The sequence below is a fragment of the Oncorhynchus masou genome, chromosome 32, assembly GCF_036934945.1.
Source record: "Oncorhynchus masou masou isolate Uvic2021 chromosome 32, UVic_Omas_1.1, whole genome shotgun sequence".
Taxonomy (NCBI): Eukaryota; Metazoa; Chordata; class Actinopteri; order Salmoniformes; family Salmonidae; genus Oncorhynchus; species Oncorhynchus masou.
In genome coordinates this window covers 67,456,012-67,528,100 of record NC_088243.1, presented here as the reverse complement: position 1 = coordinate 67,528,100, position 72,089 = coordinate 67,456,012, and the positions used below count along the sequence as shown (strand labels likewise).

Here is a 72,089-nt window from a genome sequence, read left to right as displayed (position 1 = left end):
ATCTACTGGTTTAAAAGCATACAGTCAAAACCTTGAGAAGAGCCTCTCGCTCTCTAGTAATATGCAGTATATCCCAATACATAAAAAATAAATAAATATAAATATATTTATGTATTGTATTGTCAAAAGTACTGCCAATTATTAATGAGTGTTTTTGACCAGTGGTTTACTTGAGTTTGAATTGGTCCATTGACCGATTTGTTGACTACAGCCACGGTTATCACATATCTATTGTCCCTATATGTTAAAATAAATGATAAGAACACATATGACTAAAAGGCTACGGTATGTCCAATCAACATGCTTTCAGCTTTTTCCCTTCCGAAGAGCATAGAAATAATCTCCTGAACGGAAAAGCTTTTAAATGGCATGTGTTTAATAAGTGAGGCAAATCTGTAAGTTACAATGAATCCATCTGCTTCGTACTTACAGTAGACTAGTAAGGGAATGAAGCCATCTACAAGTCTTTAAGAACATCTCTGACATCACAATCATGGGTATTCATGGTGTTACTTAGATAGAACCCAAGCTGTGATTGACATGTCGTCACCGTTCTATCAATCCAGCATTATCAGGCATCTGTCGCGCGATGCAATGAGGAGCTTTAATGCAACATGCTTTTATATGAAGAGTGCGGAATCTATATAGATAATCAATGCACATACTATTTAAAATATAATTTTGATATACCTCCGAGACGTTTTTCAAAACGAACTGTCGCTTGGCAACAGCTAGATGAAATTGGTAGCCCATCCATAGAGCGCGCGCTCATTAATAGCTCAGTGCACAGATCAAATCGAACCTATTATTTCTAAAATAAACTATCAAATACTGTCAGTTTTAAAATATGTATTGTTGCAGTTGATTGTTCCCAAAATAGATATAGAAATTGCGCTCAAGAACCTAATAACATAACGAATGTGTTAGGCAAGATTCTAATCCACAAACACTGGAAGTAGGCTATGCAATAACCTATATCATATTTCTGCCCCAAGGGAAGCAATTATTTGTATAATTTCATTCTTACACTTTCTTTCTTTCTTTCTCTTCCACAGAACTACAACTAATGTATACCGGATATAGATCAGTTTCCTTATCAAGGTAATGACGAAATAAGGATAATAAATGCACATAGACTATTAAATGTGGAACCATAAAGGCCTGCACTCAGGTCTTTATGGGTCTCCCAAGACCATGAATTTTCCATTAACAGGCTTGAATGCCTTTTGACCTCAGTCAGGTCTTTCATTGAGATGATAAGCTATTGCAAATTGTGAAAATATTTCACAAAAGATAATAAAAATATGTTGAATTTGATTAAAATATGAACAAAACGACGATGGATATTATTCCCCAGTGCTTATCATGCATTACATTACGCGCGCCTGTGGCATGGGAGTCATCACTGTGACTGACTGTTACTGTGGAAACCAACATTACCTTGTCATTTCTAGTAGAATCGAAGATTAACAATTATCTTATTATACAAACACAAACAGCCTACTTTTCCATGTCTTTCCACAACAGATATGGTTTCACGAACTAAAATAAGCGCACACAAATTACGCATGCACCGTTTCAATGTAATTTTATATATCAATTGATAGTTTCGCTGTGTTTCTATTGATATCTTTGAAGGGGATGAAAATGGTGTGCATTTTATGTTAAGAGACTTGAAATAGGTTACAGTTGTTACTTACAACAATTGGTGACGGCAAAACTGTTCGCTACTTCCAGATTGTCAATATGGGGCGTCAATCTGAATTCGGGTGTGCTGAATTGAACCATTCCTATCCGAAATGCACTGTATTCCTGATCAGCACCCCTTGGAAAGAGTCCACCTGTAATAGAAACAATTGGACATCTCAATATACTTGTGCATAGACTATTCCAATATGTTGTATTGTTCATTTATTTTATATATTTTCATGACCACCTTTCATAATGCATTGGCACAATCACTAGCCTACTTGCTCGACCTATGTCCAATGATATATAATTTCAATTCACTTATTTGATTGATACATACCAATTTGTACACTTTGAGAGCCACCAAGCGCCAAACCCCATAAAACTGGTAGAAAGAAAACCGATGAATTCATAAGCTTAGGCATTTCCACAACAAATGTGCCCACATCCACCCAAGAACGGAGATATTCCTTGTTTACACAATAATGGTCTATGTTAGATCCGACACATATTGAAGACTTGCTGTCAGGGAAAATTCACTGGTGACTATTTTCTTCTGCAGGTGGTTTTTGTATAGGAAATTAGGGCTGTTGCTCCTTTTTTCCAGGTCCAACAGTGAAGGAATTGTATATTAACTGTCTCTTCCTCTCCTCTTTCTCGCGCTGTCCTCCTGCGAGTCGTCGACACCTCCTTTATCAAACAGGAACACTTCTCGTCTCTGCTCCGTGCGCTGGAGATCGTTTCAGCATCACGAACAAGCGACGAATGTTAATGAGATGCGTAAAGACACGAGAGGAGCCGAGCGCGCAATCCACTTCCTCGCGACGTCCAGGGCTCATTAGTGTTTGTACATGTTAGTTTGTTGAGCATATAATAGGAGACAAAATATGTGGCCTTGTCGTTTTAAACCTGCTAAGATTCATGGCAGACCATAAGGGCAATCTCATCATCTCCAGGCGTCTTCGTGTTAAACAAGTCATTATTGAGGGGTTAGCCCTTCGCTGTATCACTCTGCACTAACAACTTAGCAAATACTAACATTAATTACATCTTGAATAAACCTATGTGTGCCCTTCTGATAATCAGCCTCACAGTCACTATAACATTACAGCATGTGGATAAGCAAACAAATTCCATGCCGGTTTGAGAGTGGCACCTTAGTTCATCCATGGGTAGTGGGTGCCATGCTCAAAAGCATGTAGCTGTGCCAGCTATTGACCAACGCCTGCTTCTTAGGCTTGAAACATTCATGCATTGTTGTCTATATCTCTGAGACATTTACATTGCACTTGATGAACTTAACAAGATTATCTAGCTCATCCAAAAGAAAAACAATACTGTTGTTCACAGTCTACCCAAAATATAAGGAATGAAAAATAAACTTGCTCTAACCACTGTTGGAAGAAAATGTCTCGTAAACCAATGTGGTCCTTCATCCAGATGTGTTGATATATTTTTTTCAAGAGTGGTTGAATATCCTGAGTCCATCCCCATTTATGTAGTCCTAATTATCATGAGGTACTGTATACCTGTAACAGCATATATTTTTGTCATGTCAGACTCATTGTAACATAGGCCTACTGCTTTCTCATCATCCCCATTGTCAGCTTGTACAGGCAGACATTTAGAGGCAGTTCATTTGTAGCTCGTCAAGGCAATCTTGTCAAGTGTGGGTGTTTGTGTACATACGTGCATATATGCGTGTGTGTGTGGGTGTGCGTAGGTGAGTGCATGTATTTGTGATCAGCTAATTATTATTCTTTTGTTTACTCAACTTTTTGGTTAAATTGGTACCTGAATTTAAAATGTTTAGTTGGGCCCACACTTAGCATAAAATCAGTCACCATAAAATGATGTGTTTGCTCAACTTGTCTTATATGTTCATTTAACTATAACTTATTATTTGGGCATCTTAACTAAAAAAGTCGGTGCAACTGGTTACGCACATGCACAGTGCATACAATGTTTTCAGTTTACATATTTGACACAGGTTGACAGACATGATTACATTGTGCATGTTAATTTATACAGTAATTATAATTCAACATCTTCTCACCTGGGATTTAAACTCACAACCTTTTGGTTCACAGCATTCTGATTTTACTGCTATGCCACAATGTCTGTCATTTATCAGTTCATCTGACTATTCTCAACTCATTAATTTGACAGAAATATTTCAGCAATTGTAGGGTTTTTCTGTATAGTTGTCTAAAGTTGATGGGGCATGTTACTCTGTTTTCATGTTACTTTTTAATCACTGTAATAAATGCAATAGTTTTACTATTGTGTACTTTTAACAGAGCTGAGATTGTGTGCAAATCCCAGGTGAGGACATAATAATATTGACTGCATAATTTAACATGCACAATTTAATCAATCAATGTAATCATATATGTAAAATATGCACCATTTCCGTTAAAAGCACTGTGTGTGTAACCAGTTCCACAGCCTTTTTGAGTTGACGCCATAATACTTTCTAGTTGAATGAACATAAGACAAGTTGAGCAAACACATCATTTTATATTGACTGCATTTAAAAAAAAAGTTTTCTAAATTTGAAGCTATGTTTGGGCTAACTAAAAATGTTAAGTTTAGGTAACACTTTGAGTAAACTTAAAAAGGCTGTGGGAACCAGTTACTTAATCATAATTAGTGTGTGTGTGTGTGTCTCCCTCCACTCCCATCTCGCTGGAGTTAAACATCAAATGAATGCACTCTTTACCTTTGATCTAAGGCTTGTTTTCCACTCTTCCTTGTTTTCCACTATTCCACGTCAACCTCTATTCCATGTCGTCCTCTATTCCATGTCGTCCTCTATTCCATATGTTCCACTATTCCATGTTTTCCACATAGCTTTCAGCACCATGGACAGCAGTAAAATGAGGCTGATTCACAGGCTGTATCACATCCGGCCGTGATTGGGAGTCCCATAGGGCGGTGCACAATTGCCCAGCGTCATCCGGGTTTGGCCGGGGTAGGCCGTCATTGTAAATAAGAATTTGTTCTTAATTGACTTGCCTAGATAAATAAACAAAAAACAAAAACATTATTATTTATATATATATATATATATATATATATATATATATATATATATATATATATATATATATGCTCATATTTTTCAGCACCATGGACAGCAGTGAAATTCTATTCTCTCAAAGATTTCAGCACCATTGCCTGTGATGAAACTATATTCTCTCATAGCTTTCAGCACCATGGACAGTGTTGAAATTATATTCTCTCATAGCTTTCAACACCATGGACAGTGGTGAAACAATAACTGCTTGTCCTTGCTGGGGGTTGACATATCTATGGGTGTCTATGATGTGTACATTATGCGTGCAAATCTGTGTTTATAGGGTTAAGTGGTGTTCCTTTTTGACTACATTAAATCTATTTAATCACCGACAGCTGGTGATGCCTTCCACATAATTGAATAAGATATAATTTTGGTTCACACATACAATGTAGGTAGCAGTAGAGATGCTGTTTTATTACGTTTCATTTTTTAATAAAACATGATCTAATTAGAGACGTGAATAAGTTTAAATTCCAGTCAGTCTTTACAAAAACTATAAACCAGAAATGTCAGATTAGGTTTTGCTCTGTAAACTGTGTTGTAATTCAAGCCAAACCCCAACATTTAATCTTGATACAAAGACCCTATTACCACCTACGCATATGTTGCTGCCAAGTGTAACTGTCAAGTTAACATCAAGTAAGTCATTGGCCTTTTGACACATTTTTTTAATCTGCTTTGAGTGGCCATACAGTTGAAGTAAGAAGTTTACATACACTGAGGTTGGAGTTAATAAAACTCATTTTTCAAACACTCCCCAAATTTCTTGTTAACAAACTATAGTTTCGGCAAGTCTGTTAGGACATCTACTTTGTGCATGACACAAGTCATTTTCCCAAAATTGTTTACAGACAGAGTATTTCACTTATAACTCATTGTATCACAATTCCAGTGGGTCAGAAGTTTACATACACCAAGTTGACTGTGCCTTTAAACAGCTTGGGAAATTCCAGAAAATTATGTTATGGCTTTGAAGCTTCTGATAGGCTAATTGACATAATTTGAGTCAATTGGAGGTGTACCTGTGGATGTACCTCTGAAGGCCTACCTTAAAACTCAGTGCGACTTTGCTTGACATAATGGGAAAATCAAAGGAAATCATCCAAATTGTAGACGTCCACAAGTCTGGTTCATCCTTGGGAGCAATTCCCAAATGCCTGAAGGTACCACGTTCATCTGTACAAACAATAGTACACAAGTATGAACACCATGGGACCACGCAGCCCTTATACCACTCAGGAAGGAGACTCGTTCTGTCTCCTAGAGATGAACGTACTTTGGTTTCGAAAAGTGCAAATCAATCCCAGAACAACAGCAAAGGATCTTGTAAAGATGCTGGAGGAAAAAGGTACAAATGTATCTATATACACAGTAAAACGAGTCCTATATTGACATAACCTGATATGTTTGGAGGAAAAAGGTGGGAGGCTTGCAAGCCGAAGAACACCATCCCAACCGTGAAGCACGGGGGTGGCAGCATCATGTTGTGGGGGTGCTTTGCTGCAGGTGGGACTGATGCACTTCACAAAATAGATGGCATCATGAGGCTGGAAAATGATGTGGATATATTGAAGCAACATCTCAAGACATCAGTCAGGAAATTAAAGCTTGGTCGCAAATGGGTCTTCCAAATAGACAATGACCCCAAGCATACTTCCAAAGTTGTGGCAAAATGGCTTAAGGACAAGTCAAGGTATTGGAGTGGCCATCACAAAGCCCTAACCTCAATCCTGTTGAAAATGTGTGGCAGAACTGAAAAAGCATGTCCGAGCAAGGAGGCCTACAAACCTGATTCACTTACACCAGCTCTGTCTGGAGGAATGGGCCAAAATTCACCCAACTTATTGTGGGAAGCTTGTGGAAGGCTACCTGAAACGTTTTACCCAAGTTGAACAATTTAAAGGCAATGCTACCAAATACTAATTGAGTTTATGTAAACATCTGACCCACTGGGAACGTGATGAAATAAATAAAAGCTGAAATAAATCATTCTCTCTACTATTATTCTGGCAATTCACATTCTTAAAATAAAGTGGTGATCCTAACTGGGGCAGCAGAGTAGCCTAGTGGTTAGAGCAGGGGTGTCAAAGTCAAATGGACGGAGGGCCAAATAAAAAATTTAGCTACAAGCCGAGGGCCGGACTGTTCGAATGTTCATTGAAAAATTTTTAAATGACGCATATAGTCTAGTGAACCTAATTGAACCTACTGAAAACCTAACAAATATATTCCAATATGATCAGATAAATAAAGCAATATTTTCTTATGGCTCTGTCAGTAATCTTTAATTTTCAACAGACACAAAAGACAAATTTCCTTTATATAAAAATCCCCATAACATGAACATTAAATGAAAGAAACCGGTATTCAAGGCACCATCAGTAGCCTATATTTTCTATTTTAGCAAAAGTGGGCTAAATTTACTTCAAAGAAAAAAACAATAATAGCAATTTTCTATCATCCACTCAACTGAAATATTTTTAAAATATAATTGGATTGAAATACAATAAAATAAAGTGCAAAAATCTATTAATCAAAAACAACACTTTGTTTAAGGAGAAGTAACATGCAGTGAAAACAAATATTAAACTTTAACTTTTAAACTTGAACTGAGTAAAAACTCTAAATATGTGATTGCACAGTAATGTTCACTTGTTTGAGGTTGAGGGTGATACTTGGTGGTGTCCCATCTTTTCCACAAGTTCATCAATGTTCGGGGTAAGGCTCTGAGCTGAGGAAATCCTCAGAATTGAGTGGAGGTGTTCAGCAGTAAGTCGACTTCTGTGTGATGTTTTGTTCAGGTTCATCAAAGAAAAAGTTGTTCACACAGGTATGTGCTGCCAAACATAGACAACGTTTGAGCAGCCTGGATGCGCAGCTGGGGCATTGTGTCGGGAGGAAACGGGCGAACTCCGCAGCACCCACTGCCGCATATTTTGCCCTCAGTGCATCATTGCATTGGAGGTCAATCAACTCCATTTGGAGGTTTGGTGGTGAGCTTTCCACGTCAACAGCAAATGGGTTACCGAGCAGTTCCAACCTGCTTTTTTGTGCTTCAAAGTCAGCAAATCGGCGTCGAAAGTCAGCGGCAAGCATACCTATTTTATCAGCCAACTGTGCGCTCGGGAACGCACTGGTAGAGAGCTTCTCTTTCATGGTCTGGCAGCTGGGAAAGTGGCTCAAATTTTCTTTCCGCATCTGCGTCTCCCACAGAGTCAGTTTGGTTTTAAATGCCTTCACTGTACTGTACATATCAGAGATGACATGATCCCGACCCTGCAGCTGCAAGTTCATTGCATTCAGATGACTCGTAATGTCACACAGAAAAGCCATTTCACACAGAAACATTTCGTCTCGGAGTTGTGTTGTGTCTTTCCCTTTGCTGTCCAAGAACAGACAAATCTCCTCACGAAGCTCGAAACATCTTTGAAGCACCTTTCCCTGGCTTAGCCATCGCACCTCTGTGTGATAAGGCAAATCACCATGCTCCGTTTCTAACTCCGTCAGAAATGCCTTGAACTGGCGGTGATTCAAACCTTTGGCTCTGATAAAGTTAACTGTGCGCGTGATGATGCTCATTACATGCTCCATTTTCAAGGCTTTACCGCACAACGCTTCCTGGTGTATGATACAATGATAAGCTGTCAGCTCACCTGTCGCGTTTTCCTCTTGCATCTTTTCCCGTATCTTCGCCACCAGTCCGCTCCTGTGTCCACACATCGCAGGTGCTCCGTCGGTTGTCAAACCCACGAGTTTTTCCCAAGGCAGCTCCATCTCATTTACACATCTTGACACCTCTTCATACAAATCATGCCCCGTAGTTGTGCCATGCATAGGACGTAAAGCCAAAAACTCCTCTGTCACGCTTAGGCTGGAGTCCACTCCGCGGATGAAAATTGACAACTGGGCAATGTCAGAAATGTCGGTGCTCTCATCCACAGCCAAGGAATATGCAATGAAATCTTTTCCCTTTTTCACAAGCTGCTCTTTTAGATTGATGGACAACTGGTCTACTCTCTCGGCAATGGTGTTTCTGCTCAGACTCACATTTAAAAAGAGTTGCCTTTTTTCTGGGCAAACTTCGTCACAAACTTTAATCATGCAGTTTTTGATGAAATCCCCTCCGTAAATGGCCGGGCTGATTTAGCGATCTCTTCTGCCAAAATAAAACTGGCCTTGACAGCAGCCTGGCCTTGTGATTTGGCTTTTTTGAACAGAGCCTGTCGAGATTTGAGGCCTCGTTTTAATTCCTCTGCCTTTTGTAGCCTTTGTTCCATGTCCATATTCTTGTTTTTGTCCGCGTGTTTCGTTTCATAATGTCGTCTCAGATTATACTCTTTCAGTACCGCCACACTTTCTCCACACAGAAGACACACAGGTTTTCCAGCTACCTCCGTGAACATATACTCCGACTCCCACCTTGTTTGAAACCCCGGTTCTCAGTGTCCACCTTCCGTTTTGCCATTTTTGATGGGTATCTGAAAGTTAATTTTACTGTGATGCTGACGACTGCTGTGCCAATAAATATTGAAATGAAGCAGCCTACTGCTCGGTGCGTCACCGTTGCATTGTGGGAAATGTAGTATTGGTGCGTGTAAAAGATCTGCGGGCTGCCGGCTTGCTGCGGTCTGCGGGCCGGTTCTAATAATAAATCAAGATCATCCCAGGGGCCGTAAAAAACCTTCTCGTGGGCCGGATGTGGCCCGCGGGCCTTGACTCTGACATATGTGGGTTAGAGCATTGGATTAGCAACCGAAAGGTTGCAAGTTCATATTCCCGAGCTGACAAGGTACAAATCTGTGAAAAACTGAGGTGTATGTAAACTTCTGACTTCAAGTATATGACAGTAATGTGTTCTTCATTTGTTGGAGGGGATTTTGCTATAGAAGGAGCATGGAGTTAGCTCGAACCAGCAGTATCAACCCAAAGCTACAGCAAAGGGTATTTGGACCATCGCTCAAAACAGTAGTATCAACCCAGAACACCATGGTGTTAGGACTATAACCAGTAGTATCAACCCAGAGCAGGACCATAGTTCAAACCAGCAGTATCAACCCAGAGCAGCATGGTGTTAGGACCATAGCTCAAACCAGCAGTATCAACCCAGAGCAGCATGGAATTAGGACCATAGCTCAAACCAGCAGTATCAACCCAGAGCAGGACCATAGCTCAAACCAGCAGTATCAACCCAGAGCAGCATGGAATTATGACCATAGCTCAAACCAGCAGTATCAACCCAGAGCAGCATGGAATTAGGACCATAGCTCAAACCAGCAGTATCAACCCAGAGCAGGACCATAGCTCAAACCAGCAGTATCAACCCAGAGCAGCATGGAATTAGGACCATAGCTCAAACCAGCAGTATCAACCCAGAGCAGCATGGTGTTAGGACCATAGCTCAAACCAGCAGTATCAACCCAGAGCAGCATGGAATTAGGACCATAGCTCAAACCAGCAGTATCAACCCAGAGCAGGACCATAGCTCAAACCAGCAGTATCAACCCAGAGCAGCATGGAATTAGGACCATAGCTCAAACCAGCAGTATCAACCCAGAGCAGCATGGAATTAGGACTATAGCTCAAACTAGCAGTATCAACCCAGAGCAGCATGGAATTAGGACCATAGCTCAAACCAGCAGTATCAACCCAGAGCAGGACCATAGCTCAAACCAGCAGTATCAACCCAGAGCAGCATGGAATTATGACCATAGCTCAAACCAGCAGTATCAACCCAGAGCAGCATGGAATTAGGACCATAGCTCAAACCAGCAGTATCAACCCAGAGCAGCATGGTGTTAGGACCATAGCTCAAACCAGCAGTATCAACCCAGAGCAGCATGGTGTTAGGACCATAGCTCAAACCAGCAGTATCAACCCAGAGCAGCATGGAATTAGGACCATAGCTCAAACCAGCAGTATCAACCCAGAGCAGCATGGAATTCGGACCATAGCTCAAACCAGCAGTATCAACCCAGAGCAGCATGGTGTTAGGACCATAGCTCAAACCAGCAGTATCAACCCAGAGCAGCATGGAATTAGGACCATAGCTCAAACCAGCAGTATCAACCCAGAGCAGCATGGAATTAGGACCATAGCTCAAACCAGCAGTATCAACCCAGAGCAGCATAGAATTTGGACCATTGCTCAAACCCACAGTATCAACCCAGAGCAGGACCATAGCTCAAACCAGCAGTATCAACCCAGAGCAGCATGGAATTAGGACCATAGCTCAAACCAGCAGTACAAACCCAGAGCAGCAATAGTACAGCACAGTGGGAAATAGCTACAGTACACATAAGTGACTGATAGCTACACATCAGGGGGAGAAAAATGCATCATGAACACACCACTAACTCATGCTACCTCAGTCAACCCAGGGCGCTGGGTTGTTATTGTATCAGTCACTGAGCCTGGGATGTTGGATGCCACTCTCTCTCTTGTAAATATTCATAGCTTTCTGCTCTAATTGTCTGGTTGTCAACCAGATATCTATATGTATCTGTGCAGAAGAGCAACAACTGGCAGTGTATAATTGGTGAATGGGAGTCAGGGAGAGAAAGTTGGGCTCTCTGTATATTGTCGGTCCCATTCGATGCCAGACACATGGATCTATAAGGAATCTGTCTGGGCATTGACCTCTTGGGCTTCTCCCATCTTCTTTGATATGTTGGTTTGTTTAGGAGCTTACCACTGGAATATACCGTATTGTATCCAGAGGTAGTTCAATGAGATTACACTCAAAAGTGAGGGGTAGAATAGCTTTAGGAATTAATTGACATTATAACAAGGTTCATGGTCTAAGGCACTGTGTCTTGGTGCTAGAGGCGTCACTACAGACCTTGGTTCAATTCCGGGCTCTATCACAACTGCCCGTGATTGGGTGTCCCAATGGACGGCGCACAATTGGCCCAGTGTTGTCTGGGTTTGGCCGAGGTAGGCCGTCATTGCAAATAAGAATTTGTTCTTAACTGACTTTCCTAGGTAAGTAAAGGTTAAATCAAAATATAAAATAGGCTTAACATGCAACTTCAGCTGAATTTACCTACAACAAGAGGGGCTAGAACAGACGTGGCAAACACAGGATCCAATCTGGCCCGTAAATTTAAAAAATAACCCCAAAAATATGGGAAAACAAACTCAATATACTTTCAAATGACTTCAACCAAATCAAAACTGTATAAATTATAATGGACCTTTATTCATACAGGTTCTTCACTGTGTCCAGCTCCCTAATAATCAAAGAAATGAAAGCTCGACAGTCAGGGAGAATTCAGGACAATTTTTTGGCACATTTTGACAGCACGGAAATATAACCAATTTTCTGTGCGGCCCTCCGGAGCTAGTTGAAAATCAAATGCGTCCACCGGGGGAAAATGGGTTTGACATCCCCTGGGCTCGAGTGATCGTTGACTGACAGTTCATTGAACTTTTGTTGACAGGGAGACTAGACACAATGCAGAAGTGATAACTATCTTTGCAAATGAGTTATACTGAGACAATTGGTAATGGGGGATTATGCAAAAAAAACATACACTATCTGTTGCAATGCTACACAATGGTACAGTGGCTGTACAGTAGCTGGGGTGAATTGAGCTTCTGTAGCGGTTCATTTCATATCAAAGTGTTCCTACTCCCTCGGGCTCACGGCTTCATGATGCTATTATATGAATGAGCACAATAACTTGCACAAGAGCATAGATAGTAGAGGGGACTGCTTGAAGCAGAAAGCAAGATAAGCTCTTACTGACTGAGAAAGGAATAGGCAAAAGCGATCTGAGAAGAATTGGGGTACACTGTCGACCTAAGACTCACCAAGTTTGTGAAATTATACCCTTTTGTGAGGAACTAGATTTTGAGGATCAACCTGGAATTCAGGGACATTTGTAACCCTGAGTAATAACTTCATAGAACAAACTGAAATATTTGCATATTCAAGGCTGAGTCACTGACAAACCATGGATGCCGGAAAGATAATGATTCCTGAATGACTTTAGAGGATATACAAATTCCATTCAAATTCAGCTTCTTGGGGTATTTAGTCCACCCCGCCACCTTATCAATTGATAGTGGAGCTGTGAGGACTAATGGCAGTCGCTGATGCCTCCGTGACTGAAAGGTTCCTTGAGCAATATACTGAATACAGCAAGGTGGGGGCATGAATGCACAGAAAGGCACATGAGCCCCAAAAAATTCTAGGCCAAGCATATATTACAAACAGTGAAAATTCCCACGAGCCAACCTACCATGGATCAGCAGCAAGGTCAGGAAGAGTGCTGAGATTGGCAACTCACTCTGACTCAGTAGTTTACATAAAATATGTGTGTGAAAGTCTATACTACATTAGAATAGGTCATAGACAGTCTATTGTGTGACCTCATATTACACTGATACCTCATGGTCTCTGTGGATCTACTGCAAAGCATCACACAATAGATATTATGCAATACTGTATGCTTTCTAATGCTATGCGCTGTGCTTGGAATATTAATTGCCCTCAAGCATACAGATTAGAGATAGCTAAACTATAACACACTCAGAATATTTACATATGTATAAGATATTATAATTGTCCTATCATTTTTCACAGTAAAATAGTGTGGAAACGATTGTAAAGGCCTTAACTAAGAGAAGAGCCCTGAGACTAATTCAGGGAGTGTAAATGTCTGAGGTTGGAGACGGTTAACACTGTTTATTAATTACATGTTTAATAACCCTTCCAGCTTTCTAGATGGCTCTTTCATTTCTCTCTTTCTGTGAGACTCCAAAATCTGTCATGATTTTTTGTGCGCTGTCTTCCTCTCCTTCACGCTCTCACACTTCCTCTCTCCCTTTCTCTCTCTCACACTTCCTCTCTCCCGTTCTCTCTCTCTCTCTCTCTCTCTCACACACACACATACACTCTCCTTCCTTCCAACTTCATCAATCCCTTCCTTTCTTCTCTCTCAGGTCTGAGCAGAACTAACTTGTTCACTCCTGGCAACCGAGCCAGGAGTCATGGAAAGTTTGGCAATTGGTTCAGTCTGCTCAGCCCAAGCCCTGCATTGAGCCACCCACGACCCCATTCCTTTACAGGAAGTCCCAGTCACCACACTTCCTCAAGTCTCATACCTCCTCATGCCATGCCGTACTACAGTCACCAAGGCCACAGCCATCAAGAGCGTGGACATTTTTAAACGACTCAAAAATGGATTCCCTAAGTTATTTGGCACGTACATATAATAAAGAAATGAATCCATTACAATGAACATAATCTCACGAGACCTTCATTTTATTTGCATTTCATTAACTAAAACCCACACCTGACTCAAATTCAGACTAAGGTACAGTAATATGTGAGTTAACTTTGTTATCGAATACAACAGCAATTTTGAGGCTGTTAAACACATAGAGATGCATTAATCATTAAATCAAATCAAATTTTATTCAACACATGCTTCATAAACAACAAGTGTAGACAAACAGTAAAATGTTTACTAACGGACCCTTCCCAACAATGTTGAGAGAAAAATAGAAAGATAATTGCAAGGAATAAAGGCACAATGAGTAACAATATCTTGGCTATATACACCGGGTACCAATACCGAGTCGATGTCCAGGGGTACGAGGTAACGGAGGTAGACATGTACATATAGGTAGGTATAAAGTGACTAGGTAACAGGATAGATAATAAATAGTAACAACAGCTTGAGTCAAAAGAATTTGTGCAAAAAGGGTCAATGCAGATAGTCAGAGTAGCTATTGGTTAACAACACTGACCAAAAATATAACATGTTTCATGAGCTGAAATGAAATATCCTAGAAATGTTCCATATGCACAAAAAGCTGACAGTTTTTCTCTCAAATGCTTTGCACAAATTTGAATACATCCCTGTTAGTGAGTATTTCCCCTTTGCCAAGATAATCCATCCACCTGACAGGTGTGGCATATCAAGAAGCTGATTAAAACCCCCTAGAGTCGATGTCTGCAGGCCCGCGGAAATCTGATTAGGATACGCATTGGATATGTCTCAATCCACCACATCAGCCAATGTCGCACTTCCGCATCTGCGGTGAAAGGAGACAGAGTTAGAACAGTGTTTGTTAGACCATGAGACATCCCGAAAATCGGTCTTGTCAAAAAACCGTCTAGCATCCGAATGGTTTGACCTACAAAATATTACCCCTCTATGAAACGATGAAACGCTCATGAACACGATGGTGTTCTCCATTTTGCGCTACGACCCCCACCACCGTTTGCAGCGTCCGAACAGTTTGGGCTACACAATAATATGACCCTATGCACTCTGTACTCGTCTAAAGGTCCCGGTACCAGTTAACAAACATTTATGGAAGTATTTAAAAAAAATATCAAATAGCCAAATGGTCCTCGGTACGACTTTCTTTAAACAATTCCATATAGCTTAGTAGAACCCCACCCTCCCCCTGCTTAGAAAGGGCTTGGTTTTAAACAGCATGATCATTACATAGATCCACCTTATGCGGGAGACAATAAAAGGCCACTCTAAGTTATGCAGTTTTGTCACACAACACAATGCGACAGATGCCTCAAGTTTTGAGGGACCATGCAATTGGCATGCTGACTGCAGGAATGTTCACCAGAGCTGTTGCCAGAGAATTGAATGTTCATTTCTTTACAAATGTTGTCTTCGAAAATTTGTAAGTACGTCCAACCGGCTTCACAACCACAGACCACGTGAATGGCGTCGTGTGGGCGAGCGGTTTGCTGATGTCAACGTTGTAAACAGAGTGCCCCATGGTGGTGGTGGGGTTATGGTATGGGCAGGCATAAGATACTGACAACGAACACAATTGCATTTTATCAATAGCAGTTTGGATGCACAGAGATACCGTGACAAAATCCTGAGGCCCATTGTCGTGCCATTCACCCGACGCCATCACTTCATGTTTCAGCATGATAATACACAGCCTCATGTCGCAAGGATCTGTACACAATTCCTGGAAGCTAAAAATGTCCCAGTTCTTCCATAGCTATCATACTCACCAGACATTTCACCCATTGAGAATGTTTGGGATGCTTTGGATCGACATATACAACAGTGTGTTCCAGTTCCTGCCAGTATATCCAGCAACTTCACACATTGAAGCGGAATGGGACAACATTCCACAAGCCAATATCAGCAGCCTGATCAACTCTATGTGAAGGATGTGTCGCACTGCATTAAGCAAATGGTGATCACACCAGATAGTGACTGGTTTTCTGATCCACAACCCTACTTTTTTCAAAGGTATCTGTGAACAACAGATGCATATCTATATTCCCAATCATGTGAAATCCATAGATTATTGCCAATTTATTTATTTCAATAGACTCATTTTCTTATATGAACTGTAATTCATGTGGACACCCGTTGAAATTAGTGCATTCGGCTATTTCAGCCACACCCTTTGCTGGTAGGAGTATAAAATCGAGTCCACAGCCATGCAATCTCCATAGACATACATTGGCATTAGAATGTCCTTACTGAAGAGCTCAGTGACTTTCAATGTGGTACCGTCATAGGATGCCACCTTTCCAACAAGTTAGTTAGTCAAATTTCCGCCCTGTTAGAGCAGCCCCGTTCAAATGTAAATGTTGTTTTTGTGAAGCGGAAATGTCTAGGAACAACAGTGGCCCAAAGTGGTAGGCCACACAAGCTCACAGAACTGGGATCGCCGAGTGCTGAAGCACGTAGCGCGTAAAAATCATCTGTCCTCGGTTGCAACACTAACTACTGAGTTCCAAACTGCCTCTGGTAGCAAGAACTGTTCGTCGGGAGTTTCATGAAATGGTTTTCCATGGCCGAGCAGCCACACACAAGCCTAAGATCACCATGCATAATGCCAAGCATCGTCTGGAGCAGTGGAAATGTGTTCTCTGGAGTGATGAATCACCAATAACCATCTGGCAGTCCGACGGACCAATCTGGCTTTGGTGGATGCCAGGAGAGGAGAATGCTACCTGCCCCGATGCATTGTCCCAACTGTAAAGTTTGGTGGAGGAGAAATAATGGTCTGGGGCTGTTTTTCATATTTCCTTAGTTCCAGTGAAGGGAAATCTTAATGCTACAGCATACAATGACATTATAGACCATTCTACGCTTCCAACTTTGTGGCAACAGTTTGGAGAAGGCCCTTTCCTGTTTCAGCATGACAATGCCCCTGTGCACAAAGCGAGGTCCATACAGAAATTATTTGTTGAAATTGGTGTGGAAGAACTTGACTGGCCTGCACAGAGCCCTGATACTTCCTCTTCTAGGTTTTCTTGTAAGCAGGAATCAGGAGGATAGAGTTATGGTCAGATTTGCCAAATGGAGGGTGAGGGAAAGCTTTTTATGCATGTCTGTGTGTGGAGTAAAGGGGATCTAGAGTTTTTTCCCCTCTGGTTGCACAGGTGAAATTAAGTCAAACGGATTTCAGCTTCCCTGCATTATAATCACTAGGAGCACCGCCTCTCGAGCAGAACCTCGAGACTTCCCTAATATTAGACACTGCGCACCAGCTGTTGTTAACAAAGAGACACACACCCCCTCTCCTGAGCTTCTCCGACACTGCCATTCTGTCTTGCCAATGAATTGAAAACCAGCTAGAGAAACACAGAATAGGATAGTCTCGAATGGAGCTCATCCAGTTTATTCTCCAACATTCGCCACTAGAACGGCTGGTAGAGACAATTTATCCACTCTCCAGTGTATACTCGTATGGTATCCCGCATGCCAGCCTCTATAGGGCAGTCTCCTCCTCCTATATGTATCGAGGTTTTGGGCCTGGTCCGCGATAAACAATATGTCCTTCACCCCCCGACTCATTGAAGTAGAAGTCCTCGTCCAAATCGAGGTTAGTGATCGCTGTTCAGATGTTCAGAAACTCTTTTTGGTCATAGGAAACAAAGGTGGAAACATTATGTAAAAAAAAAACAGTTAAGATCAGCAAAAAATACAAAATAGCACAATTGGTCAGGAGCCCGTAAAACATCCGCTATTCCCTCCAGCATCATTTAGGAGATTAGATTTATCTCTGTGGTTAAATATCTCTATTACCATTTCAGAGGACAAGCAACAGAAAAAAATGTAACCCACATTTCAGAATTGAAGATGATCTAATGCCCTAAAATCTCTAGGAAAGCTTTAGCAAAAAATCACCCACGTGCCATAAACTGGAATCTGTAGGGTTAAGTGGGGTGATCACGGATCGCATGTAGTGTAGCTCCTATTTTAACTAATCAGCTCTAACTGTCACTCAGGTCTGTTGGTTATCTGTGTCCCCCATGTGGAAGGGGGGTTGGGGAGGTTGACTCAGGTCTGTTGGTTACCTGTGTGTCCAATGGGGGGAGGTTGTCCCCCTGTGAAAGGTCATGTTAGATTAGAAGCCAGTCTGTGTGATATAGGTTACAGAGCTATGTTAGCTGCAGGGGGGCTGGAGGAGGGTGGGGGTGGTGCAGATACAGAGTTATCCCGGTTATGTCAGTGATGAGAGAGGATGAGTCATGAGCAGCATAGATACTCACTTTCTTCATCTCAGATGACATTGACTATCATAACATTGCTTTTAGAATAGGACAAATCAAGACAAGTGTTTGCCTCGTAACGCCGTCTCTATGGGAACGAGGCATCTGACTGACCCAAAATAACAACCTAGATTGCATATTGATTTTGTAATGTGACATGTTTAAAAAGACAGGAAGCTGGTAGCAAGCTTATAGCACCATGTTTTAAAGGAATAAGGCAAAGATACCAGACACACAAGGTGATCAAAAAGTTTATTTGAGAACCAAGATGCCACATACTCATGGTTATTTTATATGTGATGCTGTGGTATTTGACTTCTTATTCCCCCAGGTTCACTTGTATATTTTCTGTTCCGAAGGAACCTTATCTCCTCCAGCCATTTAAATTAAAGGCAGAAATAGAAGCATCCTCTAGTGGGCACTGCAGAGCTCAATCTAATTCTCCCAGGCATTCAAAATAAGATTAAAGGGGACATCCATGAGAGAAAATTCCATGGGTACCAGTCAATATTAAAGGCAAACTGATAGATTTTGGGGGAAATCAATTTAACCAAAACATTTTGGCCCTAAAAACAGTGAATTTCCTGAGTGATATTAGTATATTTAATGAGAGATTATTTTAACCACTAATTTGTCATTCTCGTTAAACTCACGTGTTGTTATTGTTATGTGTTTGTCTCACCAACTGGCATGTGTATTCATTCTAGAAACAATCGTCGGCGAGATTGGTTGCCCTGAGTAACCGCTGAAATCTTCCCTCTGTAATTTCTGTAACCATGACAGCAACAGCAAAGAAGCCAAGATGGTACTTATTTGCTTGATGAATAAGGATATATTCATAACATTTGATTTAAATTAATCTATGGTCTAACCTCACATGTAATATAACCACTGAAATTGCATTTTCTTCTATACTTTCCATCCTCAACAAACCTGACCAGATCTCCTTCTGCTTCTGCTTCATTTATATGGGCCATTTGTCATGACATGAGGTCAGCATCTATCTTGGTTCATTATGTTGGATACAAATCTCATATTGACGAGGCTCGCAACAAAACTCAGAGGTCAATATCCAAACACATTTCCAGTGCATAATTATTGATGGCCAATTGGGAGATTAGGAGATGGTCAAGCCTCTCATGGGGGAAATAGCTGTGTGCCATGCTTAATATGCAGGTTGCATGTTGGGAAAATACAGGTCAGCCAATGGGAAAGGAGGAACCCAGTGGGCATACGTCGTGATAAAGACGTATTTTACTGGTTGAAATCTGGTCGGGACGTCTTATAACTAGATCACAACCAGATGAAGACATCTTATCAATTCATTAACACCAATCTATACAAACGTTAGCTAGTTTTAAGTAGCTAACGCTAGTCCTCTGGCTAATCCTCCATGGACATGGTATGTTTTCATTTTTACCTGTTGTAACCATTGGTTGTAGCTAACGTTAGGACATTTTAATATCTGTTTAGTTGACAGTAAATGAGTGTGTGTGTGTGTGCATGTGACTGTGTGTGAGAGAGAGAGGGAGAGTTGAAGAGAGAACCTTGTCATGCTAGCTGTGTGTAGGTGTGTGTTCTGTGTGAGAAAGAGAGGGGGAGGGTGAGAGATTACAAATAACTTATAGAAAAGATTGTAATAATGTCAACATTGTGTCATGCTAGCCGAGAGTGAGAGAGAGAGAGAGAGAGAGAGAGAGAGAGATGAACATTACAACTCTCAACTGCCTTTTTCAATTTCTGAATCTTCTAGCTTGGATGGGAGGAGGGAACAAGAGGAAGTTATCCAGTCTGCCGACCAAGAAATGTAAATAGCCTATGTTTTTCTGTTTCTCTCCATCTGTCTGCCTGACGGCCAGATTGCTGAGGGGCAGCATAGTTAATGTACTGGCTAGGCTAACTGTGAAGACCTTAGGTAATGATTAATCATGATTCGTCTTTACAGTTCCTGAAACATATAAGTGACCTGATGCATGGCCTCTACAGCAGTGCTTGGCCAGCCACTCAGTTACGAATGACTTATTCAGCCACATTCCAGGGAGAGAGCAGAACCACCCCTCATTCAATCCATAGTTACTGAAGGTAAGTTTTGTGTGCAATTATTTATTTTTTCTGTTTGATACTGTTCAACGTGTATTGATTTCTACTAACCAGCTTTGTACTAGCTGTGCAGGGATCAATGTTTTTTTTTCTCTGCATAAGGTCTCACTGAGACTTGATTCCCCAAGAGACATGCAATTGAATTTACCACAGGTGGACTCTAATCACGTTGTAGAAACATCTTAAGGATGATCAATGGAAACAGGATGCACTTAATTTCGAGTCTCATAGCAAAGGGTCTGAATGCTTATGTAAATAAGGAATTTCATTATAATTTTTTTTGTGACTTACATTTGCAAAAAAATCTAAAAAACTTGTTTTTTTCATTATGTGGTATTGTATGTAGATTGATGAGGGGGAAAACTATTTAATTCATTTCTGAATAAGGCTGTAATGTAACAAAATGTGGAAAATGTCAAGGGGTCTGAATACTTTCTGTATGCACTGTACAGTATATGAGCAAGTTGCTCTTTTTTGAAGACATCTCTGAGCTATAACTGCCACAAACTGCTTTAACTAGTACCATGGAAAAACTTTTAGCCAGCTGAGCCATCAAACTTTCTTCAGGAATGTCCTGTAAAATTTAATTTTAAAATCTCAAATGTATAAAGTTGTAATGTGTTGATTCTCTTCACTGCAGATCTGACCCATCACACCAGTCTTCAAGAGGGCCACTATGCTCCAGATCTGCCCCATCACACCAGTCTTCAAGAGGGCCACTATGCTCCAGATCTGACCCATCACACCACTCTTCAAGAGGGCCACTGCATTCTAGAACTGACCCATCACACCAGTCTTCAAGAGGGCCACTATGCTCCAGATCTGACCCATCACACCACATTTCAAGAGGGCCACTATGCTCCAGATCTGACCCATCACACCACTCTTCAAGAGGGCCACTATGATCTGTCACAAATGTGACTGTTTTTACGAGGAAAAGTTAACCTTTTGATACCATGTGAATAATTTCGGGGGAGGAGGTTATTTTTATGATATCTGGCAAAATCCTTGAGTTTATTTTAATGAGCAATGGGTACATAACATTTGTTTAATCTCACATTCTTCAGTGATTGTGGTAAATCTGTGATAAATGTGTGTAGAGACAGACAGATTTAGACTACAACAAATAATATCACAAATACATTGTTGAGTGAGTCATATAAACATTTATTTAGTTTGTAAATTGTAAACTTGCAAATCACATATACATGGTCAGTTTGTTAACCCATTTACACATGAAATATGGTGCTGAACATGTAGTGATATGTGAGAGATTGTCAAAAGGTACAATTCTCGTAGTGGCAATGTCATATAACCAACTGAACAACGACACAGTTTTTTATATATCAACTGTAGTCTTGGAGAGAGAAAATAATACCATAATATTAAAGGTGATATTTAGTATTTAATATTAGAGTTCGCCTAATTTTAGATTATGTGACAAAACAAGCAATGCATCGTGTAGAGAATCATTGTACCATCCAAACCGCTGTGAAATATCTTTTCAAAATCCCAAAATATAGCATTTTCAGCTGTTTGAAGCTGGTGTACAAAACCAAATAGACACAAAAACAAAATTTAAGAACGGGAAGCATAGAAATAGCGCACATCTTCCACTTCTTAGACTTGCTTTCAATGAGAATTACAGAGCTTTAACTCACTTTTCTACGTGAACTTGGTCAGGTCGCCCAAAAAATTACATATTGTAGCTTTAATAAACATTCATAGACATAATATACTGCATTTATATTCATATAAGCAATTTTTAACATGCAATTGTAAACTTTGTGCCGATGCCATCTTATCAATCTTGCGAGCAAGTTCCTGCTCTTAGCGACAAAAAGCACCTGGCTATGTACACTAATATTTTTGATTAATTCTTTCTTTAATCTATTTTTAGGGTTGTTTTCAAATTTGAAATGCGGTACCCTGGTGCGGTTCTCTAGAGCGTTTGAGAGACTTCAACATAATACGTTTGGGTTTCACAATGCAATTTCTTTAACATATCAGAATGCGTTCTGAAATTCTGGGACTGTCTGTGTTAAAACCCTGCTACCTCAAACATGGAGACCAATTTACAATTATTTGTACTGTGTCTTATGATTTCTTTGAACTAAGTACTATAACAGTATTCTTTTTCCATAAATTCTTAATATTTTTTATTCTTTATTGATTTTCAAATTGTCAAATAATTTATATCATTCATCTCACGAATTACACCTATGATGGATGTTCGCTCTTCCTAGTGCCAATAATTATGAATTCATGGATGATATAATTGTTCTAGTGCCAATAATGATAGTTAATAATATATAGATTAATATAAACAGATCAACAAGTAAATAACTTGAAAAATTAAGGAAGAATGGATCAAAATACGAGATGATCACAAGCAAAGATGTGGTCTACCTGCCAAGCTGGCCCAAAACCCTTCAATTCCATCCCTGATCACAAGTACACGGACCAATAGATGACGTTGAAGAAGAGGAAGGAGAAGGGGAAGAGGGCTCGGGCATAGAGGTCGACCCGCTTGGCAGCTGAGGGGATGATGGGCTTGGGCGGCGGCGGTTTCTTGGCCTTGGCCTGGCTTTTGCTCAGGCCGTGGGGCAAGGTAATGGGCTTCCCGTAGCAGTCAAAGTTCGAGAGCTCAAAGTCCCGCGGCAGTGAGCCAACAATGCTGAAGTCGTTGGTGCGCAGGTCCGATTTGGAGGTGCACACCTTTTTGCACCGGGTCTCTGCCCCCTGGAAAAGGGAAAGGTGGTAAACATAACTTTGTTGATGGGAAAGTGGTCTTTTTGCTATCAGAGTACCCACCCCACAATCACACCACACACACACAATCACAGAAGGCTGGGGAGAGCACAGGGTCAGGAAAAAAGCAGTGCCCCTTGAGCAGGTTAGGGGTCAAGTGCCTCATCTGGTGGTGAGGTAGTGATGGGAGCCATTGAAAACATTGCATTAGTCCCACTACTCCAAACATTCCCATCCAGTCACTCTCCAGCTCTCTGACTTTCTCTCAGCTAATGGCATCATACATCTAGGCAGCCCATGAACTAGGAGTCCGCGCGAGCTCTAATCACATCCCATGTCATCCTCCTCCCTTCCTGCCAACCGCCAACGCTGAGCAGTAGTGGCCAGAGCCAGAGAGAAATGTCTTAATTCCAATCAAGTAATGCCTTTATTTGTGTGACATTCTGACATGAGTTAATTTATGACTGTGCTTTGCAAACCCTTTCAGGACCGTTTGGTGTAGTTTCAGTCAGCTAAGTTCTATGGTTCTAGTGTGGTTGGAGGGTAGGATGGTGCTAACATGCCTACCTTCTGTAGACATTGGCTGTGTTGTGCGTTCCCTATGGAGAACGTGTCACGCTTCAAACGTCAGGGTGATAGATCAGCTGTATTCCTCTTTATAGGATCTTACCGGAGAGAGACACTTTGAGTGATGCTGGATTGATCATTACTGGTGTCCATATATATTGGCATATACAAAGGGTGCCATTTTGACCATGCAGTGGTGTTTTGCATTGGTCTGGCAGTTTCTTTACAAATGAGATGACAATGCAACAGATACGCACTTATCTTATGCATTGTCTTTTGATGGCACCCATAGACAGTGGCAAAATATCCCTAATGTCGCTGTTTTGGAGATGTAATCTGGATGTCTTCTCTTGTGTTTTCTTTGGTGAATTGACATGCTGTTACAATAGATTTCTAAATACAAAATCATCTGTGTATAGATGATGATATAGATGATATAGTAAGTTGTTGACTTAACTCTATAATGCCTACTTCAGGTGTTTTAGTACTAGTCTGTAAGCTCAGGACTTAACCTGGAAGCTTCTAAAAACCCAAATTTCAACATCGATCTTTCTCATCAACTTCCCTCAAGGGCTACAGGGCAATTGAGAAACTAATCATATAGTTGCTAGTTTTTCCACTCTAACCATTAATCTCATTAAATCGATGTTCATTTAATTTACATTTGATACGAAAACATATTTGATCTCTGCGGACGAGTGCAATATTCTCGAAGTCTTGACTAACATACATTACAATGTCAAGTAATTTCAATGAAGTGTATAATTAAAATGACATTTCAGGAGCAAAATCTGTACCTGAGTGTCAATCTTTATCCGTGCTAGGCAAGAGTGCAGAAGATGTTAGCATTTATGAATGATTGGATCGTCCAATCTATTTAGCATTTAGATTGCTAACTTCACTCTAATCATGCCTAGGGACAAGGTTAACCATTCGTCATTCAACTAAGTGTGAGGATAGCACACGCGCACACACGAGTACACACACATGCACGCAAAAGTGCACACATGCAAGCGTCTGTATCCATTAGTGACAACTTCATCCGGCCTTGGATCAGTGTCTGGCGACAACTTAATCCTGACTTAGATCAGTGTCTGAAAACAACTTCATCCTGACTTAGATCAGTGTCTGAAAACAACTTAATCCTGACTTAGATCAGTGTCTGAAAACAACTTAATCCTGACTTAGATCAGTGTCTGAAAACAACTTAATCCTGACTTAGATCAGTGTCTGAAAACAACTTCATCCTGACTTAGATCAGTGTCTGGAGACAACTTCATCCTGACTTAGATCAGTGTCTGGAGACAACTTCATCCTGACTTAGATCAGTGTCTGGAGACAACTTCACCCTGACTTAGATCAGTGTCTGGAGACAACTTCATCCTGACTTAGTTCAGTGTCTGGAAACAACTACATCCTGACTTAGATCAGTGTCTGGAGACAACTTCATCCTGACTTAGATCAGTGTCTGGAGACAACTTCATCCTGACTTAGATCAGTGTCTGGAGACAACTTCATCCTGACTTTTTAAGGCTGCAGGGGCAGTATTGAGTAGCTTGGATGAATAGGTGCCCATTGTAAACGGCCAGCTCCTCAGTCATCCTGACTTAGATCAGTGTCTGGAGACAACTACATCCTGACTTAAATCAGTGTCCAGAGACTTCATCCTATTTCTAATTACAGAAAGCGAACTCACGTACACAAGCAACACCCCACCCACCCCCCACCCCATTCCCCACAAACACCCATCCCCTCCCCACCTTTCTATCACCCACCTGCAGTGTGCTGACATGACAGGGCGTCTCGCTGGTACCATTGACCGTGTTGTTCTTGCCTGCCGCCTTCTCCTTACCCTCTGCCTTCACCTTGGATGCCATCTTGGCCTTCTCGGCCTCGATGCGCTTGGGGCTGTTGAGCATCACCTGCACCACGGCGTACTCCACCAGGGAGGCGAAGCCAAACAGTAGGCAGGCGATCAGCCAGATGTCGATGGCCTTCACGTAGGAAACCTTGGGCAGCTCTGACGCCAGGGACGTGCACTCAGAAGACAGGGAGAGCACAGAGAGGATCCCTGGGAGGTTAACAGGGAGGGAAGAGATGACCTTGTCAACTAAACATCCAGGGAAGGAGAGCAGAGCTTAGTGTTGGGGATACTTCTAGATGTGTCAAAGGAGCTCAAATTAGCATTTGGACTCGACTCTCTAATGCTCAACATAGAATGCACAGCAGACAAGGAGATTCAACTTCAGACCTTGAGGGTCGCAGTATTTGCTAGTTTTCATCCTTGCCTTTAAATCAGAGGTCTAGTCTTTGATCTAAACCAGGTGAATGGTAAATAGCAGGGAGAAGACACAGCAGCCCTCGACAGTTGGAATTGAACGCCCCTGATGTACAGTACAGAATAATGGATATATGAATCACCTGGACTAGGCAGTGGTAATAAAACACTCACATTCAAACCCATATCCCAGGATATACAGTACTAAGATCCAAATTATAAACCCATGAACCTTCCTTTACCTTTCTACCTTCCTAATTCTAGTGATGAAGTGGGTTCACAGCACCACCAATAATAAAGAGATATTTTCTATTGTTTTGGCTCTCTGATTGGACAATTAATCTAGGCCGTTATATAAGTGACTGCAGAAATATCTCGAAATAAAAGCGTGGGGTCCTTATTTCGGATGATTACCTAACCCCATCGGAGTTCACCGAGCTCTGAAATCCTTTTCATCCCAGCATGCAAGCTGGCCTATTTTACATAACACAGGGAAGGTGTTGGCTCTGTTGAAACAGCATAATGCTTTGTTTGCTGACGCTTGGCCCCGATGGGACGCTGTATTGTGGGAACAAAATGAGTCCAACACGACACACATAGTAGGAAGTGTATACGGAAGTACTTCACACATCTAATCACATGTACGCCAACACACGCACACGCACACACACACTCACCCACACACAGAGGTGACTGAATGGACACACACAGGAGATGACTGACCTGTGCTGATCCCATTTACTGAGGTGTCATGAGGTGGCCCTCCAGAGGAGATGAAGGGATGGGAGGAAAGTGACTAACAGCTGGAGGGGAAACAGAGGAGGAGGAGGTAGTGACGGAAGTGGTGGGAGTGGAGGAGTAACAATGTATGGTCCTCTTATCCACACAGCTCTCTCAGACCCATCAGAATGGATGAAGTGACATCACACGGGGAGAAGTTGCCATTTCCCACTCGTGCAGGCGTGTTGATGATGGACTAGGCAAGTTACTCATACAACATAAATTGTTTCATGATATATTATGTATCATGTAGGGGAGACAGTGGAATGACAATAGATGGTTCCATTGCTATTCACATTGCACTCCCTCAGGCAGACAGTGAAACAGTAAAATGGGATACTAGAGTATATGAAAAACAGTAAACCACTCTCATGTCATCATGCAGTGATGTCAAATGGATGGCTATATTAGGCTGCATTTGATGCCTCAATAAGTCAGACCAGCCTCAAAATTCGAATTGAATCACGCTACATTTCACTATTATTTCAATTAGTAAAGCAAAAGAATAACGAAACGTAGGATTATTCCATTTTTTTTTAGGCTAAATTCAGACAACACCACAGTGACATGGAAGACTAGCTACAGTCAGACACAGTGACATGGGAGACTAGCTACAGTCAGACACAGTGACATGGGAGACTAGCTACAGTCAGACACAGTGACATGGGAGACTAGCTACAGTCAGACACAGTGACATGGGAGGCTAGCTACAGTCAGACACAGTGACATGGGAGACTAGCTACAGTCAGACACAGTGACATGGGAGACTAGCTACAGTCAGACACAGTGACATGGGAGACTAGCTACAGTCAGACACAGTGACATGGGAGACTAGCTACAGTCAGACACAGTGACATGGGAGACTAGCTACAGTCAGACACAGTGGCATGGGAGACTAGCTACAGTCAGACACAGTGACATGGGAGACTAGCTACAGTCAGACACAGTGACATGGGAGACTAGCTACAGTCAGACACAGTGACATGGGAGACTAGCTACAGTCAGACACAGTGACATGGGAGACTAGCTACAGTCAGACACAGTGACATGGGAGACTAGCTACAGTCAGACACAGTGACATGGGAGACTAGCTACAGTCAGACACAGTGACATGGGAGACTAGCTACAGTCAGACACAGTGACATGGGAGGCTAGCTACAGTCAGACACAGTGACATGGGAGACTAGCTACAGTCAGACACAGTGACATGGGAGGCTAGCTACAGTCAGACACAGTGACATGGGAGACTAGCTACAGTCAGACACAGTGACATGGGACTCTACCTACAGTCAGACACAGTGACATGGGAGACTACCTACAGTCAGGCACAGTGACATGGGAGACTACCCACAGTCAGACAAAGTGACAAGGGAAACTAGCTACAGTCAGACACAGTGACATGGGAGACTAGCTACAGTCAGATACAATGACATGGGAGACTACCTACAGTCAGACACAGTGACATGGGAGACTACCTAAAGTCAGACACAGTGACATGGGAGACTACCTACAGTCAGACACAGTGACATGGGAGACTAGCTACAGTCAGATACAGTGACATGGGAGACTACCTACAGTCAGACACAGTGACATGGGAGACTAGTTACAGTCAGACACAGTGACATGGGAGACTAGCTACAGTCAGACACAGTGACATGGGAGACCAGCTACAGTCAGACACAGTGACATGGGAGACTAGCTACAGTCAGACACAGTGACATGGGAGACTAGCTACAGTCAGACACAGTGACATGGGGTTAGGATAGGGGTTAGTGGTTAGGATAGAAGTTAAGGGTACGTGGTTAGGATAGGGGTTAGGGGTCAGTATTTAGGATATGAGCTAACAGTAAGTGGTTAGGGGTTATGGGTCAGTGGTTAGGATAGGGATTATGGGTCAGTCAGGGGTTAGAATAGGGGATAGGGGTCAGTGGTTAGGATACGGGTTATGGGTCAGGTCAGTCAGTGGTTAGAATAGGGGTTAGGGGTCAGTGGTTAGGATACTGGTAATGGGTCAGTGGTTAGGATACGGGTTATGGGTCAGTCAGTGGTTAGGATAGGGGTTATGGGTCAGTGGTTAGGATAGGGGTTAGGGGTCAGTGGTTAGAATAGGGGTTAGGAGTCAGTGGTTAGGATAAGGGATAGTGGTTAGGATAGGGGTAGTGGTTAGGATAGGGGTTAGTGGTTAGGATAGGGGTTAGTGGTTAGGATAGGCGTTAGTGGTTAGGATAGGGGTTAGTGGTTAGAGGTTAGAGTAGGGATTAAAGTTCATACCCAGAGGGACCCTGGCAGCGCTGGCATCAGGGTTGATCCAGAAGGAGAGCCAGGAGAGGACCACAATGAGCAGTGTGGGGGCATAGACACCCATCATGTAGAAGCCCACCTGCCTCCTCAGGGTGAATATCACCTCCACACATGTGTAGTAGCCTAGAGGAGTAAAGATAGTGTTATAGGGCAAGGCTGGAACAAAAGCCTGCACAACCAGTAAGGTGAGGGTTGACACTCCCTGGTCTAGGATGAGTATAAGTTTTTCAAGCTACCGGTAGGGTCAAACGTTCATAACAAAGTCATATAAAATGAATTTGGGTAGACAATAATATGAACACTAAATGACTTGTTGTGATGACTAACGGTCTGTAAGTGAAAGAATGAACGAAAGAATGAACAACAAGTATTTTCCAAGAGTTTGACTCAGGACAAGCAGAAAGAGAGTGCATCATCATCAAGATACCCTATATTCCTGGATAAATGTGCATGTTCTCAAACTCGTCTAACACCGGAGGCCATTTCCTCTTGGATTATTCTTTCAGAAGCAGAACAGAAGAGGGGAGGGGCAGCCCGTGGTGTATTCAATTTTGTCAGCTTCCTCTCTCTCTCTCTCTCTCTCTCTCACTCTCTCCTTCTCTCTCTCTCTCTCTCTCTCTGATAATGATCTACTGTTTAATTGCCTTTATGAATAACCATGATATCTCATGTCCCAGACAGACTGCTGTTTCACTGTTTCTTTCCCTCGTTATCTGCTTTGGAGTAACTATATTAAAGGCCCAGTGCAGTCAAAAACGTGATTTTCATGTGTTTCAAAAGATCTGTTTGAAAATACTGCCTGAAATTTCAGCCTGTTTTGGTGGGATGGAGTTTTGCCCTGCCTGCTGACATCAATAAAAAACAAAATATTGTTTGAGAAATTGCTCTTTGCTTAGAAGCTATTTTTTCCCCCCCCCATTTTAATTGAAAACAATCACAGTAAGGAACTTAATTGTTACCCTGAAATGATTTTATATTGAGATTTAAAAAAGGCTGCATTGGCTCTTTAAACATGTCTCTCTTGTGTTTTCACGCCCTGTTTCCTAGCACCAGCACCTACCTTTCCCTTAAGTAGACCCTGTAGCGATGCCCCTGCCAAGCCTCTCGGTCAGGTGTTCCCAAACTTGTAGTTGTTGGCCCCTGACCCCATTTTGATATCAAACATTTTTCATGACCCCACCATGTAAAAAAAAGTGATGCAATAAATGGTCAATGTTTACGTTTTTAATTGGATAAAAAAAAATCATGCGACCCTTAGTTTGGGAAACGCTGCTCTTGGTGGACCCTGTAGTGAGGCCCTGCCATTCCTTTTGGTGGACCTTGTAGAGATGTTCCTGGGGGCAAATTATTTTAACAGACCCCTCATGACTCCAATGAGAAACATTTTATGTTTTAAAGTAATTTCTCCTGCAATTCTGCACATTTTGCAATGGGGCATACAGAGAATGTTGCCGTTCTAATAAAGCAAGTTTGCGGCAAATTTTTTACTTTCATGCAGTTCTACTAATTTTGTGGAGGCAAATGTTTGTAGTTTTGAAAATGATAACTGTTGATCAATGGGACCCACCCCGGTCAGTAATTCGATCCTGCTGTGTATTTTATTATTCTAACTTTGGTGGGGGTTGGTCAAAAAAGACTGTAAAATCACCTGGAACTCAGCTAAAAGTTTAATTTAGGAAATCTGTTCCCATGTATTGCCACAAATAAAAAAGAGACAGACTGTATGTGATTGTCTCAATGTAATCAAGGTGTGGAATGATTGTTAAACCAGGCTTTGAGACCATGTAGGGGTTTAGGGTTAGCATACGGGTGGCAGGTAACCTAGTGGTTAGAGCGTTGGGCCAGTAACCGAAAGGTTGCTCAATCGAATCCCTGAGCTGACAAGGTAAAAATCTGTTGTTCTGCCCTGGAACAAGGCAGTTCACACCCACTGTTCCTAGGCTGTCATTGTAAATTCAAATTTGTTCTTAATAGACTTGCCTAGTTAAATAATGAGGCAATGTTTACACACCTCTGTGTGTGTGTGTGCCATGCCGTAGGGGTGGGGGGAACTGTGTCATAGAATGGGCTCCCCCCGGTGATCTTTGTGTCTTGCTTGGTTGTCACAACAACCCCATTAAAGGTTGCCTTGCTTCCAGCTGTATTGCTCCCCTGTGTGAGTGTGCAGGGGTCGTGTTCGAACTGAGAGCTAACGGTGCTATGCTAACCTCCAGTGACACTTGTTGCTTTGTTTTTAGAGTTAACAGTTAGCTACTCACACTGACAGGTGAGGAAAAGGCCTGGGATTTTAAGGTGCTTTAGCGAAGCATGACCTATCAAAGTTTTAACATCTCCAGGCTATATTGAGCATGAGGGCAACCAATGTAGACTACTGTGTGTTTCTCCAATGTGCAAGTGCAAGTGTAGTGTAAGAGACACCATTTTAAGCTTTGGCCAACGCTACCTAGATAGATTAGCTACATACAACTACATGTGCTACAGTTCTTATTAATGAAGAACTTACAGAGATAGTATGAAAAACTGTTGTATGTAACACATGCAAATACAACTTTGAAAAGTAAAATAGAACACTGGTTTATTTTGAGGCCTTTGGAGTCTTTGAAATTTATGAGAAAATGATATCTTAGCGTTGGTATCGAGCCACGTAAGCATTTCAATTTACAAGGAATAATTAATGAATGGATGAAATGGAAAAGCCAGAGCTTTATACTGTTAAGCCAAGCTTATTAAAGTCTGTGACGCTCCAGTTAATGGCGAAGCTTAATCAGGAGACTGGAAGTTCATTGGTACAAAGGATTTCTCACTGTGCTAATTTTTTATTTTTTTATCAATAATTATTGCCTTGCAACTGATGCCAAATGCAAGAGAGAGTCTGGCTTGAGTAGAATAGAGCAGTCCAATATGGTTTCATTGCATATTCTTGAACAAATAATGAGTAAAACATAGGTCGTTTTTATGTCTAGCCGTATAGGCCTATAGTGCAATACACCCAGCATGACTGTATTATGGGCATGTTCCGTACAATTGATTTGCAAACCCATGTGTACATGCTTATGACAAGTAATACTGCCTTATACCTGTAGGTAGCACAGTTTTCACTAGTGATAGGGGAAAAAATCGATGCAGTTACATATCGGGATATTATTTTTGACAATATCGCAATATTATTTCACGCTATTTGTTAGTAACAGTACCAAAACTCCAGTATTTTTCCGTCATAGCTTGTTCTCCATCTTCTTTTTAAATTTCTTTTTAAATTTGTTTAAAGTATAGAAAATAAATACTTGTTTTTATTGTCATATACACCAGATACAGTTGAAGTTGGAAGTTTACATACACTGAGTCATTAAAACTCTTTTTTCAACCACTCCACAAATTTCTTGTTAACAAACAAGTTTTGGCAAGTGAGTTAGGACATCTACTTTGTGCATGACACAAGTAATTTTTCCAACAATTGTTTACAGACAGATTATTTCACTTATAATTCACTGTATCACAATTCCAGTGGGTCAGAAGTTTACATACACTAAGTTGACTGTGCCATTAAACAGCTTGGAAAATTCCAGAAAATGATGTCATGGCTTTAGAAGCTTCTGATAGGCTAATTGACATCATTTGAATCATTGTAGACCTCCACAAGAATTGTAGACCTCCACAAGTCTGGTTCATCCTTGGAAGCAAACGCCTGAAGGTACCACATTCATCTGTACAAACAAGAGTACGCAAATACAAACACCATGGGACCACGCAGCCATCATACCGCTCAGGAAGGAGATGTGTTCTGTCTCCTAGAGATGAACGTACTTTGGTGCGAAAAGAGCAAATCAATCCCAGAACAACAGCAAAGGAGCTTGTGAAGATGCTGGAGGAATCAGGTACAAAAGTATGTGTATCCACAGTAAAACAAGTCCTATATTGACATAACCTGAAAGGCCGCACAGCAAGGAAGAAGCCACTGTTCCAAAAACTCGAAAAAAAGCAAGACTACAGTTTGCAACTGCACATGGAGACAAAGATCGTACTTCTAGGAGAAATGTCCTCTGGTCTGATGTAACAAAAATAGAACTGTTTGGCCATATTGACCATCGTTATGTTAGGAGGAAAAAGGGGGAGGGGTGCAAGCTGAAGAACACCATCCCAACTGTGAAGCACAGGGGTGGCAGCATCATGTTGTGGGGTGCTTTGCGCAAGGAGGGACTGATGTACTTCATAAAATAGATGGCATCAAGAGGAAGGAAAATTATGTGGATATATTGAAGCAACATCTCAAGACATAAGTCAGGAAGTTAAAGCTTGGTCGCAAATGGGTCTTCTAAATGGATAATGACCCCTACCATACTTCCAAAGTTGTGGCAAAATGGCTTAAGGACAACAAAGTCAAGGTATTGGAGTGGCCACCACAAAGCCCTGACCTCAATCCCATAGACAATTTGTGGGCAGAATTGAAAAAGCGTGTGCAAGCAAGGAGGCCTACAAACCTGACACAATTACACCAGCTCTGCCAGGATGAATTGGCCAAAATTCACCCAACTTATTGTGGGAAGCTTGTGGACGGCTACCCTAAATGTTTGACCCAAGTTGAACAATTTTAAGGCAATGCTACCAAATACTAATTGAGTGTATGTAAACTTCTGACCCACTGGGAATGTGATGAAAGAAATATAAGCTGAAATAAATCATTCTCTCTATTATTCTGACATTTCACATTCTTAAAGTATTGTGGTGATCCTAACTGACCTAAAATAGGGATTTTTTACTAGGATTAAATGTCGGGAATTGTGAAAAACTGAGTTTAAATGTATTTGCCTAAGGTGTATGTAAACTTCAGATGTAGGGGCAGTGAAATGTGTATTACAGGGTCAGCCATAGTACTATGGAACTCCTGGAGCAAAGTAAGGTTAAGTGACCTGCTCAAGGCCACATGAACAGAATTTTCATTGTGTCAGCTCAGATATTTGAACCAGCAACCTTTAGGTTACTGGTCCAATACTCTAACCACTAGACTACCTGACATCCTATTTTATATCCAGGAGTCATGGCTCTGTCTTGTCCCTCTGCAGCACACATATGGTGAGCAATGGAATAGCAATACAATCACTGTAATGAATAACAATACAGATCGTATCAGTATTGTGATAATATCATATTGTGAAATCCCTGGCAATTCCTAGCAGTAGTTTTCACTCAAAAGAAAACAGAATACTTGTATGTCAAGCCTATGGGGAGCTTACCTGTCCCTGCATAGAATTTGGTGCAGTTTCCATACTCTATGTCCTCCTGTTTGATATCAAACTGGGGCAGGGCGATCTCCTCCATCTGGACAGGGTCTCCTGACTGCCACATAAACTGCAGGTCATCCGTCGTATAGCCAACTGTAGACACAGAGAGACGGGCACACACACATACACACACACACACAAACAAACACATACACACACACGTGAAAGCATCCACAGGCACGCACGCACAAACACACAAACACACATCGTCGTCGTCAACAACAGTTAATAGTGTGTATGAATCTCCATCCTGACATGATTATTATATCTCAATGTTGTTTGAAGTACGTTTTTATATTAATAGTAATCACACTCTGCTAATAATACGATTTTCCAGTAGTCATCTTTAATTACTTGTAATCCTTCCCTAACAAACATTAAATAAAGACTGATTTACATGTCCTATACATTTGCTGGCGTGATTACATGTATTCTATTTGTTTAGGCAAGTCAGTTAAGAATAAATTCTTATTTACGATGACGGCCTGGGAAGTGGTGAAGGGCAGCGCTAAATAAATAAATAAAACGAGACAGGAAAGAGACAACAGGAAAGACATCACAACACGTAACAGACAGTTCCAACAATGCATAATAAAACAACCTGGATATAAATGAAACCAATTGTTCTGTAACTGAAAAACATCATTGAACTCTTTAACAGATACCATATATGGTCATGTGAAACTGAGCCATTATCAGTTACTCACAGCTCTCCAGCTGCATCTTACAGCGCTGCGTATCCATGGGGAACAGGGTCAGGTCCAAAGGACAGGATAGAGTGACAGACAACCTGGCAAAATGCAGAACCCTCAATGATTGTTCGTTGCAACGATTTCATCATTAATGCTATTGATGATTTGTTTCATGTCACGTTGCTTTTCAGCCAATACCACCCTATGCCTGTGGACATAATTAGAAATGATGAATGTTTTTAAAAACCCATCAATTGAGATCTATCTGATTGAGGTTGAATTCATTGTGACCTACTGCAATACAATGCTTCCTTCTAGTGAAAAGTAGGCTAAACTGGTCAAATTGACTGAAAAATATATTAGAAATGTCTGTGTCCTTGAATTTAAGTATGAGCTGTGAGCTAGACGGCTGTAGAAAGAGAATTACAGAGCTGCTGGGGATTCAGACTTTCATCTAAAAACATTTCCTCCCAAATCTGTTCATCAATACCGCAAAGCTATATAATTTAAGAGACAATGGCGACTGCTGAATGATTGAAAAAGACGCTTCCTCGGCTCCGGAAATACATTCTTAATGTGAGCAACACCTGTATTGTGCAGAGTTGCATATGTTATTCCCAGCAGTCCATTTGCACATGAAAGCTTTGGGTTTTGGTTGAGATTTTAGAGGAGTACTATTTTTAGTATTTTGACAGCTTTCCCCATCATGTATAAACGGTACATAGAGTACATCACCACAACAACACAGTAAGCTTGGGGAGTGACTCATAGCTTTTAGCCCCGAGTGACATAAAAATACACATAGGGTATCCAATATGGGATCAGGAGTAAGCAGCTGAGCAGGCGAGCAGCCGAGCTTCAGTACTTGGGAGTGTAAGAGGACTAAACATTCTCCTTTCTCTATACTATAGTTCTTACAGCAGCTAGTGCCACCTTGTCACACAAGACTAATGCTGAGGCTCCAGATGCAGTAAGTAGAGGGAGAACTGACTGGGGAGATAAATATCGGACAGTATTAGTGGGGGGAAAGTCTTATTAAAGTGCTAATCTTTGGGCTGGTTGGAGTGGAGTGGGGCATTGTGGGAAAATACAGGCTGTCATAGGTTTTTAGCGTTGTCATCCTGTGGACATTACTCTCACTAATGACATAGAATATTGGCATTCCAGATCAGTAAAAAGGCTCAACAGATGTATCACATCTCCAAATCTCTGATTACTCTAAGTCCCTAAAGCAGCATTAAAGTATTACAGAGAGATTTCTGTGTGCACCGGATACACAAACACAAATGATGTCACGACATGATTCCTGGTGGATGTCGTGTATTAATATAGTACTAAAATATATACAGTATATATTTATCTTGTTCATCTACATAACTGTATAGTCAATGTATCTTCAACAAAGTTTACCAGAGTGAACATTAACATAAAAGTACCATATTTTCAACCTATCAAATAGATTTTTTTTGATTTTTTTTTAAATCACCAGCATTTGTCACAAATTATTTTCTGAGGTATATTGTATTCTAGCTGCTGTGGTCTGAGTTCCAAAATCATAAAAAGCTATGTTTAATTTGTTAGTGCATGGCAGTGCCAGTAAATCTAAGAGAATAAAAATGCTTTTGTTTCAAAATAGTGCAGCAATTTCTGTGAGCCATCAGATAACAATGTTAAAGAACTCTGAATGAACAATGAAGGTATGGAGTTGATTATAACTCATATGAATCTAATTAGGTTGTTAGGACCCAGTTTACTGTAACTGTGAGGAAATGGCTGTCTCCAAAGCTGGCTTAAAGGAGAGCAACCACTCTACAATTTTAAAGACACATGTATGTTCAGATAGCTATACCGTGATAATACACACATTCATTAGACAAAGAAGAATAATTGACCATACGCCATACAATGATTAGCAATACACATGTTTATCTGGATCTGCTAAAATATATTTTTCAAATCTTAACGGCATCACCTGTATAGGAAAATAAATCAGTAAAAATGTATAACAGTACGCCAACACTCACCTCATGCTGATGAGGACGTCACCGTTGCGGAAGATGAAGAGGAGAATGTTCTCCTGGGTGACGTCATGGAAGTTGGCACTCTTCTCGTTAGCGAAGAACAAATCAGGCTTCCACAGGCATTTGAACATCTTGGGATCAACGGTGAGTGAGTCAGATTTAAAGTCCCGAGGTAGCCTGAGTCTGGGATCATTCCATCGCTGCCTCAGAAAGATGTTCACTCGGTAATCCTGTTATGTTCACAGTCGGGAACACAAAAGCACGACAAAACCATAGTCCTGCAGTTATTGTCACTAATGGAGATGAATCCTTTTGTGAAGGCTCTAGTTTTACAAAATGGAAGCTAAAGGTAGGCAAAAAGACAATAGAGAAACACAGTCCCACGGCTATGCTAACCATGGATGAGCTAATGCTAAGGTTTATGCTAATGTCAAGGCTCAAATATCACTAATTGTAGGCACAAAGTAGGCAGACGTGCTCTGATAAATGGTTGACAAGCAAACCTGACTTTATGGAGTTACATGTAATACAACTGTGTGGTTAATATCAGTCATTAGTCAACTGGCACTGTTAACAGGGAATCCAGATGGCTTACAAAATGGCTGACTTCTTCCCACGAACTCTACCCACTAATTATAAACAAACCAGTTTGATCAAAAGTGTCTGAAGTCTTTTTAGGTAGTTTGAAATTAGATAAAAATCTGATTCCTGGCCATGTGACTTGTGTCTGAACAGTCAAATCATACTTATTTGCCCTCAAGTGGGTTTTAGACTGTTATTTGGCATATCTTGTTGCTTGCTAGCTACTCTTAACAGCTTGACAAGAACATGTGGTAGTTTGACAAGAACACAAACAAATGAGTTAATGTGCTAGAAAGTAAACAGCTACCTAGCTAGCTAGGTGACTCTTGTGGCTAGCCAAAAATGACTTGTTTTGAAAGTTGGATCATCTTATCCTTTGAGGCTTTAAGTGTTCTTACAGTATGATTTTTAAAGTTCAAAGCAACTGTGAGACTTCTCTGGCAGGCATTGTTGTCAGTCACATTAGGTTGCTACATAACTTCTGAGTGAGAGGAAGCAGGACACCACCACCAATCAGCCTACAACACTGCGCACAAACCCGTCATTGCTGTGACAACTAGTGTAGCCATGACAGCAAAGAACTGCAGTCTGAACACACACAAATCTGATTTAGTCACTTCTAACTTGCTGTTTGGACAGTCAGTATCCCAAAATGGATTTGAAAAACAAAACTGATTTGTGCATTTAGACCTGCAGTGTAAACAAGGCTTAGGTTCTGCAGATACGCAGAGAAAGTCTGATTGTATTTTGATTAAAATCAATCAAGGAAATATTGACATTAAAGGAACTGTTTAAGGGTGTTGCAAAGGTTCAAGGGGTTACACGGAATTATGCAAAAGCCTCATTAAGAGCTTAGACCATGTTGTTTAAGAGAACATGTCACTCAGTGACCTTTTATGTACCATTGAGTTTTGGTGTACTTCAAAATTCTGTTGGAGAGCAGGTGTAGGGGGGGCTATTAGTTAATTTCGTGAAGACGAATGACCTGTCAAATAATCCCCAAACACACCAACTGTGCGTGTGTGCGCGTGGTGTTGCCTTGTTAAAATTGTGATCAGTTTAATGACAATGAGCCATCTTCATTCATAATATAAATTCAGAAACAAAATGTCCAATAGTTGTTCCGCTGCACCACTGTATCATGGCCTTAACAACTGACCATAATGTTTAACAGGCCTATCTTTGACTGTACCCTGACAGAAACTCCACCAACCTCTGTTGCGTTCCAAATTTCACACCGTGATTTTTGTAAATATCAAAAGATTAAATGTATTCTCTGCGGCCGCGTATCAACCACCCATCTGCCGCTGTGAATTTGGCAAAGATTTAACACATCCACCAAGTGTCATGAAAGAGGGAAGCTCAAGACGGAGAGGCCTTATGAAACATGGTGGGGATTTATTGCCCGCTGCAACATCATATTAGTCATTCTCTCCAGGCGACTGTGCCTCACAAAGTGAAAATGGATGTGTTAACTAAGGTGGGCGTGCAGCGGATTGGAGCATTTAGCTGAGGTGTAAATGACAGAACAGTATTTCAAAAGATCAGAAGCCCCGTCGAGTGATAAATGGAGAACTAGAGGTAACCAGCTCTCTCTTCATCTCTCTCTCTCTCTCTCTCTTTCTCTGTCTTTCACCCCTTCTCACTTAAACTATCTCTTGTTCATGCTGGGATATAGCTAAGTGGGAAATGGGAAAGATGAGCGACTGTCTGTCTGTCTCACCGCTAACTCTTGGGTTTTGACTGTTAACGTTTTCCTGTGACGCATATCATCACCTTAATCGTCCCCGGTGTGAAATTCCCCACTGTTGGCATTAAGTGCACCAGTAGACCGCAGACACACGCCACTGATCTCTGGCCAAGGGAAATATTTTAGGTGGAAACCCAAGACATTCCAGGATACAGGATATAAGCTTTGTTATGGGTGTCACTCCCCATGAAGTGCAAAGACATTGGAACAGGAGTTGACTCTGGAGAAGACATACACACCTGCCTCAGCAAAACAGAGCTAACATAAAGCTCCGAGGCCCCAAGTGATACATAGCTGGATAACAACACCCATGGGTTAACAGACACTGGCTGTCTGTCTGTCTCCATCCACCCACCGACATACTTGCCATTCCTGTATCCACAGTATCTACAGTGCAGCAGGTCTATTTGCATTCCAAATCCATCTACAGTAACACTCTCTCGCAAATCCATTAGCCTGCATAGGGCCTGAGTCGCTAACTGAACAGATTGTTAACTATTCTACTCCTCCCATATGTGGAATGAAAAGACAACATTAGGTAGGTTATTAGGAAGTTTAAACAGCGTTCTCTTTAATGTCTCTCAAAGTGAGTCAGGGTCAAATCATCTCGTCCTGAGTTTAATCTACATTCATTAGCATTCGGAAACACAGTTCTTTCAGCAATGAAGCCATCAGATAAATGAGGCATGAAAGCCTTTGTCTTAATAATGATTCACCGTTAAATCATCTGACGCACTGTAGTCTGCGTACAATACATCTTCCCCAATCCCCTATGCTTATTAATAATGTACTATTATATAGTGATTGATAAAAATTATATGTTGATCAGATGTAATTGAACCATGAAGGGTCTGAGTAGGTTAAAGATGCACCTAGATGATGACCTAAGGCCAGTTGTTTTACCTTCCATGGTTAAGGTCAGGAATTGGGGAGGATAAACAGGGAACTTCTATCACACAGTGAGGAAGTCTTACCATAGTGGTCTCCTGGATTGACCCAAAGCTGTTTATAAATATGTTCACTTTGTCCTCCACAGGAATGCCTAAAAAAACAAAACAAGGTTAGAACAGAAGCAGCTGAAAACAGGCAGCATGAGGACCTCTCATTCACAATCTTACTGAACTGAACAGGCTTAACCTACGTTTCAATACAATCTTAGGTAGCATCTCATATTCATAAGGTTCATGAGGAACATCTATTTGATGTAAACGTTACAATTCAAAATGCATTTCAGAATATCAGCCTATAGTTGTAACTATACCCAACGAAGTTGAAATTCAGAAAACACAGTATAAAATCTCCCGTCACACAAAACGGCAAAGGGATGCCCGAGAAACAGCTTCAAATCTAATTTCTGAGATTAGAGCGCTGACTTTAATGGATGTCAAGATCTAGCTTTCGTCTGGCCTTGATATGAACACCAGATGTGGGCCCAGTGGGAAGAATAACCAGGCAGTCATAGAGGGAATTCACATGGCACGAACCACATCAAACAGTCGAAGTCTGGGAGATGCATACAGAGCCAAGGCCAGGGAATGAGGATGGGTCTGCAATGGTCTAAAGAAGACCACCCTGGACCCATTACATCATTAGCTGGGGTTTCAATTGGGGCACAAAACATCTTAAAAGCCTGGGAGTGTTGGTTATTTTGACAAGGTGTTGAGTTCAATCAAATTGTGAATTACTGTAAAGATCTTCTCCAATAACTGCCTTTAACGTAGCTTCCTCAACATGGAAACTTGGATGATAGAGTAAAAAAAAGAAAGAGAGAGGGAGATGGAGAAAGAGTAAGAGAAAGAGAGAGAGGAAGGGAGGGAGAGAGTGAAAGAAAGAGGGAAATAAAGAAAGAAAGAGGGAGGGAGAGAAAGAGAGAGAAAGAGAGAGAGAGAAAGAAAGAGAGAGAGGGGGAGAGGGCAAGTGTGAGAGAGAGAGAGAGAGAGAGAGAGAGAGAGAGAGAGAGAGAGAGAGAGAGAGAGAGAGAGAGAGGGCAAGTGAGAGAGAGACCTCCTGCCAAATGTATGACCTTATTAGAGATACATATTTCCCTCAGATTACACAGACTCACAAAGAATTTGAAAACACATCCAATTTTGATAAATCTCATATCTTTTGGGTGAAATACCAGTGTGCCAACACAGCGGCAAGATTTGTGACCTGTTGCCAGAAGAAAAGGGCAACCAGTGAAGAACAAACACCATTGTAAATACAACCCATATTTATGTTTATTTATTTTCCCTTTTTTACTTGAACTATTTGCACATCGTTGCAAACCTGTATATAGACATAATATGACATTTGAAATGTCTTTATTATTTTGGAACTTGTGTGAGTGTAATATTTACTGTTCACTTTTGATTGTTTCTTTCACTTTTGTTTATCCATTTCACTTGTTTTGACAATGTAAACATATGTTTCCATGCCAATAAAGCCCCTTGAATTGAATTGAGAAAAAGAGAGTGAAAGAGAGAGAGAGAGAGAGAGAGAGAGAGAGAGAGAGAGAGAGAGAGAGAGAGAGAGAGAGAGAGAGAGAGAGTGAAAGAGAGCGAGAGAGAGAGAGAGAGAGAGAGAGAGAGAGAGAGAGAGAGAGAGAGAGAGAGAGAGAGAGAGAAAGCAGGCTAACCTTTGAAGTTGGGCCTGATTCGAGGATCATATGTGATCAGTAATCTGTTCAAGATGTTACTGGTTGAATTCTCAGGGACCCGTGCCAGGTCCTCAGGTGTCAGCTGTCTGCAAAGAAGAAAGAAAAAAGGAGGAAACTCTAAACCACATTACGTAGCAGGTCAAATTCTCCTGGATTAACTGTGCAGACGGAAGTATATCTTTGTGTTTCCATAACCTGAGAACTACCAGTTGGTGATTCAAGTAACTTCGGTAATAGGACCTCCCCAGCAAACAATGCTTGGGGTCTCAGAGCATTCCTGGAATGTCTGCAAAATTAGAGTTAAATGTTCACAAGATTATGGGAAGTGTTCTTGGTTCTCATAGCAGAGTGAAAAATAAAAGAAATTCCTCAAGAATTCAAGGAATCAGTAGTTTATGGCTCTATAGGTTGCTTTAATGTCAGCAGCACCTGTAAATGGCAACATCCACAATGTTGCTGAATATCACATTTGCATAATGTTTCCTGCAACCCTAGCATGACATTCTTGGAACGTAGTGTGAAAATCATTTGCATTTCTGTCAACAAGCAAAGGTTCTTAGTGTATTTGTGAAAGATTCACATCAGTTGTGACCTTAGAAGAATTTTCAACATTCAAGGAACATCTTCTGCTTTCTGAAACTGATTTGCTGAAATAACATTGACCTGAGGAGAGATGGATGGAGGGAGCAGAACTTGGCAGAGGAAAGAGGGAAAATCCACTCCATGTGGGTGGCAACTGAACTCTGCCAAGGAATTCAACTTGAAAAGCACATTACATATGATTATGTAAACCTCATCAGGCACTGAGGATGAGTAAAAGTGCTCGGCTGGAATTTGTGTGTGCACGTTTGCAGTTCCCTTGATCAAGGTGTATCCCCTCTGCTCCACCATCAGTTCCCCACCAACAAAACATTGTTTTCTCTCCAGTTTAGACATTCACTGTGAATATTGTAATGAAATTAAACATTTCCCTTCAATTTCAATAATTGTTATGTTTGATCCCTTTTAGGATTTAGTACAGTAAGACATCAAACATTGCATGACAAATTAGGCTTTGAAGCTAAAACAGGGATAGGGATGACAAATTATTTTTTTGGAGAGACGATACTTCTGGCCAGCTGTCCTGATTTATAATGTATCAAACATCTGTCTCTTCTTGGATTGCATTTTCAAACACTAAGCATTTGAAAATGGTCAGAGTAACTGATTGTATTTTTGAGTTTGAGCAATTTAGGCAATGCGGCAGGGAATCTCATGAAGTGGGGTGAAATTCTGCACTTACGAAGGACAGTAGACTTGCTTCCCCTTCTTCCCTTTCTTTGTCCCTTTTTCTTTAGTGGATCCTCCCTCTATCCAGACCAAGGCGAGGAGAAGGATGGCCAGCTTCTTGACGCCCATCTTGGTCAACCCCTTAGCCTGAAAATAGAGAAAGAACATTTGAAAAATAGATCTCTTCATGTCTTCAACTCATTCATGCTTAATGTGTCGACATTCACACGCTCTTTCCAAATGTTGTCTTTTAGCCATCCAATAAAACTTGAAGTTGATTTGCAAATATGGAGCAAGGCTACCCCATTTGTAAGTTACAGAAGACTGAAGCCCATTCTCCTAACCCATATGGATACAGTTGTCGCACATTTGCATGCTCTAGTTTAAATCCCTTCCTGTAAATAAAGACTGTAGATCTATCACATCTATTGTTCTGTCAACAGATTGGTACTCCATGGATATGACTCGGATGAGATTCTGTCACCAATATAATCTGATTTGATTCAGAACTTTGAACGTTCTGTGTACTTTTAATCTTGTGTCTCAGTTGGTTGGAGAAGTACATACACATACTGTACACTGAAAATGTATTAATACACTGAGGGTACAAACATCACCTGCTCTTTCCACGACATAGACTGACCAGGTGATGTCATTTGTTAAATTCACTTCAATCAGTGTAGATGAAGGGGAGGAGACAGGTTAAAGAAGGATTGTCAAGCCTTGAGACAAATGACACATAGATTGTGCATGTGTGCCATTCAGAGGGTGAATGGCCAAGACAAAATATTGAAGTGCCTTTGAACTGGGTATGGTAGTAGGTTCCAGGTGCACCGTTTTGAGTGTGTCAAGACAGGTTCCCTACACAAAAGACATCTAGCCAACTTGACACAACTGTGGGAAGCATCGGCCCAGCATCCCTGTGGATCACTTTCGACAGTCCATGCCCTGAACACATGTTTTTTTTACCTTTATTTAACTAGGCAAGTCAGTTAAGAACAAATTCTTATTTTCAATGACAGCCTAGGAACAGTGGGTTAACTGCTTTTTCAGGGGCAGAACGACAGATTTGTACCTTGTCAGCTCGGGGGTTTGAACTTGCTAGTCCAACGCTCTAACCACTAGGCTACCCTGCCAACCCAAGATGAGGCTGTTCTGAGGGCAAAGAGGGTGGGGGAATGCAACTCATTATTAGAATGGTGTTCTTAATGTTTTGTACACTCAGTGTGTAAGAGTTATTGTGTCATTTCATGTAAGAGTGTCTGTTAAATAACCTAATCACAGCATTCTTAAAGTATAATGTCTTCCTCTTGCTGAAATGGTTGTTTTGAGAGTTTCATAAATTGAATATAATACAGCAATTTTACTAAATTCAAAGCACTTGTTAAGTGTCTAAAGTACTCTACAATTGCATTGATTGATTGATGCCACCAACACAATGTATACATTTATTCCATTAAAACATTACGACCCAGTCTTCCTAGACTAGTTCATTTGCCAGAAGGGAGCTCTTGCATTTCATTGTCTAGACACTGCTGCTGCACAAGGAATTCCCTGTCTGCTACTCCCACATTGATCATCATCAGCAGTAGCAGAACTGTGCCACACTTTGGTTCACTCTGTACCTCAACACTAAAACCTATCCTAGCTTATACAGATGTAGGATCTTAATTTGATCACCCTTTAGTTGCACAGCAGGAAATGCGAACTTGTGGTGTATTTTAGTTTTAAAAAGGCTTCAGGCCTCCTGGGTGGCGCGGTAGTTAAGGGAGCTGTACTGCAGCGCCAGCTGTGCCACCAGACTCTGGGTTCGCACCCAGGCTCTGCCGTAACCGGCCGCGACTGGGAGGTCCATGGGGCGGCACACAATTGGCCTAGCGTCGTCCAGGTTAGGGAGGGGTTGGCCGGTAGGGATATCCTTGTCTCATCGCTGGCTTCCGGGTTGGATGCACGCTGTGTTAAGAAGCAGTGCAGCTTGGTTGGGTTGTGTATCGGAGGATGCATGACCTTCAAACTTTGTCTCTCCCGAGCCCGTACGGCAGTTGTAGCGATGAGACAAGATAGATACTACAAAAATAATTGGATACCACAAAATTGGGGTAAAATAAAAAGGCTTCTAAACTTTGTTATTTCCACTTTGAAATGTAAAATTTGATTTGCCCCAATGAAAGATGTATTAACCCAATGCAAAATGTCCATTAATTATAATTCACATTTGGTGTTATTTTCCCGCTGTAGCAAACTGGCTCAAATTAAGATCCTACATCTGTATTTCACACATGATTATTGATTCCACACAGCTGAAGTGTTTGTGGTTTATTTGACATGACACCTATCCCCTCATGTACTTTGGTGTGTACGACCCAGAATTCCATTGACCTAGAATTACTCCTAATCATTATCTTCCAGGGAAATATAACCTTAATTAGTTGTTATTTGTATTTTTCTCTCTCTCTAAAGTGATTTACAGTCAAGTTCACAGAGCTGTGCAAAGTTGTGCTATGGCTAAGTTGTGCTATTGCTGGTATGCCCTGCATATTTCATAAGCTTTTAGTCACTTTGCATTGGGGTGGTCCCTGTTTCCTAAATATAGTTTGTTCGAGTATTTTCCCATTTCACTGAGTGAGGACAGAGGAGCTCTCCTATTATAATGTAAATAATATCTATTTTATTTAACTTTTATTTCAAATGAAATGTAAAAATGCAACCAGGGAGACACATTGAGACCAGCACACAAATAATGATATACAAAATACACATACAATATACACATTGCCATTATAGTCAACTAAAACAAACACATTAATCACTATAAAAATCCTTAACCAATATCTTAAATTGACCCAGGGACACCAAATGATCGAAATGAAGTGCCAACTGGAGACTATTCCACACGAAGTGCCTGATTTGAAAAGGCAGATCTCCTGAACTCTGTGGTTACCATGGGAGTCAAGCATGTTGGAAGCTTGCGGAGTAGGGATTTAGAAACAAAAAGAGAGAAATTAAGTGATCTACTTGCCTTTAAAGAGGTCCAGTCCTTTTTGGTAAAGGATGCAGAGAAGAATAGTAACTGCCAGATCTAATAAAACGAAGGGTGCTGTGATAAACAGAATCAAGGGATTTTAGAGTAGAGTCAGTTGCACTTCGGTCGAGAACAGGTAGAAAAGTTGATTGAGAAAACATTGCAAATAACCTATAAAATCCCTGTTTCAAGAGAGTTCGCCACTATGTCACTCCATTCTTACTGATCCATTCCTAGCGTAAGAACCTTGTGTTGTTTATACAGTGCATTCGGAGAGTATTCAGACCCCTTGACTTTTTCCACAATTTGTTATGTTACAGCCTTATATATATATAAAAAATAAACAAATATCACATTAACATAGGTATTCAGACCCTTTAGTCAGTACTTTTTTGAAGCACTTTTGGCAGCGTATGACGCTACAAGCTTGGCGCACCTGTATTTGTGGAGTTTCTCCCATTCTTCTCTGCAGACCCTCTCAAGCTCTGTAAGGTTGGATTGGGAACGTCTCGCAGTACAGCTATTTTCAGATCTCTCCAGAGATGTTCGATCGGGTTCAAGTCCGGGCTCTGGCTGGGCCACTCAAGGAGACTTGACCTGAAGGGACTTGTCCCGAAGCCAATCCTGCATTGTCTTGGCTGTGTGCTTAGGGTCGTTGTCCTGTTGGAAGGTGAACCTTCTCCCCAGTCTGAGGTCCTGAGTGCTCTGGAGCATGTTTTCATCAAGGATCTCTCTGTACTTTGCTTCGTTCATCTTTCCCTCGATCCTGACAAGTCTCCCAGTCCCTGTCGCTAAAAAACATCCCCACAACATAATGCTGCCACCACCATGCTTCACCTTAGGGATGGTGCCAGGTTTCTTCCAGACGTGATGCTTGTCATTCAGGCCAAATAATTCAAACCTGATTTCAACAGACCAGAGAATCTTGTTTCTCACTCTACCATAAATGCCTAATTGGTGGATTACTGCAGAGAGGGTTGTCCTTCTGGAAGGTTCTCCCATCTCCACAGAAGAACTCCAGTTTGGCTGGGCGGCAAGGTCTAGGAAGAGTCTTAGTGGTTCCAAACGTCTTCCATTTAAGAATGATGGAGGCCATTGTGTTCTTGGGGACATTCAATGCTGCGGACATTTTTTGGAACCCTTCCCCAGATCTGTGCCTACGGACAATTCCTTCGACCTCATGGCTAGGTCTTTGCTCTGACATGCACTGTCAACTGTTGAACATCATATAGACAGGTGTGTGCCTTACCAAATCATTTCCAATATATGTAATTTACCACAGGTGGACTAAAATCAGGTTGTAGAAACATCTTAAGGATGATCAATGGAAACAGGATGCACCTGAGCTCAATTTCGAGTCTCATAGCAAAGTGTCTGAATAGGTATGTAAAATAAGGTATGTGTGTTTTTTAAACTTTTAATAGACTTGCAAACAGTTCTAAAAACCTGTTTTCGCTTTGTCATTATGGGGTATTGTGTGGAAAAATAATTTAATCAATTTTAGAATAAGGCTCTAAAGTAACAAACTGTGGAAAAAGTCAAGGGGTCTGAAGACATTCCAAATGCTCTGTATGTAGAGTTAAATTCAAATGTAAAGTCAGTGACACAAGCTCCCACATAGAATGACTATTGGTATCATCAGGTCAACAGGAATGATGTTCACCAAACACAATATTCTCCATTAGTGCTTTAATTGCACTATTGGATTTGTGACCTTGGAGACGTATTAAACGGCTGTTATTGCCTGTGAAAGATTACATACAGTATGCACAATGTAGCAAAAACACTGCTATTATTGAAATGCACAGAAAGGCCCATTTAATTTGGCACCCAGGCACTGCAACAACAAAAAAATCCATTCCACATTTGATAGTCTGCTGAAAAATAAAAAGTATGCTATTGATAGTATAGAATAGATACAGATTAATTATTATTTTTTAAACGGCTTTGCATGACATTATTCAACTTTCCCTCATTTTCGTCTTTGTGTCTTATCGAGACTTTTACTGTGCACCTCCATATTTAAGTCATGCAAACAAGCGATACAATTCCTTCTAATAGCCTAACATTTTCAACAATCACAATTCAACAATCACTACCTGTGGCTGCCTGCACCTCGCATCAGGTCCAATAGCAACAAGAGAAGACGCTGCCACTTGCCCAAAGCTTGAGCACCACTTACAAAAGATGGAGAAAATGATACATAGCGAAGCGACCACCACGATGTGAGGTGATAGGGGAATGGAGGGAAATGTCATTAACTACGAGCGAAAACATACTTCGGGGTCATGCATTTCACATTGCCTACATTGAAGTGAACATAGGCAACAACGACGTTTTGTTTAAAAATACAAGCATTTCACTTACCATTTTGTTTTCTTTAATAGTTGATTCGTTACTAGACAGGTAAAAGCTGACAGTGTAAAAGGTCGTTAGTCTTCCTTGACCATACGCAGGCGCTATTCTTCATTCTGGTCTCCCCCGTCCGTCATTCATTCGAAGTAGCAGTTGTTGATTTTTATCTCTAATTTACCTTTCGAGTATATGCCTTTTTTTCTCTACGCGCGGTCAGATTTGTATTTGTATTGAATGTATATGGTTGATGCCCTTTTGCCTCAGTTTGTGATGCCCAAGATGGAGGATTGCGTGTGCACCTGTCATGCAACATGCGCAGAAGCGGGATGCACACAATACATCATTGCCTCAGCACCACGGGCAGCCGCTTTCTGCCCCCAACGATACATGTAAGCCCATTACGTTTGGGCAATAATATATATTCATGTGATGCGTACAAACTTCCTATTATTTATTATGTCATATTCTTGAGCAACGTTTAGCGCCAACTGAAGAGTCGGTCAGGCGCTAGTGAAGATTGCGCATGACACCATAGGCTATTTAGCAAATAAAATGACAGCATCTAATTAATTATGTATTGTTGGATTGTAGATACATACATGTTAGTGAATGTAGGTCAATTATATATTTCAATCTTGTGTTGAGGTGTTAAAACGTTAATTGATGATTGAATGCAAGGTCAGAAAGGCTATTCTCTTGTTGGGTTGATCAACAAAATCCAACAATGACTGAATAAAGTAGGCTAGTCAGTAACATTTATTGTGTCATTTTTTTGTTGTCAACACGAAGCCTATCCATAACTCAACATAACATCTAGAACACAATACAGCATCTATAACACAACATCACATCTATAACACAACATAACATCTAGAACACAACACAACAGCTATAACACAACATAACATCTAGAACACAACACAACAGCTATAACACAACATAACATCTAGAACACAACACAACAGCTATAACACAACATAACATCTAGAACACAACACAACAGCTATAACACAACATAACATCTAGAACACAACACAACAGCTATAACACAACATAACATCTAGAACACAACACAACAGCTATAACACAACATAACATCTAGAACACAACACAACAGCTATAACACAACATAACATCTAGAACACAACACAACAGCTATAACACAACATAACATCTAGAACACAACACAACAGCTATAACACAACATAACATCTAGAACACAACACAACATATATAACATAACATCTATAACATAACATCCATAACACAACGTAACATCTATAACACAACATAACATCTATAATTCAACATAACATACATAACATCTATAACATGACACAATATCTATAACACAACACAATATCTACAACACAACATCTATAACACAACATGACATCTATAATTCAACATAACATACATAACACAACATCTATAACACAACACAATATCTATAACACAACATAACATCTAGAACACAACATCTATAACTTAAAACATACCTGGCAAGTATTATCTATTTAATATCTCTTAATCTCTGTCATTTCTATATCCATGTCTCTACACTAAATAATGATCCACTGATATAAGCAACTACACTGAACAAAAATATAAACCCAACATGATTAAATTTCAAAGATTTTACTGAGTTACAGGCTATATAAGGAAATCAGTCAATTTAAATAAATTCCCTAATCTATGGATTTCACATTACTGGGAATACAGATATGCATCTTTTGGTTAGATACCTTAAAAAAGGTAGGGGCATGGATCAGAAAACCAGTCAGTATCTGGTGTGACCCCCCCCCTTTTGCCTCATGCAGCACAACACATCTCCTTCACATATAGTTGATCATGCTGTTGATTTTGGCCTGTGGAATGTTGTCCCACTCCTCTTCAATGGCAGTGTGAAGTTGTTGGATATTGGCTGGAACTGGAACACGCTGTTGTACCTGTTGATCCAGAGCATCCCAAACCTGCTCAATGGGTGACATGTCTGAGGAGTCTGCAGGCCATGGAAGAAATGGGACATTTTCAGCTTCAAGGAATTGTGTACATGTGACATGGGGTCGTTTATTATTTGCTGAAACATGAGGTGATGGCGGCAGAGGAATGGCACAACAATGGGCCTCAGGATCTCATCAAGGTATCTCTGTGCATTCAAATTGCTATCGATAAAATTCAATTGTGTTTGTTGTTCGTAGCTTATATCTGCCCATACCATAACCCCACCGTCACCATGGGACACTCTGCTAACAATTTTGACATCAGCAAACTGCTCGCCCACACAATACAAAACTCACTGTCTGCCATCTGCCCGGTACAGTTGATTCCGGAATTAATCTGTGAAGATCACACTTCTCCAGCGTGCCAACGGCCATCGAAGGTGAGCATTTGCCCACTGAAATCGGTTACGACGCCAAACTGCAGTCAGGTCAAGACCCTGATAAGGACGACAAGCATGCAGAGGAGCTGACAGTTTGGTTTCTGACAGTTTGTGCAGAAATTCTTCGGTCGAGCAAACCCACAGTTTCAACTGTCTGGGTAGCTGGTCTCAGACGATCCCTCAGGCGAAGAAGCCAGATGTGGAGGTCTTGGTCTGGCATGGTTACAGGTGGTCTGCGGTTCTGAGGCCGGTTGGACGTACTGCAGAAATTCTCTAAAGCAACGTTGGAGGCGACTTATGGTAGATAAATTAACATTAAATTATCTGGCAACAGCTCTGGTGGATATGCCTGCAATCAGCATGGAAATTGCACGCTCCCTCAAAACTTGAGACATCTGTGGCATTGTGTTGTGTGACGAAACTACACATTTTAGTGTGGCCTTTTATTGTCCCCAGGACAAGGTGCACTTGTGTGATGATCATGCTGTGTAATCATATTTTTGATATGCCACACCAGTCAGGTGGATGGATTATCTTGGCAAATGAGAAATACCCACTAACAGTGATGTAAGAAAATGTGTGCATGTGGAACATTTCTGTGATCTTTTATTTCAGCTCATTACACATCGGACCAACACTTTACATGTTGAGTCTGTGAGGGAGAGGGAGTTTGCATGAGCAAATACATGCTTGTTTGCCAACAAACACAGTGTCAGTGTGTATGTGAGTGTGTTTCGCTCTCTCTCTGTGTGTGTGTGTGTGTGTGTGTGTGTGTGTGTGTGTGTGTGTGTGTGTGTGTGTGTGTGTGTGTGTGTGTGTGTGTGTGTGTGTGTGTGTGTGTGTGTGTGTGTGTGTGTGTGTGTGTGTGTGGATGCCCTCCAGCATTCTCTCTCTGGTGAGGAGTATGTGTGTGTGCGTGTGCATGTGTGTGCGCAGGAATGCATGCATCAGGACATTGGGAGTAGAGGTTCTCTACCATCTATGGTGTGCAGTGTGGTGTGCATCTATGGTGTGCAGTGTCCCTCCACATTGTAGCCAACAGTGAATCAAAGCTTACCTCTGAGGTGGAGACAATCCTTTCTCTCTCACACAGTCTGACATCAAAGAGAATCAAACTATGTGGTTTATGACCCTCGCCTTTGTACGTCTAGCCAAGAGGTATTACTGAGGAACAGTTTGCATCACCCTTTTAAATGGGCCTTATGTTCTTCCAAAGAATAAGAAAATGGAACCTATTCCAATTCCTATTTCACATATAACCCAGAGCTTCAGTTCCTTTTCTATTATTCAATGAGTCTGGGGCAGATTAGACAGGTTCCCCACGTTGGTACCTAATAGTGGAGCGGGTCAAGAGCTTCAAAACTATCATGATCTAAACATACCAAGACAATGTCTATTCCCCCTCAGGAGACTAAAAATATTTGGCATGGGTCCTCATATCCTTAATGGGTCAGCAGTCAAATGACCTCCACTCATCACTGTCAAACGCTCACTGAAACACCTCAGCGAGCAGGCCTTTCTAATTGACCTGGTCCGGGTATCCTAGAAGGATATTGACCTCATCTTGTCTGTAGAGGATGCCTGGTGATTCTTTAAAAATGCCTTCCTCACCATCTTAAATATGCATGCCCCATTCAAGACATTTCGAACCAGGAACAGGTATAGTCCTTGGTTCTCTCCAGACCAGACTGCCCTTAACCAGCAAAACAACATCCTGTGGCGTGCTGCATTTGCATCGAACAGCCCCGGAGATATGCAACTTTTAAGGGAAGTTAGGAACAAATATACACAGGCAGTTAGAAAAGCCAAGGCTAGCTTTTTCAATCAGAAATTTGCTTCCTTCAACACAAACTCTAAAAAGTTCTGGGACACTGTAAAGTCCATGGAGCATAAGAGCACCTCCTCCCAGCTGCCCACTGCACTGAGGATAGGAAACTCTGTCACTACCGATAAATCCTCTATAATTGAGAATTTCAATAAGCATTTTTCTACGGCTGGCCATGCTTTCTACCTGGCTACCCCTCCCTCGGGCAACAGCACTGCACCCTCCATAGCAACTCGCCCAAGCCTTCCCCATTTCTCCTTCTCCCAAATCCAGTCAGCTGATGTTCTGAAAGAGCTGGAAAATCTGGAACGCCTACAAATCAGCTGGGCTAGACAATCTGGATCCTTTCTTTCTAAAATTATCTGCCGAAATTGTTGCAACCCCTATTACTAGCCTGTTCAACATCTCTTTCGTGTCATCTGAGATTCCCAAAGATTGGAAAGCAGCTGCGGTCATCCCCCTCTTCAAAGGGGGGACACTCTTGACCCAAACTGCTACAGACCTATATCTATCCTACCCTGCCTTTCTAAGGTCTTCGAATGCCAAGTTAACAAACAGATTACAGACAATTTTGAATCCCACCGTACCTTCTCCACTATGCAATCTGGTTTCAGAGCTGGTCATGGGTGCACCTCAGCCACTCTCAAGGTGCTAAACGATATCTTAACCTCCATTGATAAGAAAAAATACTGTGCAGCCGTATTCATTGACCTGGGCAAGGCTTTCAACTCTGTCAATCACCACATCCTCATCAGCGGACTCAACCTCAAATGATTGCCTCGCCTGGTTCACCAACTACTGTTCCGATAGAATTCAGTGGGTCAAATCGGAGGGACTGTTGTCTGGAGCTCTGTTAGTCTCTATGGGTGTGCCACAGGGTTCAATTCTTGGGCCGACTCTTTTCTCTGTATACATCAATGAGGTCGTTCTTGCTGCTGGTGAGTCTCTGATCCACCTCTACGCAGATGATGCCATTCTGTATACTTCTGGCCCTTCTTTGGACCCTCCAGACAAGCTTCAATGCCATACAACTCTCCTTCCGTAGCCTCCAACTGCTCTTAAATACACGTAAAACTAAATGCATGCTCTTCAATCGATCGCTGCCTACACCTGCCCGCCAGCCCAGCCTCACTACTCTGGACGGTTCTGACTTAGAATATGTGGACATCTACAAATACCTAGGTATCTGGTTAGACTGTAAACTCTCCTTCCAGACTCACATGAAACATCTCCAATCCAAAGTTAAATCTAGAATTGGCTTCCTATTTCGCAATAAAGCATCCTTCACTCATGCTGCCAAACATACCCTCGTAAAACTGACCATCCTATCACAGTGCTATCCGTTTTGTCACCAAAGCCCCATATACTACCCACCACTGCGACCTGTACGCTCTCGTTGGCTGGCCCTCGCTTCATACTCATCGCCAAACCCACTGGTTCCAGGTCATCTACAAGACCCTGCTAGGTAAAGTCCCGCCTTATCTCAGCTTGCTGGTCCCCATAGAAGCACCCACCCATAGCACGCAGCCCCGACACCTGAAGGATCTGGAGAAGGTCTGTATGGAGGAATGGGCCAAAATCCCTGCTGCAGTGTGTGCAAACCTGGTCAAGAACTACAGGAAACGTATGATCTCTGTAATTTCAAACAAAGGTTTCTGTACCAAATATTAAGTTCTGCTTTTCTGATGTATCAAATACTTATGTCATGCAATGGATTTCAGTCTGTGCTAGCAAACAGTCCTGTAGTTTAGCATCTGCGTCATCTGACCACTTCCGTATTGAGCGAGTTACTGGTACTTCCTGCTTTAGTTGTTGCTTGTAAGCAGGAATCAGGAGGATAGAGTTATGGTCAGATTTGCCAAATGGAGGGAGATGTACATGTCTCTGTGTGTGGAGTAAAGGTGGTCTAGAGGGTTTTTTCTCTGCTTGCGCATGTAACATTCTGGTAGAAATGAGTTAAAACAGATGTAAGTTTCCTTGCATTAAACTCCCCAGCCACTAGGAGCGCCGCCTTTGGATGAGTATTTCTTTGTTTGCCTATGGCCTGTGGTCTTTGTGCCAGCATCGGTTTCTGGTGGTAGATAGACAGCTATGAAAAATATACAGTGCCTTGCGAAAGTAATCAGCCCCCTTGAACTTTGCGACCTTTTGCTACATTTCAGGCTTCAAACATAAAGATTTAAAACTGTATTTTTTTGTGAAGAATCAACAATAAGTGGGACACAATCATGAAGTGGAACAACATTTATTGGATATTTCAACTTTTTTACCAAATCAAAAACTGAAAAATTGGGCGTGCAAAATTATTCAGCCCCTTTACTTTCAGTGCAGCAAACTCTCTCCAGAAGTTCAGTGAGGATCTCTGAATGATCCAATGTTGACCTAAATGACTAATGATGATAAATACAATCCACCTGTGTGTAATCAAGTCTCCGTATAAATGCACCTGCACTGTGATAGTCTCAGAGGTCCGTTAAAAGCGCAGAGAGCATCATGAAGAACAAGGAACACACCAGGCAGGTCCGAGATACTGTTGTGAAGAAGTTTAAAGCCGGATTTGGATACAAAAAGATTTCCCAAGCTTTAAACATCCCAAGGAGCACTGTGCAAGCGATAATATTGAAATGGAAGGAGTATCAGACCACTGCAAATCTACCAAGACCTGGCCGTCCCTCTAAACTTTCAGCTCATACAAGGAGAAGACTGATCAGAGATGCAGCCAAGAGGCCCATGATCACTCTGGATGAACTGCAGAGATCTACAGCTGAGGTGGGAGACTTTGTCCATAGGACAACAATCAGTCGTATATTGCACAAATCTGGCCTTTATGGAAGAGTGGCAAGAAGAAAGCCATTTCTTAAAGATATCCATAAAAAGTGTTGTTTAAAGTTTGCCACAAGCCACCTGGGAGACACACCATACATGTGGAAGAAGGTGCTCTGGTCAGATGAAACCAAAATTGAACTTTTTGGCAACAATGCAAAACGTTATGTTTGGCGTAAAAGCAACACAGCTCATCACCGTGAACACACCATCCCCAATGTCAAACATGGTGGTGGCAGCATCATGGTTTGGGCCTGCTTTTCTTCAGCAGGGACAGGGAAGATGGTTAAAATTGATGGGAAGATGGATGGAGCCAAATACAGGACCATTCTGGAAGAAAACCTGATGGAGTCTGCAAAAGACCTGAGACTGGGACGGAGATTTGTCTTCCAACAAGACAATGACCCAAAACATAAAGCAAAATCTACAATGGAATGGTTCAAAAATAAACATATCCAGGTGTTAGAATGGCCAAGTCAAAGTCCAGACCTGAATCCAATCGAGAATCTGTGGAAAGAACTGAAAACTGCTGTTCACAAATGCTCTCCATCCAACCTCACTGAGCTCGAGCTGTTTTGCAAAGAGGAATGGGAAAGAATTTCAGTCTCTCGTTGTGCAAAACTGATAGAGACATACCCCAAGCGACTTACAGCTGTAATCGCAGCAAAAGGTGGCGCTACAAAGTATTAACTTAAGGGGGCTGAATAATTTTGCACGCCCAATTTTTCAGTTTTTGATTTCTTAAAAAAGTTGTTCCACTTCATTATTGTGTCCCACTTGTTGTTGATTCTTCACAAAAAATACAGTTTTATATCTTTATGTTTGAAACTTGAAATGTGTCAAAAGGTCGCAAAGTTCAAGGGGGCCGAATACTTTCGCAAGGCACTGTAGATGGTAAATGGTGTGGCCGACAGCTTATCATGAGATACTCTACCACAGGCGAGCAAAACCTTGAGACTTCCTTAATATTAGATTTTGTGCACCAGCTGTTATTTACAAATAGACACAGACCGCCACCCCTTGTTTTACCAGAGGCAGCTATTCTATTTTGCTGATGCACGGAAAACCCAGCCAGCTGTATGTTACCCATGTCGTCGTTCAGCCACAACTCAGTGAAACATAAGATATTACCGTTTTTAATGTCCCGTTGGTAGGATAGGATAGCCTGTCCTGTATATAATCCAATGAATTCACGTTGCCTAATAAGACTGATGGTAGAGGGGGATTACCCACTCGCCATCGGAATCTTACAAGGCACCCCGATCTACGTCCCCGATATATCTCCGGTGTCTGAAGTAAATCCTTTGTGTCTGACTCGTTAAAGAAAAAGTATCCATTCAGTACGAGTTGAGTAATCGCTGTCCTGATATCCAGAAGCACTTTTCGTCATAAGAGACAGTGGCAGAAACATTAAACAAAATAAGTTACAAATAACATGAAAAAACACATAATAGCACAATTGGTTAGGAGCCGGTAAAACGGCAGCCATCTCCTCCGGCGCCATTCAACATGTGTGTGTGTGTGTGTGTGTGTGTGTGCACGTGCATGTGTGTGAAACGTGTGTGTACCTGCCTCGTTATTGGGAGTAATAATGGTGAGAAAAATGTGCATTGACAGGGACAAGCACTAACCATGTGGCAAATAGTGCTGATAAAGTGGATGAACAGTTGATTGTCGATTGAGGTGGCAGAGGCACCAGGAGAAGGGATTCACATTCCTACAGTATATGTTGAAGATGCAAAGATTGAAGACGTTCAGAGGGAAATGGATTAGTGGTGATGGCCTACCAGACACAATCTAGATCTCTACCGATCAAATATTTTTGGTAGTTTTCTCATTGACAAATTGGTCTTATTTAGAGAACGAGATATATGGTAATCAAAGGCTGATTGTTAATGGCTAAGGGAGAGGCCTGCTAGCTAGACTTATCAGTCAAGGCCATTGGTAATCAGGTTTTTCTAAGAACACAGACATGCATGGAATTGGTGTTTTCCTCCGTTGCTGGGTTCTCCCTTTCCATATTGATCACATGCTTTTTTCTCTCGTTATCTCTTCCTTGTCTCAAACAAGGTCTCACTCTCCCTCTCTCCATCACACACACACAGGCTGTGATTCAATTCGATCGAGGGTTATAGGCATTTAGTTTTTTAAATGCAATTTCCTATTGAGTCGACATACGTAGAGTTTTCCGTGCCGTACTTGCCCAGCCTATTGTCAGTGTTTACCTGTTGGATCAGAATACAGGGAAAACACATTACTAACAGTTATGAAATTGAATACCACTTTCCATATATTTGACTGGACACTGTGTTATTGACTTGTTTATTGTTTACTCCATGTGTAACTCTGTGTTGCTGTCTATTCACACTGCTATGCATTATCTTGGCCAGGTCGCAGTTGTAAATGAGAACTTGTTCTCAACTAGCCTACCTGGTTAAATAGTGGTGAAAAAAAAACACACACAAAAAAATTTTGTCAAGATTTGAGCGGCAGCTTCAGGGGCTACCACCAGGGGGCTCTAGCCTCAAAGCAAAACTCCACTGTAACAAAATAATACTGCTGAAGGACATTTGTGACTGTGACTGTAAGATTCAAGGAGAGTCACCGTTTTGTGTAGATCAACATCTGACTTTAAAGGTGCTCAATTATTTATTTGTAGCTTCAAATGGTAACGGCTCAGCGTAGCACTCAATAGCCAAGGCTGGTAAAAAAAACAAGTAACGCACAAACGAAGTCAGCAAAACAGCCTCAACCTCTCCTCAAGGTACAATAATGATGTGCTATGATTTGAATACTCTATAGCAATGTCCATTCATACAGTTTTCACTGTAATTCACCTATAACAAAATAATATCTTACATTCACCGTGACGAATACATAAGGAATGGGGCATTTATTTGACAGTGTGTCCCAAAAAGGCAAATGGACCGTAATGGGATTTTGCTCTGCTTAGAGGCTGTGGATTTTCTCTTGTATACAATTACATCCAGCCTACTGCAGAGCCTTCTGGCGTGCATGTCTTTGTATGCTTGCAGTGACCCAAAGGTCCGTCTTGTTTCTAATTTCCACTGTTTATTGCATGTTTCGTATCAGTCTCCGTGTTTCAGGAGACCACCATGGAAGCAGCAATCACATGTGGACAGGGAGACAAAATACCAAGCTTTCACAGACAAAACCTCCAGGGGTGAAAGAGTATGTGCTTGTGTGTGAGAGAGAGGGAGAGAAAGAGGGTGTATGTGTGTGCATGCTTAAGTGTATGTGTATGTGTTCAACTATTCTTGTGGAGACCAGAAATCCCCAAAAGAATAGTAAACAAACACTAATTTGAGGGTAAGAGTACGAGGGTAGGGTAAGAGTACGATTAGGGGTTAGAGAAAATAGGATTTAGAATGGGACTAAATTGTGTGTCCCCACAAGGTTAGCTTTACAAAGGGAAAGGGGGATACCTAGTCAGTTGTCCATACAGAATGTACTCAACTGACCTGTACCTTCCGCATTTAACCCAACCCCTCTGAATGAGAGAGGTGCCTTCATTGACATCCAGGTCTTCGGCACCCGGGGAACAGTGGGTTAACTGCCTTGCTCAGGGGCAGAGTGTGTGTGTGTGTGTGTGTGTGTGTGTGTGTGTGTGTGTGTGTGTGTGTGTGTGTGTGTGTGTGTGTGTGTGTGTGTGTGTGTGCACTAGAGAGAGAGAGAGAGAGAGAGAGAGAGAGAGAGAGAGATTCCACAATGTGAAGTGCTGACATCTGCTGCAGGCTTTTGCAGGGGTGGAATGTGATACTCTTCTTTACACAAAGGGACTTGGCCCTTACAGAAGGCACAAGAGGACCTCTATATGCCACACTCCATGGAGGCAACACACCAACCCGTGTATCACAGCCATGCAATCTCTTATCTACTGTTAACTTTGATTAAAAACATTAAAACCTCTCATACTTTTCAGGTGGTGATATCTTGAGGCTTTCCCTCTCTCTGAGGCTGCAATGTCTCACCAATGTGAGACAGGGCTAAGTTGCTCTGCCATTGCATCATGTGTCATGGTGAATAGGTTCAATGTGTCTGCAACTCCCTTTGATTGCTTTGTCTGCTGGTATACTTACACAGGGACACACACACACATATGAGGATTCCACTGACAATGAGATGAGAGTAACCACATGAAACGCATATGATGAGGTACAGCATTGTGCTGGAGAGTGGAAATTGGGAACATAAGGGGGAAATGGTAACAGCGGTGTCTACAGCTTTGAAATGACACATTTTGAGTTCTTAAACATTTCCCCAAACAGGCATTAGGCATTATTCTAACTTCCCCATGATGAAAAGTTCTGGGCAATGATGGTGAGACTAAGGAATGAGTCCAGGGGGAGTGTTTATGGTACAGTATTCACATTGTTGAAATGGGAAAGTTATGTGTAGCCTACAGTGCCAATATCACAATTATATTAACCCTTAATGGCATGATATCACAAGGAATATGTTTAACAGCAATGGGTAGGAAAAAACAAAGAGGGAAAAAGAGGACTAGCTGATCGAAATCATATTTTGTACATTACATTGTGACCTATTGCATTAACATTGCTTGACTCAAATGTGCCATACATTATCACTCTATTGATGCAAAATCTAGCTGATATCATTTATGATGTGATTATAATGAAGATTAATTATCCAATTTATAGTAGATACAGCAGTTCAATTCAGGCACAATGCATTTCGCATCATGGACACACATGGTTTGTTACTGTAGGCTACTTTATCAGAAACATAAATGGCAAAACAGACAGTAAAAAAGGTTTTCAAGTGTCTGTCCTATATCTAAGAGATATAAGAAAACTCAGGAAAAAAATAAAACATATTTTAGACCCCATGTTTGGTCACGTTATTCATGGCACATTTGAACCCAATGCCCTTTTTGCAATTTTTACAGCCGGTACTTGGCAATGCTCCCTCTTAACTGGGCACAGCTCCGCCTGGGACTGCAGCACAGAAATATCAGGCGACAGAGAGAAGCACGATTGAACTTCCCTCAACTTCCTAGAGCAGTGGTCACCAACTGGTAGGTCGCGATCAACTGGTCAATCTCCAAGGCATTCCTAGTTGATTGCCAAACATTTATGTAAAAAAAAACCCGATGAAGTCTTGTGTTCATATTTTTTTTATTTGTCTAGGGCAGGTGCACCCGATTCAGCTGCCCTGCACACCAGGTAGGCAAATTGCTGCCATTTTGAACTATTGCATGTGTCTGAAGGCACAAACTCTGCCTTCCCGGGGGCCCAGAGAGCAAATATAGTGCACTGTAGGCCTACCGCTGGCAAATCGGATGGCTCAGATAACCGTGTCTGCAGTTAGGTAGCAGGCATAAAAGAAAGCTACAGCTAAGCTGATACTGTGAGATTTCAAAACATTTAAAACCATGACTAGAGAGATGGTCAAATAATACAGCAAAGAGATGCTGTTTTTATGAATTAATTCATGTTTAAGTTATTCAGCACTGTCAACACTTTGTGTTCAACACTTTTATAAGCCATAAAATGTGCGTTCTTCCTATTTCCACTCAGCGCTACAACAAGCACTGCAACAGTAATAAATTAGTTGGAAAGTGTATCTATATGCTTGCGTTTTTTATCAAGGAATATTTTACTTTCTCTGTTCCTAGGAGTAACAACATGAATTTGAGCATGAGGCAGAAATAATGCAGTGCGACTTGAGTTTTGCTATCAGCTGGAAGACGCTGTCCCTTTTTAGTCAGTGACAGTGGAGAAAAGGGAGAGCACGGGGATGTTGAACGGCGGGCCCTCAGTCTGCTGCTCTCTCCCTCCGCTGAGACTAATTTTTATTTTATTTAACCTTTATTTAACTGAGACTGATCATTAGATGTTGACACAATCAGTCCAGTAAAATAAAAATAAAAAGCTAATTATTAAATTTATGCTCACTCAGCTGTGCTTCACGAGTAATACAACAATAGACCTTTTACAGGTGTGATCATATTGCCAACCTCAAATTTTGAAATATAATTTCAAAAAGGGGCCCGAACAACAATGCATTGGTAAGGCAATTCAAGCAAAGCCAATATGCGGTGGTAATGTATTGGGCATATAGCTTACTGCGCAAACCTCATTGCTACAGTACTGTTTTTAATTGGTTAATGTTGCAAAAGCTTACGTTTTTTTAAAAGTCATGAGCGGTAGATCTTGCATTTTGACACAAAATGATCTTGACTCAGAAAAGGTTGGTGACCACTGTGCTAGAGTTTTCCCTGTTAACACTGTCAACGTTTCCTTTACTGAGGCAATTGTGACACACAATATTAGCCACTTTCAATGCAACATACCGAAACAAAACAAACTGTGCAACATATGTTGTTGTAGGAAGAATGCATCAGAGTAAGATTCTATTGCATTGACACACACTACTCAGCCCGTACTCTACACAAACTAGCAGAGTAAGCAAACAATAAGCAAACAAGAAAATGCTCATCCAGAAGCGGCACTGCTAGTGGCCGGGGCATTTAATGCAGGCAAACTTAAATCCGTTCCACCTCATTTCAGCACGACCAGCATGTCACATGCAACCAGAGGAAAAAAGACCACCTATTGTCCACACACAGAAATAAACAGAAAGCTATCCCTCGCCCTCCATATGGCAAATCTGACCATAATTCTATCCTCCTGATTTCTGCTTACAAGCAAAAACTAAAGCAGGAAGTACAAGTGACTCGCTCAATGCGAGCCTACCAAATGAGCTAAATGCCTTTTATGCTCGCTTCAAGGCAAGCAACACTGAAGCATGCACGAGAGCACCAGCTATTCTAGACGACTGTGTGATAACGCTCTCGGTAGCCAACGTGAGCAAGACCTTTGAACAGGTCAACATTCACAAAGCCGTGGAGCCAGACGGATTACCAGGACGTGTACTCAAAGCATGCATGGAGCAACTGGCAAGTGTCTTCAACCTCTCCCTGATCGAGTCTGTAATACCTACATGTTTAAAGCAGACCAGCATAGTCCCTGTGCACAAGGGAAGCAAAGGTAACCTGCCTAAATGATTACCACCCCATAGCACTCACGTCGGTAGCCATGGAATGGCTTTGAAAGGCTAGTCATGGCTCACATCAACAGCATCCTTCCGTATTCCCTTCACCCACTCCAATTCGCATACCACCCAAACAGATCCACAGAATCTCAATCGCACTCCACACTGCCCTTTCCCACCTGGAAAAAAGAACACCTATGTGAGAATGCTGTTCATTGACTACAGCTCAGCATTCAACACCATAGTGCCCACAAAACTCATCACTAAGCTAAGGACCCCGGGACTAACAGTTCCTCTGCAACTGATCCTGGACTTCCTGACGGGCTGCCACCAGGTGGTAAGGGTAGGAAACAACACTACTGCCACAGTGATCTTCAACACTGGGGCCCCTCTGGGTGTGTACTTAGTCAGGAGCTGATTGTAGACTACAGGAAAAGGTTGGTCGAACAGGTCCCCATTAACATCAACGGGCTGTAGTGGAGTGGGTCGAGAGTTTCAAGTTCCTTGGTGTAAACATCACTAAAGAACTATCATGGTCCAAACACACCGAGACAGTAATGAAGAGGGCATGACAACACCTTTTCCCCCTCAGGAGACTGAAAAGATTTGGCATGGGTCCCCAGATCCTCAAAAAGTTCTACAGATGCACCATCGAGAGCATCCTTACCGGATGCATCACAGCCTGGTATGGCAACTGCTCGGCATCTGACCGCGCTACAGAGGGTAGTGCGTACGGCCCAGTACATCACCGGGGCCAAGATTCCTGCCATCCAGGACCTATATACTAGGCTTTGTCAGAGGAAAGCCCCCCAAAATGTCAGAGACTCCAGTCACAAGTCATAGACTGTTACCGCACAGCGTACTCTGCTACCACACGGCAAGCGGTACCGGAGCTCCAAGTCTAGGACCAAAAGGCTCCTAACAGCTTCTACCCCCAAGCCATAAGATTGCTGAACAATTAATCAAATAGCCACCGGTGTAACGGCTTTCGTCTGGTGGAAGAGAAGCAGACCAAAATGAACCATGGTGGTTATTCATGTTCTTTAATAAAATTAACTCGACATGAAATAACTAAACAAAAAATGTGTGAAAACCTATACAGCCTATCTGGTGACAATAAACACAGAGACATGAACAATGACCCACAAAATACTCAAAGAATATGGCTGCCTAAATATGGTTCCCAATCAGAGACAACGATAAACACCTGCCTCTGATTGAGAACCACTCCAGACAGCCATAGACTATGCTAGATACCCCCACTAAGCCACACATCCAATACCTAACAAAACCCCAAGACAAAACACACCACAATAAACCCATGTCACACCCTGGCCTGACCAAATAAATAAAGACAAACAAAATATACTTTGACCAGGGCGTGACAACCGGACTATTTGCATTGACACCACCCTCCCTCCATTTGTTTTGTACACTGCTGCTACTCAGTGTTTATTATCTATGCATAGTCACTTCACCCCTACCTACATGTACACATTACCTTGACTAACTTGTACCTCCCACATTGACTGCACTGTTGGGCTTGTGAGTACGCATGTCACCGTAAGGTCTACAGTTGTTGTATTCGGCGCATGTGACAAATACAGTTTTATTTGATTTTAAACAATCAGAGCTGCAGTAGGAGCATATGCAAATAGACCATTGCCATATATGGGTCTTTGCCATTTACTTTGAACTGGACTGTGTTTACAGCATTAGCGGCCATGCGTAGATGCACTTGTTTTGAGATCAAAGCGAGAGCTTCGTGTAGCCACGTGTGCACATTTTGTTCATATCCTTTGCTAGTTACTGAGTTAATAGCCCGGTAATAGATAATTTGTAGTCAGCAATAGAGGAGTGATTGCTTCCTACAAGTGTACAAAATATATCAGTTTATAGACAAGCGAGTCAGGTAAAAAGCATTTTTTTTTATCTTAAAGTGGCCGTATTTTATTTTGAGAAAGGCTTCAATAAGGGTAGCATGAATAGTCTGATTCTCTGTAATAATGGTATGGGAATAATAATGCAGTTTATTTTGTGAAGTGGTTTATTGCATCAAACAACACAACAACATGTTCAGTCACCTTGTCTGAAGGACAAGTGGATAAACAGGTTAATGGCAAGCCCTATATGTTTAATCAAAAGTCTCATGGAATGTAGGCCAACATTGAGCACCACACATTGGATGCTACTGTAGGCTGAATGACAAAAACAGCTATTTCCATGTTAAGATTTTATGGGATGCATTTTTTTTCTTTCTTCATTATGATCAAATAGCCACAGTAGACTACATGGACACTGTTAAAACTGTAACTTAAAAGGGGTGCAGCCTCAGTGTTCACAGTAAACGCAAGCTGGAAGTTGCACAATGTTCTAGTTTGCGCTCAGCAGAGGCAATGTATAGGCAACATTGGTACTAGGTTACCTTCAGAAGACTCCCCTGAAGCTTGTGTACTTCATAGAGTAGAACAACCGACACCTTTATGTTTGTGAAAATCTCCCCTTTTGATATCATAACATATGAGTGTGGAGCTCACATAGTTCTGGTTTTACAGATGATTTTGTGTTGATTTTCTTGTCCGGATCCTCTCATGTGTAGAAAAAGGCCACTTTCACCAACCCCGGAATATCAGCAGAAAGATGGGATTGAGCTTCAGCCACTATAAGAAACGGTAGATCTCTAGCATATATTCACCGGGGCATGGATTCATCAATAGACTCTAGAGCATGTTATCCTATGGTTATTTTGCATATAACCTTCACACAACTTTTTGGAAATTGTGCAGGATAGTTGCTTGGTTTTGGAACATCCGCAGCACATTTAAACTTTAAAAAGAACATACTTTAACAGAACCTTTCCTTAAGGTTCAATAATGGTTACATTTAATTTCAATTTTGGTAATGTTCTAGGAACTTTCTCCAACTGGTTTGACATTTGGAATGTTCTCAAATAGTTCAGAGAACTGTCACGCCCTGGTCTTAGTATTTTGTGTTTTCTTTATTACTTTGGTCAGGCCAGGGTGTGACATGGGTTATTTATGTGGTGTCTTTGTCTTGGGGTTTTTGTAGGTGATGGGATTGTGGTATAGTAGAGTTGTCTAGGTAAGTCTATGGTTGCCTAGAGTGGTTCTCAATCAGAGGCAGGTGTTTATCGTTGTCTCTGATTGGGAACCATATTTAGGCAGCCATATTCTTTGAGTGTTTCGTGGGTGATTGTTCCTGTCTCTGTTTGCACAAGATAAGGCTGTTTAGGTTTTTCACGTTATGTTTATTGGTTTTGTATTGTTTGTTATCATCTTTATTAAAGAAGTTTAATAATAACCACGCTGCATTTTGGTCCGATCCCTGCTACACCTCATCTTCAGAGGAAGAGGAAGAACGTTAAGAAACAATGTTGTTCTGTGGGAATTTCAATACTTCAGCATAATGTTTCTTAGAGGTTTCCTCATGGTCCTATTTAAAGACATGTTCTCAAATTGCTCAGAGAACATTAAGAAAACTTTCTATAAAAATCACAAAACTTTAGTAACGTTCAGAGAATGTTATTGAAGCAATAAGCACGAGGGGGTGTAGTGTATGGCCAATATACCATGGCTAAGGGCTGTTCTTAGGCAAGACACAACATGGAGTGCCTGGATACAGCCCTTAGTTGTATCCAGCTTCAGTTTGAAGTGATTGTGTTAGCTATATTGTTGGCTAGCTCTCCTAAACAATAGGCACACCAATGCTGGAACCAGCTTCCCTGTGAAGCTAGGACAGCAGATTCCCTGCCCATCTTCCCGAAAACATCTGAAACCCTGCCTGTTCGAAGAGTATCTTAAATTATCCCACAGCACCCCCCTTTTGTGAACTTCCTGTGAACTATCACTCACACTTTACTTTTTTCCCCCTTACTAGGTCTGACTTGATAGCTACTTTATTACAGAACATTGTATTTACTTTGACTGTGATTTGTGGTTGTCCCACCTAGCTATCTTAAAATGAATGCAGTAACTGTAAATTGATATGGATAAGAGTGTCTGCTAAATGACAAATACAGAACAGAAGATTATAGGTTAAAATCTCACTCATGCCGTGTCACAATAAAAAATAAATGTGTTTGCAGGATTAATGCCTAGGAATTAATGTCCATGTGCCCTGTCTGTGCATGGAGTTTGAAGGTGAACCAAAGATTTAAGGAAGTTATTCCAAAAACTCAAAATTGCCAAAAAAATTCCGCCCTACAGAGCGTCAATAAAACCTCCCAGGAAAACTTTCAGGTAACGTTAACTATATTAAAACATTCTGAGAACCTCCCTGCAACTTAAACATTTACTTTCCAGAACAGGTCGAAATGTTCACTTCCGCTCTCAGAATGTTTACAAAACATGATGTTTTACCCGTTTTATGGCTTTGTTCCCAGAACCAACTGGAAACCAAAAACGTATGTTCCCACAACTTCTAAGGAACCAAATGTGCTGGCTGGACAAACACCAGGAGAGCTGGACATACACCAGGAGAGCTGCAGCAACTGAACAGTTAACTTCCCGGGTAGTTTTCTTCACTAGAAAGTTTTACTTTTTGTACAGCACCTGTTGTGTCGTCAGCTCAGTTGGCAGTCTGCTTTTCCAAAAATCCAGACCTTGTCGTCTCACTTTTAGCGACAGTTTAGCTCCAGTCTCCAGCATAGTTTAGTTCCAGTCAACAGCCACCGAGCCAAGACCTCACCAAACAACTGGAGTTATGTGTGCTCTGCAATATCATCCACTGTACAAACTGTATCGAATTGCACTGCACTCTTGTGGTATCTGCGGTTAATGTGAAGTTTATTGTAATGCCTGCAAATCTGTGGATTGGACTTGCAGACGGCGGAGACTTTGGAAACTAATGAATGTCGCGCGCAGGCAACAGTATCGCACCTCTCATTGGACAAAAAGTTAAAGATTTATGCATTTACGATTTATTTCACTCAATATATAAGTCATTTGGTGCCTTTGATGGAACTTTAAAGTGGATATGTAATTTAGTTCAAGCGCAGCAGTGACTTTCTAACTTCCAAGGCAATTTTCCATATACCCCACAGGTGCGCACTTGTATCGGAACCAGTTTGTCGTGCGAGACGGCCGTTGGTTTCAAAATTATCCTTTTGTGGATATTACGGGATTTTTTTTGACGTTTCATTTTTTTTCAAAGGACTCTGTATTTGAATGAGATTATGTCGATTTTACTCTGCGTTTATCCGCTACAAATTTGTCCAAAACAGCATTGTTGTCATCCAAACAACCTTTGTGCATGGTGATACTAAACGTCTCGTCAACAGTGTTTTGTAATCGCTGTCCGCCACTAATCCAAATGATCCTTCCATTATTAATCCTGTTTGTATCGCTTCTCCAACAACATGGCTCAGAAGCTGAATCAAGTCATGTCAGCAAATTCCAACAACCAAGTTTAAAGGAACAAAACGGTAAGTTGCGTGTTTTGAATGTGTGTTTAGCTGTCAGTTTTAACATGGGTTGAGTTGGAAATAAAGGACTTTAACAATTCTCACATATCCATTCCTGCACATACATAAACTTCCAGAACTGTAACCTACTCCTCTTACAAAGCACATCTTGCTTGAGTTTAAACAGCAATGAATGAATACGTTTTGTTCAGTTCAAACAGCATTATCCAGGATAGGAAGTGGATATTATTACCTTTACCTTTCAAGTGTGCCGGTGTGTGTTTAAGGGGGAAACCCCTCTGAAATGTAATGGCCCCTGAGAGAGGTTTTCTCTATGATTGTCAAAGGCTCCATTCATTCAATGGTAGTCATTCCAGGTGATGTAATTTGCTTATCCTCTGAACCCCACTGATTTAGACTGTCAAATTGTTTTTTCTTTTATTGTTATTTCCCCTTTTAAAGTCAAATAAATATGGGGGTAAGACATACATACATTATTACATAGATTAAGAGACTGTCCAATTAATCATCTCTGCAAATAGTTTATTCTTTCCAGCATGTGGAACTTGGAATCAAGCTATTGTTGTGATGAGGTGTGTGTGTGTGCCTGTGTGCATGGATGTGCACACCTGTGCATAAATTCATAACTAGCCTATGCTTTTGCATCCAGGTAATTTTGCAGTTAATTTAACATTATTTGATGAAGCATACACTAGGCTGCTTATAGCAATGTACTCTTTCCATTCATTTAATTATATGTAAACTGTTTGCAGATTTTTGCTTTACACTAATACTGATTCGCTATCTCAAACTTTGTTTATTCAATACTTACCAGCGTCATTACCATATAATTACAGTGTCATTAACAACCAAAATTGTTTCTAATGCACAGCCCACTCATGTTGTGGAAGGTCATATGTCACCCTATGTCTTACTTAAAACATAAGGCATTCTTCTTAAGAGTAAGATCAATTTATTGGTCAATTGCACATAAGGTCCAATCGAAATGTGACTTTCGGTTTTAACCCAACCCCTCAGAAAGGCACATATACATACACATACATATACATATACAGGGACCTGTTGTTGTGGGGTTTTAAGTGCCTTGCTCAAGGGCACAACGGCAGGCAATGGCATCTAGGATTTGATACCAGCAACCCTCTGATTGCTAGCTCACTTCCCACCCCATTTTTCCCGCTAGACCCAGGATTCGAACTGCCAGCCATCCGCTAGGCTACCCTTCACCTCAAACACCTAATTTGCATATCTCAAATTCCTGCATGCAGCTCCTCCATTGGCAAACAGTGGCCACACATTGAATGAGAATAAAGTCCCTGGCTAACGTTAACCTTTGGCTCTGACGTGTGAGTGTTTCACCAGCGCTCCAGTGTGGTTGATTGCTGATGCTCGGCGACAATTTGATACTGAAAGCTAGCCCTATCTGGCATGTTTAGTGGTGGTTACTGGGAGAGTGACAGTCCTGGGAGAGTTGCAGTCACTCTACTATCAGTCTCAGCATGGTTGCTAGTGTGGCCCTCTACTATCAGTCTCAGCATGGTTGCTAGTGTGGTCCCTGTACTATCAGTCTCAGCATGGTTGCTAGTGCAGTACCTATACTATCAGTCTCAGCATGGTTGCTAGTGTGGTCCCTCTACTATCAGTCTCTGCATGGTTGCTAGTGCAGTCCCTATACTATCAGTCTCAGCATGGTTGCTAGTGTGGTCCCTCTACTATCAGTCTCAGCATGGTTGCTAGTGCAGTCCCTATACTATCAGTCTCAGCATGGTTGCTAGTGCAGTCCCTGTACTACAGTAACTTCCTCCAAGGGAACTGTTGTTGTTGACCGTTGTTATGCAACCTGATACATAGGCTTTAATCTTTATTACAGAAGATGGAGTCCTAATCGCTAGGTGTGTCAGGCAGTAACGATAGGCCATGTCATTGTCATTCTGTTCCACTTGGCTCACATCTCCAGTGAGTGAGGCTCAGCCATTAATTAAACCACTTCACCTTGTATTGTAGCTTATTAAATTTTGGGTTTCAGGTTGGATTGTTTCTTGATGAATTAACATTTTGTTAATATGCTTAAATGTTTACAGTGTCTTTTACACGATCTTGCGGTTGATAAGTGAGTGTTGGCATTGCATTTTCAGCCAAATGAAACTGCCTCAAAATCAAACTTCTGAAACTATTTTTCCAAAGATTCAAGAACCCAGCTGCACATTTTAGTATGAGATGCAGATTACCTAGGGATAATCTAGTGTAGCCTCTTTCAGCACCAGTCCAGGAAGCCGAGGAACATGCAAGACATGCCAAAGATCACAGGGGCTGCTGTTCTGAAAAAGACAGATTAGGGGATTACAGCGGGTTAATAGGACTCACAGGCCAATGGAAATGTGTAGCTTTTCACGTATGCATGGTTGTCTGGGGTAGAGGTCGACCGATTATGATACTGATACCTGTTATTGGAGGACCAAAAAAAGCTGATACCGATTAATCGTCTGATTTTTACATATATATATTTGTAATAATGACAATTACAACAATACTGAATGAACAATGAACACTTTTATTTTACCTTAATATAATACATCAATAAAATCAATTTAGTCTCAAATAAATAATGAAACATGTTCAATTTGGTTTAATTAATGCAAAAACAAAGTGTTGGAGAAGAAAGTAAAAGTGCAATAAGTGCCATGTAAAAAAGCTAACGTTTAAGTTCCTTGCTCAGAACATTTAAAAAAAAATATTTTACCTTTCTTTTACTAGGCAAGTCAGTTAAGAACAAATTCTTATTTTCAATGATGGCCTAGGAACAGTGGGTTAACTGCCTGTTCAGGGGCAGAATGACAGATTTGTACCTTGTCAGCTCGGGGGTTTGAACTTGCAACCTTTCCGGTTACTAGTCCAACACTCTAACACTCTAACCACTAAGCGAACATATGAAAGCTGGTGGTTCCTTTTAACATGAGTCTTCAATATTTCCAGGTAAGAAGTTATAGGTTGTAGTTATTATAGGACTATTTCTCTCTATACCATTTGTATTTGTATTTCATATAGCTTTGAGTGTTGGATGTTCTAATAGGTACTTTAGTATTGCCAGCCTAATCTTGGGAGTTGATAGGCTTGAAGTCATATACAGCGCAATGCTTGAAGCATTGCGAAGAACTGCTGGCAAACGCAGGAAAGTGCTGGTGGCATCCAATAGTCTAAATATTGCTGTTACATTGCACAACCTTCAATGTTATGTCATAATTATGTAAAATTCTGGCAAATTAGTTTGCAAAGAGCCAGGCGGCCCAAACTGTTGCATATACCTTGACTCTGCGTGCAATGAACGCAAGAGAGGTGACACAATTTCCCGAGATAATATTGCCTGCTAAAATGAATTTCTTTGACCTAAATATGCAGGTTTAAAAAAGTATACTTCTGTGTATTGATTTTAAGAAAGACATTGATGTTTATGGTTAGGTACATTCGTGCAACGATTGTGCTTTTTTTTCTGCAAATGCGCTTTTGTTAAATCATCCCCCATTTGACGAAGTTGGCTGTCTTTGTTAGGAAGAAATGGTCTGCACTGTAACGTCCGTCGTTAAATGAAGACCAAGGTGCAGCGTGGTAGGTGTACATTTTCTTTAATTATAAATGTTCGCCTCCCAGTGGTTAAGGGCCACCAGAGACTCTGGGTTCGCGCCCAGGCTCTGTCGTAACCGGCCGTGACCGGGAGGTCCGTGGGGCGACGCACAATTGGCCTAGTGTCGTCCGGGTTAGGGAGGTTTGGCTGGTTGGGATATCCTTGTCTCATCGCGCACCAGCGACTCCTGTGGCGGGCCGGGCGCAGTGTGCACTAACCAAGGTTGCCAGGTGCACAGTGTTTCCTCTGACACATTGGTGCGGCTGGCTTCCGGGATGAATGCGCTCTGTGTTGAGAA

At 41.4% G+C, this 72,089-nt stretch overlaps 3 protein-coding genes across 11 annotated transcripts in view; 1 reads left to right on the top strand and 2 right to left on the bottom strand.

Annotated features, from left to right (window-relative positions):
- The window catches only part of LOC135526501 (glutamate receptor 2), a 64,206-nt gene extending 61,795 nt beyond the window's left edge, over positions 1 to 2,411 (bottom strand). For 4 of the 8 annotated variants that reach the window (XM_064954924.1, XM_064954921.1, XM_064954922.1 and 1 more), the window contains exons 1-2: positions 2,030 to 2,411; positions 1,701 to 1,841 (exon numbers count right to left, since the gene is read on the bottom strand). In XM_064954924.1, the coding sequence (XP_064810996.1) occupies positions 1,701 to 1,841; positions 2,030 to 2,114 (226 nt within the window). In that variant the 5' untranslated portion in view covers positions 2,115 to 2,411. The remainder of the gene's footprint in view (positions 1 to 1,700; positions 1,842 to 2,029) is intronic. The other 4 variants (XM_064954917.1, XM_064954919.1, XM_064954918.1 and 1 more) reach the window with 2 other exon arrangements.
- A 19,113-nt stretch (positions 2,412 to 21,524) lies between these two features.
- LOC135526498 (glycine receptor subunit beta-like) lies at positions 21,525 to 49,013 on the bottom strand. 2 transcript variants are annotated; one of them, XM_064954915.1, is made up of 11 exons: positions 48,676 to 49,013; positions 46,306 to 46,383; positions 43,300 to 43,433; positions 41,997 to 42,103; positions 40,351 to 40,418; positions 37,048 to 37,274; positions 35,039 to 35,121; positions 34,284 to 34,424; positions 29,023 to 29,175; positions 25,469 to 25,764; positions 21,525 to 23,117 (listed from the first exon to the last, which is right to left on the bottom strand). In XM_064954915.1, exons 3-11 carry the CDS (start codon positions 43,413 to 43,415, stop codon positions 22,824 to 22,826), a joined length of 1,485 nt encoding a protein of 494 aa, XP_064810987.1. In that variant the 5' UTR covers positions 43,416 to 43,433; positions 46,306 to 46,383; positions 48,676 to 49,013; the 3' UTR covers positions 21,525 to 22,823. The 2 variants fall into 2 exon arrangements, with proteins under 2 accessions (XP_064810987.1, XP_064810986.1); XM_064954914.1 differs by lacking the exon at positions 46,306 to 46,383.
- Positions 49,014 to 67,185: 18,172 nt separating this feature from the next.
- The window catches only part of LOC135526499 (platelet-derived growth factor C-like), a 73,107-nt gene continuing 68,203 nt past the window's right edge, over positions 67,186 to 72,089 (top strand). The window contains exon 1 of the mRNA XM_064954916.1: positions 67,186 to 68,175. Within this exon, the coding sequence (XP_064810988.1) occupies positions 68,004 to 68,175 (172 nt within the window). The 5' untranslated portion in view covers positions 67,186 to 68,003. The remainder of the gene's footprint in view (positions 68,176 to 72,089) is intronic.

Coding starts and splice junctions, on each gene's coding strand:
- LOC135526498 (XM_064954914.1), bottom strand. Junction 35,122..37,047: donor GACGTCCTCATCAGCATGAG/GTGAGTGTTGGC, acceptor GCATTTTGCCAG/GTTGTCTGTCACTCTATCCT. Junction 34,425..35,038: donor TAAGATGCAGCTGGAGAGCT/GTGAGTAACTGA, acceptor CTGTGTCTACAG/TTGGCTATACGACGGATGAC.